The 60,663-nt window shown below is 47.7% G+C and overlaps 1 protein-coding gene across 2 annotated transcripts; it reads right to left on the bottom strand.

The window, feature by feature from the left end:
* Nucleotides 1–35,595: 35,595 nt before the first annotated feature.
* Nucleotides 35,596–49,675, bottom strand: LOC111148088 (threonine synthase like 2). 2 transcript variants are annotated; one of them, XM_022504486.1, is made up of 9 exons: nt 49,645–49,675; nt 47,494–47,728; nt 45,990–46,184; nt 45,413–45,565; nt 42,115–42,345; nt 39,113–39,261; nt 38,885–39,010; nt 36,350–36,501; nt 35,596–35,935 (listed from the first exon to the last, which is right to left on the bottom strand). In XM_022504486.1, the coding sequence occupies exons 2-9, from the start codon at nt 47,714–47,716 to the stop codon at nt 35,725–35,727; spliced, it is 1,440 nt and encodes a 479-aa protein (XP_022360194.1). In that variant the 5' UTR covers nt 47,717–47,728; nt 49,645–49,675; the 3' UTR covers nt 35,596–35,724. The 2 variants fall into 2 exon arrangements, with proteins under 2 accessions (XP_022360194.1, XP_022360195.1); XM_022504487.1 differs by lacking the exons at nt 42,115–42,345; nt 49,645–49,675 and having other exon boundaries at nt 47,494–48,191.
* Between the last annotated feature and the right edge of the window lie 10,988 nt (nt 49,676–60,663).

Below are 60,663 nucleotides of genomic sequence, written 5' to 3'. Positions count from 1 at the left end.
AAAAAAAAAAAAAAAAAAAAAAAAAAAAGAAAAACACTTCTTATACCAAAAATCAGGAATATCTCAACTTGAATGAAAAAATAAAAGGCAGTCAAAAAGCATCTACACAGGGGCACCTGGGTGACTCAGTGGGTTAAGCCTCTGCCTTCGGCTCGGGTCATGATCTCAGGGTTCTGGGATTGAGTCCAGAACTCAGCTCTCTGCTCAGCGGGGAGCCTGCTTCCTCCTCTCTCTCTGCCTGCCTCTCTGCCTACTTTGATCTTTGTCAAATAAATAAATAAATAAAATCTTAAAAAAAAAAGCATCTACACAGAAATGGCACAGAAGTTGGAATAATCTGAGAAGCATTTTAAAGCAACTATCATGAAAGCGCTCTAGTAAGCAATTATAAGCACATTTGAAGGAAATTAAAAAGTAGAAAGTTTCAGGAAAGAAATAGAAGATAGAAAGAAGAACCAAATGGAAATTTTAGAACTGAAATTATAATAACTGAAAGGAAAACTCACGAGATGGACTTGAGAGCATAATAGCAGTGACAGAAGAAAGAATCGGTAAACTTGAAAATAAATTAAAATAAATTATCCAGCCTAGGGGCACCTGGGTGGCTCAGTCAGCTATGCCCTTGCCTTTGGCTCTGGTCATGATTCCAGGGTCCTGGGATCCAGCCCTGCGTTGGGCTCTCTGTTGGATTGGGAGTCTGCTTTTCCCTCTGCCCTACCCCCACCTCCCTGCCCTGGCTTGTGCTCTCTCTCTCTCTCTCACTCTCTCTCTCAACTAAATAAAATCATTAAAAAATTATCTAAACAACACAAAGGAAGTAGACAACAAAAGAACAGAATCTCAGAGATCTGTGGAAAATAACAAAAGATCTAAAATTTATGTCATTGGAGTCCCACAAAGAGAAAGGAAAGAGTATGTGCCTGAAAAATATTCTATGAAATAATGGCTGAAATTGTCCCAAATTCGGCAGAAGACATAAACAGACTGAAGAAACTGCTTAAACCTCAAATAGAAAAAAAACAAACAAACAAGGAAACCCATGCCAACCAATATCATAATCAAACTTCTTAAAACTAAACAAAGAAAAAAATCTTAAAAGTAACAAGAGAGAAATGATATCTTACCTATAAGGGGAGAAAACTGAATAACAGCAGATTTCTCATCCTGAAGTCCAGAAGGAAGGAACACATCTTTCTCCCCCCTCTTTTAAAAAATAATCTCTATACCCAACATGGGGCTTGAACTCATGATCCCACACATTTTTCAACTGCTGAAAAAACTGTCAACCCAGAATTCCATGTCCACAAAAATATTCTTCAGGAGTAAAAGGGAGACCAAGACATTCTCAGATAAAGGAAAATTTGTTACTAGCAGACCTGCCCTATGAGAACAGCTAAAGAAAATTCCCTAAACAGAAAGGAAATAATAGAAGGACTTGTAGAAGATCAAGAGAGAAGGAAGAAAATGGGAAAAGTAAAATGTGAGTAAACACAATACAATAGACTTTCCTTCTCCTCTTGAATTTTCTAAATTATATTTGGTGGTGGAAGCAAAATTAAAATATTATATGATGTGTTTTTCAAAGTTTGTACGGTAAATATTTAAGATAACGAGGGAAAGTAAAGGGACTTAAATGGAGGTAATATTTCTACACTAGTAGACTGCTATGTTACATATATGTAATACCTAGAGCAACTATAAAAAACTATACATAAATGTACCTCCCAAAACACTATTCGTGTATCAAAATGAAATTATTAAAAATATTCAGTAATCCATAAAAAGAAAGGAAAAGGGATACAGAAGAATGGGAAAGAGAGGGCATAAACAAAGAACAAATTAAAGATGACATACTTAAGCCCTAATATACCAACAATTACATTTGATGTAAATGGTCTAAATACACCAGTTAAAAGACCAATTGGGGGACACCTGGATGGCTCAGTCGGTTAAGCCTCTGCCTTCGGCTCAGGTCATGATCTCAGCGTCCTGGGATGGAGTCCCACATCGGGTTCCTTACTCAGCAGGGAGCCTGCTTCTCTCTCTGCCTCTGCCTGCCTGTGCATACTCTCTCTCTCTTCCTCCCTCTCTGACAAATAAATAAACAAAATCTTGAAAAGAAAAAAAAAAAAAGACCAATTGGGCCAATGGCTACAATAATATGCTTCAACTATATGCTAACTACAAGAACCTCACTTCAAATATAACAATATAAGTAGGTTAAATGTAAAAAGATAGCAAAAATACAATGCAAACATTAATCACAAGAAAGTAGGAATGTCTATGTTAATATCAGATAAAGTGGACTTTGGAGCAAATAAAATTACCACTGGCAGAGAAAAACAAAACATAATGATTAAAGGATCAATCCACCAAAAAGACATAGCAATCCTAAATATGTAGGCACAAAATAGCGCTTCAAAAGATACAAAGCAAAAACTAAGAGAACTGAAAGGAGAAATAGACAACCGGTAAGTTGAGACTTCAGCACTCCTTTCTCAACAATTGATAGACCTGGTAGACACTATAGTGTCAGCGGAGATCAACAAGCAACCAGTAAGATCTAGCTAGCATTTACAGAACACTCTACCAAGATGAAATCTATGGTCCTAGATTTCAGTGAATACTATTCTTTCTAAGCTTGGCACCCTTGGCATAACAGAAGACTCTAAATGAAGAGTTACAAAAAGACAAACATTTTTGTAACTGCCGATTTTTTAGTGATTATTTTACTCTTAATGATTATTTATATGGTTATAAGAAAACTGGAGAAGGCTCTGCCCCAACCAAAAACTTAAGAACACTGGCACTGAAGCATGGGATCTCTGGGTGGGATGGAGTTATTTTCGAAAAGAGTAGAGCTCGGGAGTCACTCTGGCTGTCCATGACTTGTGCCAAGTGTTTTAAAGCAGACCTGAAACCGAGCTCTTTGTAGAGCCACCTGTCAAATTCACAAGATCACACCAGCAACACAGAGGACCAGAAAGAGAATCTGAGGGGCACCTGGGTGGCTCAGTCAGTTAAGCACCTGCCTTCGGCTCAGGTCATGATCCCAGGGTCCTGGGATCGAGCCCCACATCAGGCTTCCTGCCCAGTGAGGAGCCTGCTTCTCCCTCTCCCTCTGCTGATACCCCTGCTTCTACTGTCTCTCTTTTTCTCTGTCAAATAAATAAATAAAATCTTTTTAAAAAGAGAGAGAGAGAGAGAGAATCAGAACATCAATTCTAGCACCAAATGCAGCTTTAGCACACAGCAGGTGCTTAATAAAAATTTGTAGGACAAATGCATGAATGGTTCATTCATGCCACCATTCCATGGTTCCTGCTCTGCTGCTCTAGCCATCTAGCATGCCTTGTCACCTTTCTGAGTCTTCTCTCACGTAGATGGAGTGAGAACTTGGGTACAATCACCTCCTCAGTCCCTTCTAGCTCTCACAGTCTGTAACACTGCCTCATCTTGCCACTTTCACACACATGAGATCACTCATAACGTGATCTGAATCTTCACAACAGCTCCAAGAGGAAGTCATACCCATTTGAAAGATAAGCACACTTAGTGGCCTGACACATACATAGTAACTGTCGGTTTTGATTTGTCCTTCTCAAAAATCCTATTAATGTAGCAGAAAAAAGATATTATTGTTACTATTTTTACTACTTTCCAGATGTGGGGAATGAGAGGGGTGTGCAATTTTCATCATTTATCTTCACATCTATCATTTTGCAAATTAACATGTTTTCACAGACCCCTGCTTGTCAGTTTTGGAGAGACCAATGAAATGGCCAAGATGCCAAGAATGACTTATGTCATCTCATAAAGGCATAAAGTTCTAGCTTGACCGTCTCTTTTTTATCCAAAATAGTTGCCAACTCAGTAAGCCGCAGTTGAAGAATCAGAAACTCAAAAGCAGGTCAATATAAATGACCCAAACTGAAACACAAAGGAAGAAATGATGCATGGGAAAGAAAAAAAAAAAAAAAAAACACAAAATTTGCCCCAAGTCATGTACTCAATTGGATGGTCTTGTGATCCCCACTTTACAGAGGGAGAAGCCGAGGCACGGAAAGTCTATGGAACTCGCCTAGTCACACAGCTCATGAGCAGAGGAATCAGGATCTGAATCCAGGCCCCTCCAGCTCTAGACTTTTCATTTCTAGCCACCTTTCTACAGTTGCTTCCTATAAAAGGAACCTGAGGCTCTGGTCATTTCCCACAGTCACACACCCCTTAACTGCACTCAGAGCTCAGATTAAAACCCAGGTCTGACACTGGAACACAGGCTTGAGGGATTCAAAGGGGTAAAGAGAGGGACTTGGCATGTATTGAGGAAGTTTCTCCTAGCTCAGGCTCTGAATCTTGCACTATTGCAAAATTACTCAATGTAATCTCCCACCATGGGAATTAAGTAATAGGACCCACCTTTTCAGATAAAGATACCGAGGTTCTGGGGCACCTGGGTGGCTCAGTGGGTTAAGCCTCTGCCTTCGACTCGGGTCATGATCTCAGGGTTCTGTGATCTAGTCCCGCATCGGGCTCTCTGCTCAGTGGGGAGTCTGCTCCCCCCGCCCCCCCCACCTGCTGCCTGTCTCTCTGCCTACTTGTGATCCCTCTATGTCAAATTAAAAAAAAAAAAAAAAGATACTGAGGTTCTGAAAGGCCCTGAAAAGTTTGGTGCAAAGAGGCTGAATCTTCTCTCTTCCAAGCTGTAGCTGGTGTCACCGCTTTTCAGTTGCCTTCTCAGGCTTAGGGGAGCCAGGCAACAGCCTGCTACTGTCTGTGGTATGGCTGCTGTGGTCATGCTCTGGCAAGAATGAACCCCCTTCTTCCCAGGCAGTCGGCATTCAGAAGGTTTCTCACATCAGGTTCCCATCTGTGGTCCCAGTTCCCAGAAGCGCCATGTGCTGGCTGTGATAGGGAAGACTAGGGCAGGCCATGAAGAGAGGCATATGGGACAGCGAGGTCTTGACACCTCTCAACTGGCCTCTTGACCAACAGAGTCTAAGGACATAGGGCTGGCACAGGTAAGGGCTAAACCAGGCCTGGAGAAGAGCCTGCATTACAATAGTAGCATTCGATGGTAGGAAAGGAAAGAGCTCCTAATCCCCCCTTGGGACAGAAGAGAGACCTCCCAGGATTACATGGTCCAGGACCTGAGGGCAGGAGAATGGGACTTGCAGCTGTGCTTCCATCTCTTTTCAAGTGGGAAGACCTCAGTCAAGGGGTCATTCACCATCTGCAAGGTCAGGGGCCCTTGGCCCAGCTTTGGAGATACGAACATGGAATATGAGTGAGCAGAGAATCACAGATCCAGGCTCTTATCGGTGCACAGCGAGACCTCAGGAAAGGTAATACTGGGGCACTGTGACTCATTTTCCTCACCTGTAAAGCAAGAGAATCACACCCACTTCACCTGCCTCCCACTCCCTGTCCTCGGGGCTTTATTTAAGTATCTGCTTCTTTATTTATTTGAGAGAGAGAGTAGAGCAGGAGGCGAGGCAGAGGGAAAGGATCTCCAGCAGACTCCTCGCTGAGTGCGGAACCAGACACGGGGCTCGATCTTATCACCCTGAGCCGAAATCAAGTCAGACATTCAACCAACTGAGCTACCCAGACACCCCTTAAGTATCTGCTTCTTACCCAGTTTTCTGCAATGGCTTCCTATCAGGTCTCCCCACCTCTTGGCGGGCCTGCACTGCTCTTCTGCAACCTCTCTTAGCTAAACTTACCCCCTGTCATGGGCTGAACGGTGCCCCCCAAAAGATAGGTTGAATTCCTAACCACGAGTATCTGTGAACGTCACCTTATTTAGAATAGAGTCTTTGTAGACCATGGCTCGATCACCCCATTCAGGTTAAAGCCCTAGCTTCCAATGTGACCGTGTTTGGAGACAGGGCCTTGAAAGAGATAATTAGGTTAAATCAGGTCGTGCGGTGGGGCCCTAATCCAATATTGTTAGGTCCGTTATTAAACAAAACGAGACTGAGACAAAGTGAAAGTTATTTAAAGCTTTGTTTTATGCCAAGAATTAGAAATCAGACTGATTGGCCAGGGGAATGAGACTGAAACAAAGTTAAAGTTATGCAAAGCTCAATTCTATGCTAAAGGCCATCTCGGAAGAGAGCGACCACCCCCAGTTTACAGGCTCAAGAATTGACTGACTGACCAGTCAGGGCTGCCTCCAAAGACAGCGACCCCTCCCCATCTTACAGACTACCTTTTATAGAGCAAAAGTCTGGCCACACATAGGTGGCTAATGAGATTGTAGTCATGTTAGGTCACACGCAGGTGGCCAACTGAATTACAATTTACCCTATCGTAGCTGTTTGACCTAACCTATTACTCTGGTCAGAATTGGTGTTCAAGGTTGGTGCACAAACGGCGGGGTTTACATTCTTTGGTGGTTAGGGAAAAAGTATGTGTGTTTCTTACTGATTGGATGTCTCCACCTGGCCCAACTCGTCTTTGTATTTTGGGCTCTGTTATCAAGAACTGGCCGACCTGGCCTTGTGTTCTGGGCTCTAGCTGACCACATTTTACTGGTTTCCCAGACTTGCTTCTAAGTAAGTTTCTCTGGGGGGAGGGGGGCAGGGTCAGTTTAAGTTTTACTGCACAAACAACAAAATGGCTTTTAACCAAGATGGAGTCACTCTGGCTAAACAGGTCCTTACAATATGACTGGTGTCCTTGTAAGAAGAGGAGGAGACACCAAGGATGCATGGACACAGAAGAAAGGCCACGGAAGGACTTGGCCAGAAGGCAGCCATCTTCAGACCAAGGAGACGTCTCAGGAGAACCCAAACCTGACCTTGGACTTCCAGCCTCCAGAGCTGGGAGGAAATAAATGTCTGTTGCTTAAGTCACCTCTGTCAGTGGTATTTTGATATGGCAGCCCTAGCAAACTATACAGGGCCCGATATGGGTTCGAGCTCATGCATGTGGCTTACTGCCTGCCCTTGATGGTCCTCACTTTGCATCCATCCTCCTGTCCTGTCTGTCTGTCCTATGGCTTCAAGCTCCAGCACCAGAGAATGCTAACCCACCTCCCATAACTGCATACATTCAAATCCTATAACAAATCCCAGGGTTCTGCTTCTCTGACTGAATTATCTGGAGGGGAGGTTCTTGCACAGGCCAGAAGGGTGGCCCCAGCAAGACCGAAACTCTGAGCTAAATTCAAGGATCTGAACTGGCCAAGGAGGTGGGCACATTGACAACACACCCATGCATCTGTCTCAGAGCTGGGGTGGGAGGGAGCTGGATTGCCCCTGGGAACCTTCCAGCAGCCCCCAGGAGGGAGGGAACACAGGTAGAGGCGAGGTGAATAGATGGGGTCAGGCACACACCTGACCGCAGACCAGATGCTTGTTGCACACTTGCAAGCTGCCAGGCTCTGTGCAAGATCAAAACTGAGCAGCCCCAGCACCTGTGCACCAGGAGGCTCATCCCTGCTGCGGCAGGTAAGGACCCAAGGGCCAGCTGCTTCCTCCCACAGGATGAAGCCCAGAGCCTACAGCTGTCAGGGACTAGAGCGCACTTGTCCTGGGCCCCTAAGGGGTTAATCTATAGGCAGTTTCCATCTCCTGGGCTTTTCTCTGGTGCCTCCCTGCGCTCCCTGGCTGTCTCTTCTACTGGGGGCTCTGAGATTGGGGCAATCCAGGCTGATGCTGCCTGTAGGAATAATTTTTAAAGAACACAGAACACAGTCAGCCCCGTGCACCGCCCCCCCACCCCGGGAGTTTCGAACATCCTGACCCAGCCACAGTCCAGACTCCTGGTGGAGAAGCAGAAATCAAAGGGAAACCACGTGTGCTAGACACAGGGTAACTTACTGAGCTCCTGTGACAACCCTGGGTGGGCTTATAGTTATCATCTCAGCAATCTAGGAAGTAGGTCTTAGCATCTGCATTTTCTAGAGAATTTTCCGAGGCTCCAAGAAATCAGGTGACTTAATGAAGGTCACACAGAGATTAAAGCAGACAGGAAAATCAAACCCCAGTTTTTCAAACCACAGAGACCGTCATCATCTTGCTCTCTGAGGCCACGGCTGGTTGAAATCCCCTTGTCTTAGCCCAGATGGGGTGGGAGGGGGAGTTAGGGGGTGCTGCAGGAGAATCAAAACCAAGAGGTAGCCCTGGACATGTGGTCCAACAGGGGCACCCTCAGCCTCAGCTGCAACCTTGTTAGACATGCAGATTCTCAGGCCCACCCCAGATAGGGTCAGAAACTCTGGGACTGAGACCCAGGCACTCCTGCGTCACCTTGGCTGTTTTACGCTCAGGTTCCCCCACCCCCCAAGGGTGATGCACAGCCTTGTTCTCTTTTGTCTGATGACATTTTCTGACAAGCACTGGATTCAAATCCTGCCTGCACCACTTCCTTTTGTGTGACCTTGGCCAAGCGACAGCCCTGGTCTGAGTCTTACCCTCCTTCTCTGTGCCTCCCTCTCCACAGGTGCAGCGACACGAGCTCAGGGCCCTGCGTGGTGGGCGGTGAGGGCGAGCCAGCTGACAGATGGTACTGCTGTGGTTGGTCAGGACTCTGGGTGGAGCATGAAGAGCCTCCAAAGGTAATTAATGTAAGCCACCTCTCTGGGGCCTGACCCCTGGGGACCCCTCCCACACTTCCCAAAAGGGCAGTGTCCCACAGTCCTTCCTCCACTCCGGGCCCCTCAGCCTTGGGGATCTGGAATTTTAGAAAGCACACAGGGGCTTCAAGGCCCTGCTCATGCCTACTCTAGCTCCCTGACTCTGTTCTTGTCATTCACCCTCTCTGGGCCTCAATTTCCTGTAAAGAGAAGAAGCAAGATGTGCCCAGAATTTACTCGATTGGAGGACTCCCTTGGCCCTTTGTGGGGCAGGACTTTGAGGACTTATCCAGGCACTGATAGAAACAGATCCTTGGGGTACCTGGGTGGCTCAGTGTGTTAAAGCCTCTGCCTTCAGCTCAGGTCATGATCTCAGGGTCCTGGGATCAAGCCCCTCGTCGGGCTCTCTACTTAGCGGGGAGCCTGCCTCCCCCTCTCTCTCTGCCTGCCTCTCTGCCTACTTGTGATCTCTCTTTGTCAAATACATAAATAAAATATTTTTAAAAAGAAAAAGAAAAAGAAAATAAAAGAAACAGATCCTTCCAGGGCACCTGGGTGGCTCAGTGGGTTAAGCGTCTGCCTTCAGCTCAAGTCATGATCCCAGAGTCCTGGGATCAAGCCCTGTGTGGGGCTCCCCGCTCAGCGGGGAACCTGCTTCTCCCTACTGCCTCTGCCCATCCCCTCCCCACTTGTGCTCTCTGTCTGAAATAAATAAATAAAATAGTTTTAAAATTATAATAAAAGAATTTTAAAAATAAAATAAAATCTTTAAAAAGAGAAAGAAAGAAAGATCATTCCAGGGACTGCCACCATAAAAGAAAAACTTACACCAAACGCTCTCATCTATCATAACAGTTCAGAGATATTAAAATATGAATTTCCAGAGGTGCCTGGGTGGCTCAGTGGGTTAAGCCTTTGCCTTCGGCTCATGTCATGATCCCAGAGTCGTGGAATCAAGCGCCATATCGGGCTTCCTGCTCAGCGGGGAGCCTGCTTCTCCCTCTCCTTGTGTTCCCTCTCTGTCAAATAAATAAAAATCTCTAAAAAAATAAATAAAATATGAATAACCAAATGAAGGAAGCACGGTGCCCTTGGCCTTAGATCCCTTGGCTCTCCCCCTGTTGCTAGCTTTGCCCCTGAGGCTCCTCAAAGAGGCAGCAGGGAGTCTTAAGCCCTTCCTCACTTCCTCCAGGACAGACCCGACTCCATGGTGGGGAAACTGGTCTCCCCCCTGCAGAGGCCGACCCCCTACTTAGCAGCTTAGCAGTCGTGCTAATGCTGAATGTATGTGCAGGTTTCTACCCCCTCACATCCTACCCCTTTCCTTTCATATCCCATCACGGAATAAAAACGGAATAAAAGCCTCCCTTTATGTAATGATAGAGCACTGTGGTCACATCTGCTCCTCAGAGCCACTCTAAGAGCACAGCGCCATTGCTCCCATTTTCCAGAAGCCTGCGCAGCTGGAAAACAGCATGGTTGGGATTTGAACCCTGCCTTCTAATTACAAGTGTAGTGCCCATCAGAATTAGAGTTCCCGAAATGGGGTCTGCTGAGCACACCCCGCCTCAAGAGGCGTCCAGCTCTCTGTTTCAGGAGGGAGGATCCGGGATCAGATGGCCCAGCTTCCAGTCCCGGCCAGGCAACTTTCGAGCTGTGTGTCCTTTGACAAGTCAATCAACCTCTCTGAATTAAGTGTCATTGTTTGGGGCTGTAACCATATATCTTGAGAGTGGCAACCCTGGTTATTTTATAGGAAGACAACACTATGATTGCTTTGATTGATAAATAATGAGTGGTGCTTCATTGTTTCGAAGGTTCAACCAAGTCGTCCCGGAGACAGTCTTCCTGCAGGAAACCTCTCTGTGTGATCCCTACAGGGGTCCATCTGCTCTCTTTCAATGCTTCCAGGGATGGGAGTTTCTCTCTTAGGGTAAGCTCTCGCGGGTTGGATGGCTCCAGTTGTTGTCAGACTTCCTCAGAGCATGTCGGGACCAGCCTCCCTCGACCTCGAACCTTCAGTCTCCCTCTGGCCTCTGAAACCCCAGGGTACCTGCAGACAGGCTCTAGAGTTTCTGCTAGCAAAGTCTCATGTTTGTTTTGAGTCCACGGCCCTGGCACTTGTAACTACCCCCCACTGCACTCTCAGAATATTCTGGCAGAGTTTAAAAATTAAAGTTAATTAAATTCACGTAGGGAATTTCATTACCCCTCCCATGCTTACACACCTAAGGGATCATAGTAATCACACTACCGCCCGTTCCCCCATCTGTTGAGCCCTCATTTCCTTCAAAGTGCCCCTGCATTTTTTATTTCAAATTAATTCAGCACCCCCCATGTAATGGGCCAATGGGGGATTAGTACCTTCATTTCGTGGATGGGGAACCTGAGTTTCACAGGTCCAGTGAGTCATCCGGGACTGAGAGCAGGAACTTGTTGGGGCTCCTGAATTCGTGGCTAGTGCTTTTTCTACTACGGCTCATTATCAAAACTAATGCCAGGTTGCAAAAATAATCCACTTCTAGAAATTTACCCTATGGGAATATTTATCTAAAAATGCACACATAAAAATGCACACACAAGAATGATTACCACGGCACTGTTGGCAAATGACCATTTGCCATCCAAATGTCCATCAGTAGAGAACTGGTTAAAAATTGTGGAACAACCTTTAATAGAATCCTACATCACTTTCAAAATAGTGTGGGGGGTGACCTCCTGCAGCCATGGGAGCAATGGGCCTGCTCTTTGGCTGAGGCACGTAGTGTTGAGTGGGGGAGAAACGCATATTTAAAAAGCAGGTGTAATGCCCCATTTTTATTCCAGGAATCTGGATGTTTGCATGCACAGAAAAGCTTGAAGGACCCACAGCAGCTGTCAAGAGTGGTGATCTTTTATTGTATATGGGCAGGCCGGGAGGGGCAAGGGGGTCACTGAGTAAAGGCAAGGTTGACTCGACATTTCTCTAAGTTTTCATTTTTTAAGTAATAAATGCAGAAAGTTTAAAAAGACTCATGGGGTCTTTCATTCTTTACATAACAAAGTTTTGTTTTATAATACAGATTCATTTTTATTTGAAAAATACATACCTATCCCCCAAAGCACTGCCACAAAACAGTTTTATTTGATTTCAGAGTGAGCAAATTGCAGACCAGCCATCAAGTGCATGTTAAGTTGGTCTTCACTGAAAGATCCATCTCAGCCCCAGTGACAACACTTTACAGAGAAGATTCTCTTATATCCGTGAATAATCTTGGGACATGTGGGTCGCAACTTGTGCAGTTCAACGGTTAATGGGCTCGTGGTGTTTGAAAATTTTAACAGCAAGGATGTCACGGAGGACCTATGTTATAAATTATAGTAACAGTAATAGTCATAATAACAAAAGCTATTATTATGGCCACGGTGTCATCTGAAACTCCCTGAGGCTGCCCTGTGCTAGAAGCAAGCCCATCCTGTCTACTTTCGTGTCTCTGGCATTTTTTTTTTTTAATGTTTTTATGATTTTTTAAATTTTATTTTTTATAAACATATATTTTTATCCCCAGGGGTACAGGTCTGTGAATCGCCAGGTCTACACACTTCACAGCACTCATCATAGCACATACCCTCCCCATGTGTCTCCGGCATTTAAGACAGTGCCTGGAGTACAGGAGACACTCAACGGACATTGCTTAACCGATTGAGCCACCTAGGGGCCCCGCCTCAGGAGTTTTAAAACAAAAGGGCACTTAGTTGTCTGAAAATTAATATTCATGATTTCTTCTAGTTGTTAGAGACCCTGGCAGATCAGTCCTGATTCTGCCTCAGGCTGGCAAGAGGATGGCAGGGTCTTAAGGCTGATCTGAAAGGGGGAGCCCGCTGACAGCTGCAGCTGAGTGGAGAGCCTCGCCTTCCACCAACCATCCTGCACACACTGGCCCATGACAACTCTCTCCTGAACCCCCATGGCTATGTTTCTTAACTTGGGGATTGACAAGGGTTTCGAACTTTCTCTTTAAAAATAGCTAACCGCTTCTTTAGTTTATTGTCCAAATTTCACAATCAGATCCTTCTTTGTATCCACATGTATCCACATTTTTTAACTTCCAGGTAGAGCCTGGAGCTCCCCCCTTCTTGCTCTCTTCCCAGTTTATCTGAGCTCTACTTTCTCACCATGGATGGTTCTAAGGTGGTAGGACTGTCTGGTCGAGGGGGCACTGGAGAGGGGATCTTTATGATTAAGGGATGGCCACAGGGAAAAAGCTGAGAGCAGCCACAGTGTAGATGGCACGATCCTGACTCCGGGCTAAGACTTAAAGTCATGGGCTGCAGAAGGTCCTCAGATTTCAGTGGTCTGCCCTGCTCTCCAGGGCCATGACCTTGCAGCAATTCAGAACTAAGCAACTAGTGTGCCTCAGGGCCACAGGACCCCAGGACCCTAAGCTCATCTAGGGAATTCACCATGTTCCAGTCCTGCCCACTTAGTAACCCCCCTAATGACAGGCTTTTCGGTGATTGGATTGTCCTCAGGAATCTCTTCTAACTCACCCAGGTTCTGATGAATGTGGTCTTCCTGCCATACCCTGGGCGGCCACAGCCTCGCTTCACTTCTCTGCTTTGCTCCAGAGGAGGTGTGTAGAAACCTCGTCTGTGTGGAGGGAATCCCACGGAATGTTCCATATTTGAGAGAATCTGAACTCTGATGCCCTAGTTACCTGTTGCTGTGAAACAATATTACCACAAACTTAACAACCTAACACACATTTAAGGTGAAGAGGATTAAGACCTCCAAGCCTCCAGTTACAAAATAAATAAGTCACAGAGATGAAAAGTACAACACAGGGAATATAGTCAATAATAACGTAGTAACGTTGTATGGAGACAGATGGCGACTGCGTTTAGTGGGGAGCACTGCGAAATGTCCAGAATTATCGAATCACATTGTTGTACAGCTGAAACTAACATAACATTCTATGTCAGCTCTACTTCAATAACAAAAAAATTTAAAAACCCACATATTTATTATCTCACGGTTTCTATTGGTCAAGAGTTTGGGCTCCGTTAAGATTTACTTTGAGGTCCCTTACAAGGCGTAAGCCAAGTGTCACCCAGGGCTAGGGTCTCTGAAGCTCGAATGGGGAAAGATCTACTTCCAAGCTCCTGTGGCATTTGGCCAGATTTCATTCCTGCAGGTTGTTGGACTTCAGTCTCTTGCCCACTGTGGTCGGGTGCCAACCCCCAGTTTCTTGTCATAGGAGTCTCTCCATAAGGCAGCTCATAACACAGCAGGTGCCTTTGCCACAGCTGCAAAGAGAGCGAGCCCGAGCCATTGGCTAGGAAGGCGGAAGTTTCAGCCCTGTGTGATGTAATCAGGGGCGTGGCAGCCTTTGCTGCCTTCTATTGGTTAGAAGAAAGTCACAGTTTCTGCCCACACTCAAGGGGAGGGATTCCGCAGAGGTGTGACTCTCTGGGAGCAAGACTCATGGGGCCATTTAGAGTCTGTCCACCACAGGGATCAGCAAACTTCTGTCAAAGCCTGGAGAGGACACATTTTAGACTAGCAAGTGAGATCGTTTCTGTTAGCACTATTTACCTCTGCCCTTGTAGCACAAAGTCAACCATAGGCAGGACTTAAACAAATGAATGCGTTCTAATGGAACTTTATGGACACAGAAATTTGAGTTTCATTTAATTTTTGCAGTCACAAAATGTCATTCGTCTTTTGATCCCCCCCCAACTATTTAAAAATATAAAACCATTTTTAGATTAAGGGCCATGCAAAAAATAGGCAGTGGGCCAGACTTGGCATATACGTCATGATCTGCCCACCCTGCCCTAGTCTATCAGTTAGGAAAATTAAATTTTTCCATATCAGATATTCTTAAGGCAAGTTACTTCAGAATTGGAGGCTTTAGGGCAACCTCCCTGCAGGTGGTCAACTTCCGCTGTTGGGTTTTAAAGTTGGTTCTGTTTCTAGACTCTACCCCATTAAGTTGAAGAAGGGAGATAGTTCCACATTTACTTAACCTCAGTACCCCCTTACTTTCACTCGGGCAGATCATCCACGGAGAAATGCCCATTTGTCCTGAACTGACTTGTCCTGCAGATAGAAAGCATTCTCTGACCAGAACATACAGGCCATTGATGAGGACACACAAGTCCAGAGGGGCAAAGTGACTGCTCCCCACTACCAGGGCTGGGATTGGACTGTCAATGCCCCTTCCTGTCTCCATGTCAGCCCCCATTGCTCTTTTCTTGTTCTACTCTCTCATTCTCTATCTCTCTCTCTCCCCTAACCTAGCCACCAATCTCTCAAGAAGACCGAGAGCTCTCTGAGGCCCCTGATGAGTATCTCCCCTTCTTCTCCTGACCATCCCCTTCTCCTCTCACCTCTGCCACTGACTGGGGAACTCAAGGATGGGGGTCAGGTGCACAGTGGGACGGATAGGGGGAGTGCAGCAAGTTCTCATGGAGTCCAAGTGAAATCCAATGGGTGTCTATTAAAAAAATTTGCAGATTCTTCTGGATGAATCTATGCTTGTTGAGCCTCTGGCTTTGGAGCTGCAGAAAATTTTGGACCCTGCCTATCCTCCAAGGACTCACCTTCGATTGGGAGGGGGTAGTCCCACATGACTAGCGGCTACGAAGGTTGTTAGCACTCAATTCTTGTTCAACGGTTTGTGAATAATAAATGAGCAGTAACTCAGTGAAATTATACCCTGGAGCTTAAAATAGAGTTTGTCTCTAGACTCTAGAATGATCTTTTCAAAACATTAAAGGCATCATACCTCCCCCTGTGTGATACCCTTAGAATAGGATCCAAACTCCTCTCTGCAGTTTACAGACCCTGCCTGACCCAGCCCTGCCTGCTTCTTGGACCATTCCTAACCCTGTCTTCACATTTCCTGCAGCCTCCCTTCCTTTTCCAGTCAGGCACAGCCCCCCCACCCCCCCAGGGTATTTGCATTTGCTCTTCCCTCTGCCTAGAATGCTCTTACCAAGGGCTTACTGAAGGGTTAATTCCTCCTCACTCAGGTCTTGATTTAAGTGAAGCCCCCTTCTCCGGGCCCCGCTCCCCCACAACATCCCTTCTGAAGGAGTCCTGCACACTGGGCTCTGCTGGTCTCTTAGCTCCTTCGTATCCCTTCTTACCCCCGCAGTCATTGTCTCCGAGGGTTTGTCATCTTTCTCTCATTTATGCATCTCCAGTATTTGTGGTCGAACCTGACACATGGGGCAACTCCATAAATATCTCTTGCAAGAACCAAAACACACTTCCCTTCTTTTATAAGGAATAATTACAACCCAAATGTCTTTCAGGGGTTAAACAAACCATAGTTCCTCCATGTCATCATTCCTACTCCACAAAGAAAAGGTACAAATTATTGACGCAACAAGTTGCACAGGATCTCAAGGGGATTATGTTGAGTGAAAAAAAAAAAAAAACAATTTCAAAGGGTCACATACTGTATGATTCCACTTAGATAACATTCTTGAAATATCAAAACAATGGTGATAGAGAAGAGATCAGTGGTTGCCAGGGGTGGGGGCGCCAGGAGTCTGGGGAGAGAATAAGAATCCGTGAAGGGCTGGCATGAGGGGGAGCCGGTGGTGATGGAACAAATCTGAGTCTTGATGGAGGAGGTAGCCACGTGTGTGATCATCACACCGAGCTATATGCACGCAGACACAAATGCATGCTTGTCACACCAGTGAGATCCGAGCAAACTCTGTGGATTAGGCCAACATCGGCTGCCAGGTTTGAGATTGTACGGTTACAGAAGACGTCCCCCCTCAACCCACCGCGGGGTGGGGGCTGAGCGAAGGGCACATAGGCCTCCCTACCCCTTGTTTTTGCAACCTCCCGTGAATCTATAATTGTTTCAAAATAAAAAGTTAAGAAAATGTTCTGCATGAACCACAACAAAAAAGAGACAAGTTTCAATGTCTTTAAGAATAAATCTGTACAGGCTCTATTGCTGTTGCCATGGTGATACTAATATCACAATGAAAAGCCTTTTTTCAAAAAGAGTTGATCAACGTGTTTTGCCTCTGATAGTCATACACAATACTTTTGTCTTATTTGGGGGTTGCTATTTGCCCCTGGCACCTAGCATGGATAGAGCCATACAGATCACACGGGGCTTTGACAGGCTCCATTTCATTGGAGAGGTGGTACTTTAATGGGCCTTTCCATTTTATGGATGAGAAAACCGAGGCTCAGATATGAAATGGTATACCTTAACAAAGGGGTAGAGCCTGAGTGACTCAGGACCCTGGTGTCCTAATTCCAAAATACCTTGCCACCAATGACAGACGTTTGAGTAACTGTTTGGAGATCGCAGCTTCATCTAAATTGACACCTATGTTCAGACTCTGAAGCCTATATCCGTCTCTCTAGAGGGCCGGTGGTCTCCAGCCCCAACCAACTCCAAGAAGCTAATTAGCACTTCTTTTTTTAAAAAACCCGAGGTGGACTAAGACAGAAAGAGAGTCTGTTAGTTGTTGCTCATTTGCGGATGTTTTCCTTGCAAAACCACATCAAAGCAGGGAAGCCCACCGTGGACTTGGCCGGAAACCAAAGCTCCGCTGGCCAATCTGGGAAGTGGCAAGTTCCATCAGGCAGAAAACCATTTTATCTTCTGGGCCCAGATTCCTCACTTAGAGCTGATGGGGGCGGAGCATCCCCCAAGCAGCAAAGCTCTCCCTAAGCCCCCAGCTGTCTCAGCGAACACCCCCCTGACTTGGGGGGCCCTGCTTGCAGTCCCAGTTGGGGCAGGAGATGAGCCTCCTAGCAAACCCCACTGAGTGCCTAGCAGGTACAGAGCACAGGGCGGATGTGACTTGGGGGAGCAACCCCATCCCTTTCAGGTGCTGCAAAATGAAAGTGTGTATCGTCTTCCAGAGAGGCATCACCAAACCTGTGTTGATTTTGAGGGAAGAGAACCCAGAGGAGTCCTTCTGTTAGCTGCTAAGAGTGTGTTCTGCAGGGCGTTGCAGGAAACACACTGTAAAAATGCCACGGGCCCTCCTACCCCACCCCACACTGCTTTCCAGGAGATTCCAGTATTCGGAACACACAGAGAAACATCGAAGATCTCCCAGGGAGATGTCTAGATTAGATTCAAAGGAAGCACGGGATTTACAGGATACAGGTATGGGCGTGGCGGGAGGTTGGGGTTGCCTGCTGGGGAGGGCGTTTCAGCAAGAAGGACTAAGGGCACACTGCTACATGGGCTCCCGTCTGCCCGGATGTAATCGTGTACATATCCATCTCCTCGGCTACACTCTGGGCTCCCTGTGGGCTGGGCCCATGGCTTTCATCTTCCCATCTCCAGAGTCTAGCACTATACCTGGTGTATCATAGGCACAGGTATGCTTTGAGTGGGTGGGTGGATTCATTTATAAATGAATGGATTAGCTTCTGAGTAAAGGAGATTAATCAATGATTTCTGACCGTGGAAGTGACATGATTTTATCTATTTATTTTATAGATTTTATTTATTTGTCAGAGAGAGAGCACAAGCAGGGGGAATCGAGGGGGAGAAGCAGGCTCCCCACTAAGCCAGGAGTCTGATGCGATCCCAGGACCTTGGGATCATGGCCTGAGCCGAAGGCAGACTCTTAACTGACTGAGCCACCCAGGTGCCCCCGTGGCACAATTGTATATACCTTTTAGGAATATCACAGTGACAACCACGTGTAAGCCCTGGCAGTAGGATGAAAGTTTGTGGATTTTAGTTGGGGGTCTTATATCTGAGAGGATAAGGCCAGTCACTTGAATCCAATCTGACCTCTGGTCTTGTCAATAAAGAGCGCAGGGTAGGCTTGGTGCATACATGCACGGAAAGACCTGGAGCCCAATGGCTGTCTGAGGTTTCAACTAAATGAGACAGTCACCTTCCCATTCACTATGCCTTACACGGACCTTGGACTTAATAAATAAGAGTTAAATGGGAGTTGATTCATTGAAGGAAAAGACTTGGGGAATTCCATAACTACAGAGGTGTGGACACGTTTTGGTTCATCACATATGATCTCTCTTCGTATGTTGGAAGATTCCCTACTTATTAATCTTGGTGAGAAGAGCCCACCTTGCACTAGGGAAGCAGAAACCCATGAAATTCTTTCCCCAGCTGTCTCAGAGCCAGAGCACTGTCATGAGGTCAAAGCTAGACGACCAGAAGCCCCCACCTGCCTTGGCTTTCGTGAAGTGCCAATACCACCATGGCCATGTACTTCCTATGGGGGATGTATTGCCCAGGTGGACAGGAGATCACTGCAGATATCAGGAATAATCCAGAGAACATTCAGCAGATTCCGTGACTCTTCCAGCTGCCAAGGGCCATAGTTAGCTAGAGCCCTGCCCCCTCACCAAAGAGATGCCTCCTTAAAGGAAAAGCCAGAGCAGATCCAACTCAGGGGCAGGGCCCTTGACTGACAAGTGAAGTCTCCTTGATTTAGTATTTCAGGCTCTAGACAATGCTCCATGTCAAAGGCTGGAGGGTACTTGAAATTTTTTTCCTATACCAATTGCTCTGAACATTCTGAGGAGACAACTCTTTGAAGTTGTTTCAGACTAGGTGGGAAGTTCCAATCATAATGCAGAGGCTAAAAATAGAGACCCTGGATCAGACAAACTAACATTTGGCTCTAAAACCCTCTGGGTGTGTGACTTTGGCACCTGGCATAGTGAGTCCAGTTAATGGAGGCTATTATAATTATTATCACTACCTGGGGAGACTATTTGAGGACCCAGGGCTGGAGAAAAGAGAGAAGACAGGCTGATTCTAAGAACCGCACCCAAGCACCTGGCTAAGCAGAGGCGAGGGGGGCGGGGATTAAACTTGCTCAGCAGAGCCCTGAGGGCAGAGGGAGACCCAGTGGTAGAAGCTGGAAGGTGAGGTGTTTGGCCTCGCTACCAGACTTTCTAATAATAATCTCAAGATGTGCTGGGGTCACTCGGTGGATAGAAAATAGTATGAGAAGTATTGAAGCCAGCGTGGAGAAAATATTTGGTGAGAGATGGTGAGGGGATTTAAATAAACATTAGATTTGATGAAAAGTTTAAACAATGAAACTTCCATTTTCTTTCTTTTTTAAGAGTTTATTTTATTTATTTATTTATTTATTATCTATTTATTTATTGAGAGAGCACGAGCCAGGGGAGAACCCAAGGGAGAGGGAGAGAACCATCCCAAGCTAAGCACACGGGACCCTATCTCACAACCCGAGATCACAATCTGAGCTGAAATCAAGAGTGAGACGCTCAACAGACCGAGGCTTCTAGGCGCTCCCGAAACTTCTTTTTAAAATGAATCTTTTTGTGAAAGCCCAGTCAGTGTTGAGATTATCCCAAAAAGCATACTAAACAAGTGCTCAGAACACCAGACAAACAAGATGAGGGACAAAGAAATGTTCCATTTGAATAAACGCAGCTAGAATTTTCCATCAGCAGAACTAGAGAGGAGACATTATGTCAGTAAGTAGGGATGGGGGTTTCTGGGTCTTCTCGGTATTCAGGGCATTTAAGTCTTTTTTTTTTTTTTTTAAGATTTTATTTATTTACTTGAGAGAGAGAGAGTGTGTGAGTGTGAGAGAGAGAGCATGAGAGGGGAGAGGGTCAGAGGAAGAAGCAGACCAGGGAGCCTGATGCGGGACTTGATCCCAGGACTCCAGGATCATGACCTGAGCAGAAGGCAGTCGCTTAAACAACTGAGCCACCCAGGTGCCCAGGGCCTTTAAGTCTTAATCTGGTCCTATGCCCATCGTAACAAAGAGATCAAAACAGAGGTGCTTTAGAGACAGCCAGAGCAAGAGCCAGGAGCCCTCTCCCCACCCAGGCCGCTGCAGGGATGCTGAGGACTCCTCCAGAGTATTGGACTCCAGTCTGAAAAGTCTCAGAGAGCCTTCAAGTCCTGGGATTAGCGCAAGCTCTTCCTGCCTTTACACCCTGGCTCAAGTCAAGCCTTACTCGAGCTTCATCTATGATAGTATTTGATTGTAATTTGCATAGTAATTTTAACATTTCCATTCTTCCTTGTCTATTATCTTATTTTACTCTCACAACATTCTGCGAGGGGGCTAGAAGGATATCTCTAGATCTAGAGATCTAGGTCTAGGTCTAGGTCACACAAAGACCAGAGGTCTCAGCTGAAGAAGACATGTTGGTACCATGATGTGGTACCTGGGTCACTCATTGGCGCAGCTCCCTTGTGCCCCCTGAACCCACTTCAGCCCAATCCCCAATGTATTACTTTTATTTTATCAGCGATTTCTGCTATTTCCCTCCCCAGTCTCGTGACCTGGGGATCTAACATGGCCTCATGGTCCCTTGACTCCCCAGGGTCAGAAGCTAAATTTCTACAAGAACCCATTAACACATCAGGAGCTGTTTTTGTGATAAGGGTATGTAGGTCTCTATCCAAAGGCCTTGACCTTGTTGCAGAACCCTAAGTGTCTTGCTGTTGCTCTTATTGGAGTGTGCAGAAGCTCCACCTGGCATCGTTCTTGGCCACAGACATGTCTGACACCATGCGATCTCCCAGGCTGTCCTCACTAGCAGCAGGAATGCCTGTCCAATAGTCTAGACGTGCTATAGAGCCTGCTTTGGGTCTGGCCCCACTCAGAGCTGGCAGCCTTCTCTCACACCTAATAAATGGATCATAATGGGATTCCTCAGTATGGAATACGTAGCTTCCAAAACCCAAAGAAGTCTACCAAGTGTTGTGCTTCTTTCTCAGTAGTAGGAGTTTTAAAGGTGTAATACGTTGTCCTTACTTTGGACAGTTAATCTGGTCATGGCTCAAACCAGTGGACCTTAAAAACTTTATCAACATAGGCTGTGACTGAATCTGTTATGGTCTTTCTCTAGAATGCATGTCTAAAGCACAAGTCTTTAATCCTGGCATCCAGGGCATTTGCTCCTTTTTTACACACTGGATCAAATTAGCATGATTTTACCAATTTATCATGGAGGCCAAGGAGCAGCCTTGTGCTATGGGATGTTAATAGGTGTTGCACCAGAAAAGCTCAAAGCTCTATTAGCCATATTTTTGCTCTGAAAATATTTAAATTATCTACTTAAGAAAAACCCTGGATAGATTCGTATAGGTGCCATTGATATTATTAGTGAGAGTCTCCTTTTAAAAAATGATGTTCCCGGGGTGCCTGGGTGGCTCAATGGGTTAAACCTCTGCCTTCAGCTTGGGTCATGATCCCAGGTTCCTGGGATCGAGCCCCTCATCGGGCTCTCTGCTCTGCAGGGAGGCTGCTTCCTCCACCCCCCTCTCTGCCTGCCTCTCTGCCTACTTGTGATCTCTGTCTGTCAAATAAATAAATAACATCTTTAAAAAAATAAAAAAAATGAATAAAAAATGATGTTCCCTATTGAAAAAAGGCAGGAAGCATTACCTAATTACACACAATGTGACATCTGATATAGCCTCTGTCGATGTGTGGTATTTGACAATGGACTCCTGTGCTGTGTGATTCTTCAACGATCATGATCAGCCTCATTACGTGTTCACACATTGAAGACCGAATATATTCGTGATGTGATTCAATATTTATTGTGCCCTAAGTGTAGCCTCTACACCATATCATTTTCATGGATCCAGAAGAAGGAGCTTTCAAAGAAAACGCAGAATCATGTGTTCCCAAGCTGGGTTTGAATCATAGAAACACACAATTAAGCAGCCTCCAGACGAAGAGAGCATCTAAAATGTTGGGAGAAGAGCTGTTCAAAATGAATAAATTAATTGCCAACAATAAGAACAACCACGGTAAAACACAACACAAACAATGCAAAATAGGAAGTTGATCTTTTCTCCTTTGATACATTGTACTGGAGACAGAAACAGAATATGGAAATAGACCTGATGTTGAATCCGATAAGGAAGATCCTAACCAGCCCCCTTGTTCCTGATATTAAGTGAAAAGATGGTTCTTAAATGATTCAAAAAGAATTCTTTCAGTTGAAATAATTTTGAGGGGGGCATACTTTATAATAAAAAATATTAAATATATATTTAAAATTGATCTATTTAATTATTAATGAGATTAAGTTGGGTTAATGTATAGAACATGGCAATTCTGTTCTAAATTAAAAATATAATTTCCTGCTATAATTTCTTGCTACAGTCAATCTGGAAGACCGTGTTCTTCCGTCTGGTGTGATCCACATGCCTTCAAACCCACTAGACTTTTAAAAAGTATCTCATGATGGCAGAAGTTGGAGAAACATGGTCACAAGAACCAGTAGAAATGCAGAGTACCTTGGAGTCAGAGCACCTGGTTTTGAACCTCCTTTCTGCCATTTCCTACCTGTGAGTCTGGGCAAGTTTCTCAACCTCTCTTAGTCTCATTTTCTGGGTTGGTACAAGAGCAGAACCCCAGTTTCTTAGGGGACACGACAGTCATGCTAGGTTAATGGTAGCCATTCACTTTTGCCAGATACACGCAGAGTCTGTGGTAAGAAAGGTGCTGACAGAAGGGCTGTGGGCGAGCCGCCTCGGCCTCTTCAGGAAAGTCTTGCACTTTGTTCCCACTCTTGCCTTCAGTCTTCTGAAAGTGCCTGTCCTGTTCCCCCCAGCTGCCAGACGGTCCCATGACTTTGGTGCTCTCTCAGTGAGCTGCTGGACGACCCAGCGGCTGTCTCCTTCCTACATTTGTCTTCATCGACGCGTCTTGAAACTGCCTGGCAGCTGGCAAAGTTTCTCCAGGAGCATCCACCTTGTGCTAGTTTTAAATTTTTGCCTTGGCGAGTTCCAGAAGCCCTTTCTGTCTCTCTGTGTCTGTGTCTCTTGTCTCTCTCACACACCCCACCCCCCTTCAGGACTAAAGGGTATACAACCACCCCCCAACTGTTGGGAGCTCTGCTAAAGGCAGCCCTGAGCCCTACTTAGGTAGAAATTCTCTCAGCTGACCATTCACGTCACCCAATGTCCCCGCTTCTGGAGGAAGCCCACATCCAATGAGTGGTTGACATGAGAAACAAACACTGCCCACTCCTGCTTCTTTTCCTTCCCTTCCACAGGAAGGCTGCCCCAGAATTACACTCCACTCGGCCAGGCCACCCCCTCCCCCAGCCAGGCTGGCTCTGCCGTGAGCCCCTGCAGGGAGGCTGGTCTGCCAGCATCAGCTTTGGAAAGGTTCTTGGGGCCCAAATCTCCCTTCCTGAACTTTGTATGTCAAAGCTCCTGCTTTGTTTTGTTTCTCATGAGGAAGGAAAGAGAGGGAGACTCCCAGAGGAGAAGAGGGAAAAGTAGAGAAGGACGAGAATAATAAGCCTGTACAGCAGTAAAGCCCAAGCCAGTTGGCAAAGGGATTTTTATCCACATTATTTTAGAAAGGAGGAAAAGGCGCTCCTACCTTCGGGCGGTAAAACCACAGGTGATCTTTGTTTTCTTTCTTTCTTTCTTTCTTTTTTTTTTTTTTTGCTTTTCTATATTTTTAGGACTTGGGGGGTGGATTTGCAATGAGCAAATAATCAGGAAAAGAAAAAAAACAATAAAGCTATTTTGAAGGAGGAGGAAGAAGTGAGGACGCAAGGCTGGAGGGCTAGCTTCTTCTCCCTCTCCGTGCCCACATGCCACCCGCCCGGACAGCAGAAAGTAGCACAGTCCCAGGGCAGCTGTGGGCAGAGGAAGTGAGGCCGAGAAGCTGAGAGGCAGCTCTAAGCAGGGATTTTTGGTTGAGCAGATTCCCCCATTCTTTGCTTCCAGCCCCAAATCCCACGCTTACTCACTTCACAGCACCTACTTTTAACCTGCCAAATGCCACTAAATCTGCAAATTAAACCTCTGATTACAGAATTCCTTTTGATGTAAAAAAATGTGGGGATTTTTAAAATGTAATTATTCATACGCTAAGATTTTAATGGTGCTGCTTTCTCCCTCTCTCGCCTTTTTTTTTTTTTTTTTTTTTCTAGGCCAGGGTGATTCCCCTGTGCGGGCCTGCCCAGGCAGCACGGCGGGCCACGCAAGGGAAAGAGCCTGCTGGAGTTGTCTGCTGCCCATCAGGGTGCTCTGCTGTGGGGAGGCTGCAAGGGGTCTGGGCGGCAGCAGGCGGCCCTGGCCTCCACCACTCCCCTGACCCCTGCCGCCTCCTGGACCCCAGCAAGGAGATGACAACCAGATGCAAGACTGCCCTGTGATTCTGGAACGGGGAGCCCTGAGACCCAGGGTCTGAAGTCCAGGCTTCTGCTGCAGGCCCACCGTCCCCCAAGGCTGGAGCTTGGGAAAGCATTAGAATATACATCCTGTTTGGGGGCGGGGCTCACGGGTTGGTGGTGGGGTGGGGCACGCGGTAGGGGGAAGCCGTGTGGCCTGCCCACATTTCCAGGCTGTGCCTCACTCCCCACCCCAGCTGCAATCAGACTGCTCTTTCTTTTCTTTTTAAATTGTGGTAAAATACACATAAAATTGAATATTTTAACTATTTTTAAGTATTTTTAACTATTTTTAAGTTCAGTGGCATTAAGAATATTCCTAAAACTGAATGACCACCTCCAGAAGATTTTCACCCTCCCAAAGGGAATCGCAGCACCCCTGCAACACTACCCCCATTCTCCTCTCCCCTCATCCATCCTCCCCGCTCCACCAACCACCACTCTTCTTCCTGTCTGTGACTTTGCCCAGTCTAGGTATTCACGAAAGTGGAATCACATGACGGTTGTCCTTTGGGGTCTGGCTCTTTCACTTGGGGGACAATAAAATGTCACCTGGGGACAGTAAAATGTCCCCAGGGTTCATCCGTGTTGTAGCATGGGTCAGAATTTTCTTCCTTTTTAAGGCTGGATGACATTTCAATGTATGGATATATCATATTTTATTTATCCATCCTGTTGGTGGACACTTGGGTTGCTAACACCTTTGGCTCTTGTGAATAGTGCTCCTTGAATGTGGTGTACAAGTATCTGCTCAAGTCTCTGCTTTCAATTCTTTCTTTTTTTTAAGACTTTATTCATTTATTTGAGAGAGAGAGAGAGATAGCAAGACAGAGCACAAGCAAGGGTGGGGAGAGGGAGAAGCAGGCTCCCTGCTGAGCAAGAAGCCCAACACGGGGCTCGATCCCAGGACTCTGAGATCATGACCTGACCCAAAGGGAGACACTTAACCGACAGAGCCACCCAGGCATCCCCAGACTGATCTTTTAAATGTGAAAGTTAAACCATTTTGTCCCAAGACTCTCTTGGAGCCCACAAGGGTCTGCGTGATGGGGTCCCTGCCAGGGCTCAAGGAGCTCATCTCATCCCCCTGTATCCTTGCACACCCAACACAGCCAGGGGGGGTTCCCAATCACCACAGCACACCTTACCTCCATGTCCCTGCTCCGGATTGTGATCTCTCTCTAGAATGTTCTTTTTTTTTTTTTTTTAAAGATTTTATTTATTTATTTGTCAGAGAGAGAGAGAGAGAGCGAGCACAGGCAGACAGAGTGGCAGGCAGAATCAGAGGGAGAAGCAGGCTCCCCGCGGAGCAAGGAGCCCGACGTGGGACTCGATCCGAGGACACTGGGATCATGACCTGAGCCGAAGGCAGCTACCCAACCAACTGAGCCACCCAGGCGTCCCTCTCTAGAATGTTCTTGAGCTTGGCTATTTAGTCCTCGTCCCTGGGGTGGCAGCCCCTTGACCACCCCGCCGACAGCTGTCCCATCATCACCCTCCCCCATCTCCCTCATCCGCACCCTCTGCTGGCTTCGCTCAGAGGCCACATCTTGGTCTGGACTTACCTGGCTGCTTTATTTATTTCTCCGTAGCCTGCTCCCCTCCTGCCCCTGCAGGAAAGCTCTAGAAGAGTACGTACTCCATCTGTCAAGTCTCTGCCCCTAACGTGCCAGACTTGGCTCACAGGGTCTGTCTCCTTGGCCTGACGATGGCTTTTTACTCCCTGTGTCTTCACACCATCTTCTGTCCATATGTGTTGGTGTCCAATTCTCTCTTTTTAGACAGCGGTCATATTGGATTAAGGCCCACCCTAATGACCCCATTTTAATTTAATTTCCTCTTTAAAGATCCTATTTCCAAATGCAGTTCCATTCTCTGGTACTGGGGCTTAGGACTTGCCCATGTGAGTATTTGGAGGACTACAATCCAGTCCATAGTGGCTAACAGACCAGCAGCTAAAAGCTACCACCCTTGGGCAAAAAACTTGACTCCCTCCCTCTAGGAATCTTTCATGAACTGTCCAGCATTGAACCAGTGACGTCCCCCCTTCTCAGAATGACCATGGGACATGACTTATTGCTCCCACCCCTTCGTGTCTGTATGTGTGCGTGTGTGGTCCCATGTAGCTCTGTGCAGATGTGCATGTGTGTGTGCGTGCACATAGGTCTCTGGCAACCACTGGAGAGTGGAGCCTACCTTTTTCTTGAGGCAGCTTCCTTGCACAGGGTACCAAGCACATAGTAGGGGCTTTATCAACACTGAATGTTTGGTTGGCTGCTGGCCTCAACCCCAAGACTGAGAACAATATATTTCATTCTAAGGAATCCCAAACCCTCCTTCTGAAGGACCAGTGCAAGTAAAAGATGCAGCCCAGGGAGGGGTTGTCAGAGTCTAGGGGTGTGGGGATCAGGAAGGAACACAGAACGGGGAGCTAACACCACTGTTCACAGGCAAGGACACAGCAGCGCTGAGAGGGGACGAGGTATGTCTGAGGGCGCCCGGCCAGATAGGGACAGAAGCAGGAGCCAGAATGGGGCCTTCTGATTCCCAGGCTACTCCTCTGTCCACCACAAGCACCACCTCTGTCCCCAGGACAGGCCTCAAACCAGACCCAAACATAGCCAGCTTTTTTTTTAACTTAGAAAAAAAAGGGGGATATTCTAGTTCATTGAGAGTAACCACTTAAGTCAGAAAGCCGATCAATTTTCAAACAATAGTGTGTACCAGAAGAGAAAATTCCAGAAACTATAACGGCCCCACGCAGATAAGTCCCTTTGTTCGATGATGCTGGTGGCCTCACTGGTCCTGGCAGGGTCTCAGTGTCACCATTCTAAGCACCAGCCCCAACAGCCTGTCTTCTGTGAGGTGTGTGAGATTGGGGTCCCCTGCACGTTGAGCTCTACAACAAATTTCTAATTTTAACATGCTTACTTGCTCTATTTCTCTTTTTCCTCAAACTGAGAGTAGAATAAGGCCCCACCCCAGTTTCCTTACTTAACCATATTTGCACTATTTTATCATTTTATTTATTAACCAATTTTTCACTACTCTGTCCTCTACATTGCCTCCAAAGAATTCTTTCTAGAGTATAAGTCATACCATCTCAGTCCCTTCTTCCAATCATTTAATTCCCTACCCTGCCCACCCACATATCACCTCTAGGGATAAGCCATAAGCTTCTTAGAATGGCATGGAAGTTGTTCCTGATACGGCCCCTGCCTTCCTGTGCAGACACACTCATCGCTAGGATGCCTTTAACTACAAGGGACAGAGAACTCAGCTCAAACATTTAAATATAACCACGCTTGTGATCTCCCCTCACTGGAAGTCCAGAGGCAGGAAGCTTTGGGCCATTCAGTTCAGGGTTTATAGCATCACTGTGAGCCGAGGGCCCTGACCATTGCTGCCATCCTCATGAGGGCAAGGTGGCTGCAGCGGCTCCAAGTGTCCTTGCCTCCCATTCCAATATCAAGAGGCAGAACCAATCCTGGATGGGCTTTCCCTTGCATCTCATGGGCCAAAACTACGTGACAGACCCTTTCTGAAACTGACCTGGGCAACGGAGTACCGTGATTGGTTTACACGAGTCAGCATTTCCCCAAGACCCAGGGCTCATCCCAACCTTCACTTTCCCTTTGAAGCCTTTCCTACCCAATGCGTGGCAGAGCTACTGGATGTCTCCTCATCCAGTAATTCAACAAACATCACCTGAGCATCCAAGAGGTGTCAGACATGGGAGCACAGTCGTCGTGAGCAGACCCAGACACGGGGCTGCCCTCATTTTCTCCCTGTGTCTATTATCTATTATAGGACTCGACATATTTATTGTTTTGTGGAGGGTGTGATATTAGGCACCTCCCGGTTTCCTCATGTGTGAAAGGGGGGATAATACTGTCCACTTCGATGCTGCCAGAGAAAACACACATACCAAACACCAGGACGTGCCCAGTTTGTAGTCGATGTAACTCTCCACAGATTTGCTTCCCACAGATGAGGAGTACTTCTCTGGTGTGTGAACTCCTTTGACAGGCCAGAATAATATTTCCAAATGCATCAAATAGAGTGCATGAGATAAGAAAAGAAACTGATTATATTGAGAGACCATTATTAAAATATTTTAAAATACTTCTAATATAGAAACCCTGTGTATGTTCCTTATTGATAATCAAATAACATAATATAGTGTCAGATCTAATATTATTTCAAAGTGGGGATAAGTGTTAATAATATGTCATGCTACCTCCTGTTGTTGTATGGTCCTGTGAGAATGTCTGACTGCGGGTTCTGGCAGAATCCCAGCTGTTGTTCCTGTTAATCCGTTGGTTGCCAGTATTTACATTTTAATTAAGTACTAACTTTTCAGTCACAGGCTAGGGAAAATAAAGCTGTAGTTTTCTCCCATTCAGGTTCTCAAACCCCTCGAATTCTATCCATGGACCCTTTGGGAGTTATTAGACCTCGACTTCAAAACCTGCCCCTGGAGCTGGGACAGAGATGGCCTATTTTCCCCAGGCCCTGAAAAGAGCATCCAATAAGGCCTCAAATAACCAAAAGACTTGGGAAGCTTATATATACACAGACAGAAAATGAGAACATTCAGAAAGGTGCAGGCCGGGCCTTCTTTTTAGACCCCAGAGCCTGGAAGGGCTTTAAACAAATTCTTTTCATTTACAGCAAGACTGTATTTATCCGATTTCTTTCATATTCCAGATTTCGCAAGATGGCGGCTTGCAACCTGCAAGGAACCACCCAAACAGCAATGATGAATCCCTAAGAGAACCCCCAGGGCTCCTCTCCCTGAGCCAAGCCCGAAAGGGGCTGCTGGTGTGTGTTCGCAGGAGGTGGTACTGTGGGAAGTCAGAGAGTCCCAGAGCTCTCAGCCTTCCCAGCCTGACTGGCTCTGCGACCCTGGCTAAGCCAGCTCTCCTCACTCAGTTTTCGTGCTCATCCGTAAAAATCAAAGTTTGGGGGAGATGACGTTCATCACATGGGGCTCTGAATACCCATCTTTTTTTTTTTTAAAGATTTTATTTATTTATTTGAGAGAGAGAAAGCACAAGCAGGGGGAGCAACAGAGGGAGAGGGAGAAGCAGGTTTCCTGGGGGGGGGGGAGGTAGCCCAAGGCTGGAGTCGGTCCCAGGACCCTGGGATCATGACCTGAGCCAAAGGCAGACATTTAACCAATTGAGTCACCCAGGCGTCCCCTGTTCTTGCTGTTTGAGAATTCTCAGCCAGTGGTGTGGTTTGTTGGTAGGTGCTCTTGTGTGTCCAGCCACCTTAAAATTAAGTCTTACGCAGAATTCCAGTGTCTGCATTTGCCTATGTGTATTTACAATCACAGGTGTCAATACTGTCTTGACAGTCACATGCCAGTGAGGCAGCACTGACCACGTGATAAAGACACACAGAGTTGGTGCCAAGCAAAGGCTGTATGACATCACAGCGTGCTGTGCTTGGGATGTTTCCAGCTGGTTGGAAACGAGGAAGGGCGGAAGAAGGAAGTTATTCCATCACAAACAGAGGATAAATCCTACTCGAGGACTTCAGGGCCCCAGTCCCGTGGCTCGGGAGGCTTGAGCAGGACATGCGATGCCTCACATACATTCCGCAGATTACTTTGAACCTGGATTTCGTTTGTAGATTTGTTCTCCTTTAATTTGAATTTTTATTTCTGTTTATCTTTGTATGGGAGTTATCAGTATAAGGAGTTCACAGGTAGTTTTATGTTTGTACATGTTTGAGTAGCATTATTACAAAACAAAAACTACTTAAAACATTGGAAGCATCTGCAATCTTTTTTTTTTTTTTTTTTTTTTTTACAGGAGAGAGGTCCCAATATTAAATCTGAGAATGAACTAAAACAAAAAACACCTCTGCCCCCACCCCCACCTGACCTTCAGGGTTTCTGATTCCTAGAGAACAAAGTCAGACCTGCATGCCCCTAGGGGTGGGGCTGGGGCTGGGGCTGGGGTCATCACCTTTGGAGGGAGAGGGCCTGGGTGGGGGGGTGTTCTGCCGCCCTCTGCTGGCCATGTGAATCCCTGGCTGGGGGATCACCCTGGGCTTGGAGAATTGGGAGGGATATTTTTGGTCCGAGATTGGGGTGAAAGGGGGCAAAAATGAGCTTTATTTGCAGGAACATGGCACAGAGCTGAGCCCCAACCCTTGCGATCCCTCAAGACCTAAACTGAACCCATTCCACAAGCAAACACTGTCTCTGCTTGGGGACCAGGCTTGGGTAAGGGATGGTGGATGGAAGACAGTGATTCAAGTGACCCCAGGAGTTGAAGGGGAAGCGGGAGAGGTGCCACTCCATGGGTCTCCCTGGTGGCCACACCAGGAGAAGGCTCTATTTGTTTCACCCTGGCCTGAAGGACCCAGAGCTTTGTCTGGGTTCTTAGTTTTGTACCTGTTATGGGAACTTTGCCTTGGTTACTTAGATCCTAAGCATTCATTCAGAGGCAAGGAGGTCCCTCCACCTTCTTATAAAAGGTCTTGTGATGACCAAACTATTGAGGAGGAGAAGGAAACAGTCTGAATCAAGGAGGACCGCCTTGGCACCTAGAAGACCTCTTCTCCCCCAGCCCTCCGTCTCCTCCTGTCGTCTTTCCTCTTCTGGGTCCTGCAGCCCTCCAGCCAGTTCTGTTCCCTTCAGCCTTTCACTGAGGAAGTGAAGGGTCAGGAAGGCTAGGTTTGGGGGCTAGGTCTGTTTGATGGAGTACTGGACAGCAGTCTTCCAGAAATGTTTATGTCTCTAGCGAGCAGGTCCCTAAACCCGTCGTTGCAACACTGTGGCTCACCGCTGGAGTAAGACCTGGTAGAGGGGGCCCAGGAGGGCTGCCCGGCTCCTGCATTCAAGAACCGGTCACTCACAGCTCTGGGGTGTGGGAGTGGTCACAAATCTTTATCCTACGTGGGTCAACCCCAGCCCCATCTTTTCCTACTCCTTCTCTCTCCCTTGGAACCCAACATAGGGCCTAACTCCTGGTAGGTGGAAGGGTGGTTCTGGGCAGAAGCTTTCTTGAGCAGGACAGAGAGACGTCATCCTTCTCCTCTTTCAGGAGGCTAATGGCCCAGCCCTCCTTGTGTCGCTCACCGTTTGTTCATTTGGGGACCCAGAAAACTCAACATAATCTTCCCAACTCCGTCCCTCTGGGTCTTCCCAGTGGGGCCTGCCAGGCGGAGGGCCTCCCTAACGACAGCTGAAAAACCCCTCAGAACCTCTGTCACCCACTTTCCTCCTGGGACAACACCCACCCCACTCAGCAGACCACTTGCTCCCAGCCTTCCCCCAGTGAGGAACCCACTCCACCAGTGGGAACCGGAGCCAGGGGCAAGCCTCCAGCGAAGGTTCTGTCTCCCTGCTTCCTCCCCAGAGCACTGGCCATCTTCAGAGTCACCCATCTCCCCATCTAACCTTCAGATGACTGCAGACTCTGATTTCAAAAGAACACAGAGGGCTTTCAGCCCAAAATGCCTCTACCTGGCTCACACGATGTTTGAGCTGACAGACCCTACACCCAGCCTCACATCTCTCCTCCACCACTCACTAGCTGGGGTGACCTTCTGCAAGTGACTTAACCTCTCTGAGTTTCATTTCCTCATCTCTACAACAGAGATCCTAATAGTACTTTCTCATACAGTCCTCGTGAGCATCAAAAGAGTCAATGTCTGGGAAATGCTCGAAAAGGGCTCCACCGGTCATTGGTGCTCAAGAGAGGGCATCCTTCCATCACCATCATCTTTGCAAATTAGCAAGCCTTGTCAAGGAGCGAGCAGAGCTATGACTGACCAATCCATGCCCTTGAGCTGCAGAATGAGGCTCGCAGAGCCTGCTGCCACGCACATAGGCTGGCGAGGGCATCTCCAACCCAGCGCCCAGAGCTATGCCAGTCTCACGGGGCCGCAGACGAACACGGTATTCCAGGAAGAGGCAGTCTTGCGGCAAGATAAGACTAATTCACAAAGCAATTAGTAAAAAATACAAGATAGCTTAAAAGTACTAAATTGTTCGGTGCAGACTATAATTGTCTTAATAAGAAGAACCATTTGTGTAGCATTTTAGCATTTACCTAGCACTTGGAAATACATTATCTCATGTAATCCTCAAAACAAACCAGCCGGGTAAGGACTGGAATTAGCCCACAAGGAACCAGAGGCTCACAAAGGTGAAAAGGCTTGTAATCGTGCGGCCAGTAAGTGGTGGACTTGGGAAGGACCACTTTGGCTTGTTCTAACTTCACTGGTTCCCGTGGGATGCGTGTGTGTGTGTGTATGGGTGTGTGTGCATGTGTGTGTAATTGTGTGTTGGGATAGCCAGGCTGAATGTTTATGGAGTGGGTGCTTCTTTGGATTTTCCGTTCAGAGTTGCCCTGCTCCTCCATTGGCCCCCAAGATCTCCGGTGGCCAGGATATCCTGCGGTTCATGTTTTGCCTCTGTTAGCACTGTGTTCAGTGGCATTATTCTGGGTCCCTTCTTCCAAGTGTGGTGACCTCTCAGAGTTGGAGGTCTCTGAGCCATCCAGAGGGCAGGGATTTTGGGGGCCCTATGACCCCAGCACGGCCCCAAGGCCCTCAAAAATACAGGAGCCAAAGGTATGGAGCTAGTAGCTCAGGCCAGCCCACACTGCGCCTGGGAGCCGGAGCCAGTACCCATTAGACAGACCCACCAAGCAGGGCTGCAGCAGGCCCCCAGGGCCTCTCAGAGATGCAAAGCCATGCTCCCAAATCCATGTGAAAGGGAGAGTGGAGGAGGACCCAGAAGCAGGACCACAGCCTGGGGAAGGATGGGAAGCGGCGGACCCCAGACCAGCTGCAGATGACACAGTCATGGAAACTATCCATTGAAACACAGTACCTGGGTTCAAGTCCCAGTCTTTCTGCCCCCTAGCGGTGCCACCTCAGCCAAGTACTCACCTTGGAGTGCCTCGGTTTCTTCATCGGCAAAATGCGGATAATAACCATACCTCTGTCACCGGGGACGAGTTTCAATCAGCCACTTTGTAAAACATTGCCTGGCACAGAGTAGGTTTGATCAGGCCCATGTGATGACTTCCCGGAACTTTTGCTTCCTTGGCCTTCTTCCTCCATCACAAATGTTAAAAATTCTCCTGTACAAGTATGCTGGTATAAAGCTGGATTGTAGTCATTGTTTTTTATTTTAAAAGAAGCGGAAACATTTTTATAGGCCTCTAAATGTATTGTGACTCCTGAGCATCAGACTTATCGTGCCTAGTGGATAAAAGGGGCCCTAGGGCTCCATCCTGTTTGCTAATGTAGATATTACAGTGTCTCTGAAACTGCCTGGTGCTTTGGCCTGTAAGGGCCATTGTCATTCCTTTAGGAATGCTCTGTCCATCCTCCTGCTTTTTTACAGGAGGATGGCCCTTCACTCTTTTTACTGAATGCCATGCTTCAATGACAAATTTCCCAGTAGGAGGGTGTCTTCCGGCCTCTGCCTTCTCTCTCTCCCCGGGCATCACAGAGCTGTGGGGAGGCATGTTCTGCTGTGGGAATGACAGGCAGGATCAACGTGGGTGACAGGCTCCTTTAGACCTCAGGGTTCAGGAAGAGGCCTCTGGAGGCAGGATGCCTTCTCCAGGCAGCCCTCAGAGTGGTAGCAACAGCGTCCTCTAGTGGCCCCCAAACTCCCTCCATGCTGTGCCTGTCTCACCTCTCACCGGTGTTCCAAAGGTGTCCCTTGCGTCCCCCATTGAGAGCATAAGGATTTTTTAAAAAGATTTTATTTATTTATTTGACACACAGAGAGAGATCACAAGTAGGCAGAGAGGCAGGCAGAGAGAGGGGGAAGCAGGCTCCCCGCCGAGCAGAGAGCCCAACGTGGGACTCGATCCCGGGACTCCAGGATCATGACCCAAGCCTAACCAACTGAGCCACCCAGGCACCCATTATTCAGGGAATTTGTAAGAACATTATTCAGGGTGGCTCGGTGGGTTAAGCCTCTGCCTTCTGCTCAGGTCATGATCTCAGGGTCCTGGGATGGAGTCTGGCGTCGGGCTCTCTGCTCAGCAGGGAGCCTGCTCCCACCCTCCTTCTGCCTGCTTCTCTGACTACTTGTGATCTCTGTCAAATAAATAAAATCTTAAAAAATAAAAAAAAGAACTGCAGGTGTCCACCCCATTCCCAGAGATTTGCATGTGAAGGTGGCCTAAAGTGTGCATTTTTGAGACCCAAGGACCATACTTTGAGAACCATCACACAGTTTTTGGGCAGATGGACAATCACAGGGATGCCGCACCCCCAGTTCCTGCTGGTTACAGAATGTGCCTGGCACCAAGCTCAGTTAGGACTATTACAGATGGTCCACAAGACAAGCCACTAGAGTATGCGGAGGTTCTTAAAAACCTATCAATGTAGGTTTTTATCATTAATTAGTCCTTTATTCCTATTCTTATTTTAGCGTATGGTTTGTGTGGCTTATATATACTTTAGTATACATATGTTGGGAGAACAAATTTTTAAAATGTTTTGATCAATAGGGGCCAACCCAAAATGTTTCAGCCCATTGTGTTAAACAGGGGTTCTTGTCTTCAAGAAGCTTCAAGGTGAGGAGGTAATGTCTAATGTGGAAAACCATAAAACAGGGTAGAAGGGAATAAACGCCTTAGATAAGCTACTGTTGATGATTTTGCCAGAATCAGGAGCCCTTATGTCCATCCAGGCTGATGAGGGACAACTCCACAGTCGGTCAACAATTTGCAGGAACCACAACTCATCAAAGGACTGTCCCAGAGGCAGGATGGAAGGCACGGAGAGGGGAGAGGGGGAGTCATAGTCTCAGAGGAATGGACAGTATGACTTCTCTGGGGCAGCGTAGTTATGGAGGTACCCACGGAAATGGAGGCACTTCGACTTTATTTAGTGGTGCCATGACATCCACCCTGGGTTCACAGAACAGGGGACCCTGATACAAGAGCAACAGAGCAACTTGACTCAAATCAAATCCAGCCCGGCTATTCCGGAGCACTCAGGAATGAGCCCTTTGCTGCCAGCTCAGGCCCTCAATGGTGTTCCGAAGCATTAGCGTCCAGTCGTCACCCTTCCGCATCGGGGTGCAGCGCGTCTCCTTGAACTCCAGGGCCAGGATCTCCGCGGGGGTCTCTGGGGTCAGCCCGGCAGCCAGGACAGCTTCTGGGAACTTGGCTGCAGAGGCGGGGGCCAGACAGCACCGGGGAAGGCTGTGCGGTGGGGCAGGTGGGAACAGGAGGGCAGGCCAGAGACCAGACAGAGAGATGTGGAAAGGAGGAGGCGAGGAGGGGAGAGGAGAAGGAACAGGGGACGTAGGGATAGGGTGGTGCACAGAGAAGAAAGGAAGAGAGAGAAAGAGGCAGATGTTGGGTACTTTGAACTCATCTCTGCAAACAATGCCAGGGAAACTGCTCCTTTTTGTGGGAGACCCAGCTCAACCACCACCTCTCCGTGGCTGCCCCCCAGAGGGCTGTCACACACCCTCCTCTGGGACCACAGTTCTCAGGGAATAGCTCCTGCTCGTGAAAGCCATTTGTGCAGATTCCTGCCTCCCCTGCTTGGGGAAGAGGAGGGCCCCCCGAAAGCCAGAGTATCTCGGTGACCCAGGCACCCACGGCCCGTACCTGGGCTGCTGCCGGTCGGTCTGCTGGTAATGGTAACTCACGGCCACAGCCGAGTGAGGGCACAGCAGGTACTGGTTCTCTTCCCAACATCGACTCATGGTCCGGGTGATGGCCTCATCCGACACTGACTCAGACGTCATGGCCTCTGAAAGCTGACAGGTCCCAGGGTCAGAGGGGTGGGAATCAGGGTCCAGGAGGTACCCAGGAAAGCGAGCCGAAACGCAATACATAACATAGGCAGCCAACACCAGACACTCAGAAAGAATCTCCAGACTAAGTTGCTCAACTTCAGCTCAGAGAAAAATCTGGTTCCCGTGTTTCCCAGTTTTAAGTTGCTTCCCTCAGCTTGGGGGAAGAATCCTTTGAGTTTCAGGTCCATAAATTTAGTTCAGATTAGCTCATGAATTAGCAAGTTTGTATATAGTCTTGTTCAACAAACGGACAAAACACAGAAGGTTAAGGGCATTCAAACATTCCTGGTGCCCTGTCGTTGGTACAAACCCTTCCAGTGGGTGCAATGAGCGCCCACCCAGTGGAGCTCACCCAGTGAGCTCCCACCCAGCCCAGGTCACACCTCCTCCAGGAAGCCTCCCTGTAACCAGCAGATAAAGGAAGACTCCCTTCCCACTGCCCCTTCAGTGGGGAGGGCTGATCGGATCGTTCTCTGAAAATTTATTGTGTGCTATCAGTGTGCCCATCACCCCGCCTATATATGCGTACAGCAGAGACCACAAGTGCCATAAATCCTTTGTACAGCTACCTGTCCCATTAGGGTTTACGGTGGAGAGAGAATGTGTTTTCTTTATCTTTGTTTATCTCTAGCACGTAGCACGGTTCCTGGTTACAGGAGACATGTTGAATGAAGGAAGGAAGGAAGGAAGGAACGAGTGAGTGACAGCTGTTCTAGCAGATGGACAGTCTTGTAAAGCCAGGGAGAGAACGAAGCAGGGTGGGATCTGGTGACTATGCTCCTGGAGCACCTCATTTACATGAGGAGAAAGAACCATTAACCGAGTAAGCTGATCTTTGTGTTATGGTCTGAATCTTTGTGTCCCCCCATCCCGCCCAAATTCATATGTGAAAAACTGAATCCCAGTGTGATGGTATCAGAAGGTGGGACTTTGGGGAGGTCATTGGTGGGGGGGGTGCCCTCGTGAATGGACTTAGTGTCTTTATAAGAAGAGGCTGGAGAGCTAGCTGCATGCCTTTCCACCATGTGAGGCTAGGACAACACACTGACTGTCCACCGTTTCCATGGTAATTGCTCCTACCAGAACCCAACCATGCTGGCACCCTGATCTCAGACTTCTGGCATCCGGAACTGTGAGCGATAGATGTCTATTGGTTATAGCCAACTCAGTCTCTCCTTTGTTAAAGCAGCACCAATGAAGACAGGGTGTGTGTCACAGGAAACATCCAAATTCCACTCCGGTGTGCATGGCTGGCTAAACCCAGAGAACTATATCCAGTTCTAGAAACAACCTTTAAGACAGTCATTGGCTAGGTGAAATTAGGTCACATAAGGGACAGCTAAAGGAACAGGGAAGACTCAGCGGAGAAATGGAAATTCTCTTCAAATATGGGAATCACACGGCTTCCCCCGTGCAGAGTTCAGTTGAAAGGAGGAGATCCCAGCTCAACATACAGAACTTCGTAACGATGAGAGCTGGTGTGAGGTGTGAGGTCCTGGTCCCTGGACATAGAGTCTGGAAGACTTGGTGGGACGTGGTAGAGAAAATTAAAGGCAATGTCAACGTACAAAATCCTTTTTCTTAAGGCAAAATAAGTGGATCATCACCAGGTTGTATTAAAATAAAAGCAAGGAGGGCACCTGGGTGGCTCAGTCAGTTAAGGGTCCAACTCTTGAGTTCGGCTCATGTCATGATCTCAGGGTCGTGAGATCAAGCCCTGCTTCAGGCTTCGTACTGAGTATGGAGCCTGCTTAAGATTCTTTCTCTCCTTCTGCCTCTGTTTTCCCCCAACCCCCGTCCACTCACACACACGCTCTATCTCTCAAAAATAAATTAAATAAAATAAGATAAAAGCAACCCTTCCCAACTAGATTCCTATCACTCTGAAGAAATAACATTTCTCCTTTTCCTTTTAAAAAGATAGCTCAAGAGAATAATGTTGCCAGTTGTTGCTACTGCTGAAAATCAACAATAAATAGAAATAATAATAGCTAATGTACCAAGCATGTACCAAGCCCTGTATTTCCAGGCAGTATACAAAGTGCTTCATGGGCATTATTTGACTTCAATCTTCAACGGTGGTAGGCATTCTCGTAAGCCCCACTTTACGTATGAGGAAACTGAGGCACAGAGTTTAAGAAACAGGCCCTGTCTCTAAACCAATGCTCTCTACTGCGTCTCCTCATTAATAAATTAATCCATAGAAAGTGACTGCAGAGGTGCCTGCCTCATCGCAGGTGCTCAAGAAACAGGTGCCCTCTTCCCTTAACCAGATCTCCAAACCCAAGTTGGGTTACATGGCTGCACCCTTTGCTTTCTCTGTGGTGTGTGGGTGGTGACTGACCTTGTCATGCAGTTCCTTGGGTAAACTCGTGCTTTGGGTCCTTTCAAACTGCTCCATGAGGGCTCTCGTCCCCTGGTTGTCAGAGCCCGACAGCAGCCAGAAGATCCTCTCCATGTTGTAGGGCACCTAGGCAGGAAGGCAAGGTGCCAGGACCCCACGGACCTTAGCCCTTGTCCATCCCACCCAGTCAACACCTGGGCCAAGCACACACTTTCCCACAGGTCCTACCTGAATGTCCATAGCTGAAGCCAAGGTCAGTTCGACAGCCTTGGACAGAGAGAAGTCTCCCCGCTGCACGGTCCTGTGGATGATGTCATTGCGGTTCACAGCCACGACCAGGCGGATGGGCAGGCCCATCTTCTGAGCAAGGCACCCGGCTTAATACAGGAGAGGAGAGGACAAAAGCTTTCTCAGACATGATGCCCAAAGTACAAGAAATAAAAGGAAATTTAGATAAATTGGGTTTCATCAAAATTAAGAAACTTTGGTGCTCCTTGAAAATTTTGGTTTGTGCTTCAAAGGATACTATCAAGAAAATGAAAAGACAGCTCATGGAATGGGAAAGAATATTTTGCAGATCTTATATCTGATAAAGGACTGGCATACAGAATATGTAAATAACTCTTACAGCTCAACAATAAAAATGCGAATATGCTAATTTTAAAATGGGCAAAAGACCGAAACAAACATTTCTCCAGAAGATATACACATGGCCAATGAGAACATAAAAGATACTCAACATCAGGGAACTAGAAACCGAAGTCACAGGGACATACCATTGCATGTCCATTTGGATGGCTAGAATCAAAGTGCTGGAGGGGCTATGGAGAAATTAAAACCCACACGTTGCGTTGGGATGGGAATATCAAATGATGGGAATACAAAATGGTGCAGCTTCTTTGGAAATGTCTGACCATTCCTCAAAAAGTTATGACTTTTTTTTTTCTGTGACCCAGAAATTCTACTCCTAGGCATACATACTCTAGAGAAATGAAAATACAGGTCCACATGAAAACTTAGGCACCAACGTTTACAGCAGCATTGTTTATAATAGTTATGATACTGAAGCAATCCTAATGTCCAATAATGATAAATGGATAAACAGAGGTGGTGTTTGCGTACAATGGAGTATTATTCAGCCACAGAAAGGAACCAAGTACTGATTACAATGTTGATGAAACTTGAAAACGGTAAGTGAAAGAACCTAAAAAAGGTCACTTATTGTATGATTAAATTACTATAAAATGTCCGGAATAGCCAAATTGATAGAGACAAAATAGATCAGTGGTTGCCTAGAGCTGGGGAGATGTGGGGAAATGGGGAGTCACTGCTAGAGGGAACACGGTTTCTTTCCAACGTGACGGAAATGTTCTGAAACTGACTGTGGGGACGGTTGCACAAATCTGACATATACTAAAAACTATTCAGTTGTACACTTTAAACAGGTGAATTGTATAGTATGTGTGTGTATATATATGTATATATAAAATTATGAGTTATACTATATAACAATAAAGCTCACACACACACAGAAACAGAAAAGAAGAGGAGATGCCACTGTCCCGATACTCTTCTCCACCTCCATATGTCTCCCTGCCTCCCTTCCTCTCCGCCTCTCTCTCTCACATACATACACACCAGGCACACCTGCTCGCTCTCACTTGAGAAAATGAAGTTTCTGGGAAGTTGAAATGACCCACCCCAAGCCTGCTGGGTGGCACACGCGCTAGCTCCCGACTCAGCCTCCTAGCAGCGGCCCCTTTGGACACCCTGTTCCTCCAGCAGCCTCGGCCCACCCAGCCAGCAGCTCCTGTTTGCATGGAACAAACAAAGAATTCCTCACCCTGGGAGAGGGAAAGGTAGTCATTTAGGAAGGTTTTACCTACTTCCATGAATGGTTCCTCTCTGGTGGGTCGTTAAGAGGAGTTGGGGATCACCACCCCACCCCAACGTCACTCTGCCTTTTGCAAAAAGCACTTTCACGTTCTTATTTTCCACTTGATCTGCCTGTAAACATCACGCTCTCTGTGTATGGCGGAGGAGAAAGGGACGCTCACCAGGGCCCAGGGGTTTAAATTTCCACAGCCAGTTCCTGATGGAGCAGAGAGGGATGGGAGCACTCTCTGCAAACATCAGTTTCGTGCCAGCCACTGTGGTGGGCCCTGGGATGCATGCAGGTGGCACCATCCACGGGAGGCTGATGCAAATGGGGAGCTCAGTGGGCTTCCCCACCGTGGGTGGTGAAGACGGTCCCAACCCCGTGGGAGTACAAGAAGTCAGGAAGCCCCCGGACCACTGAGCTGCTTCTGCGGTCTCACAGAAGCCCTCCTTGGCGCCCATCAGAAGCAATGCCGCCTACAGAACCATCCGAAACGGTCATGCTGGCGAGGAGGCAGCCTCGGAAGTTCACAAGGGGACGTAGACTCTGGAGGAGTGGTCATCCTGGCTGTGTCCCCAACCGGAGTGTAAGCAGGGGTCAGCTGGCTAACTTCCCTGTGCCTCCACTTCCTCTTCATTAAGTGGAGACAGCAGTACCGTCCTCACAGATGCGTGTGAGCATTAAGTAAGTTGACCCGTGAAAAGCACGTGGAGGGGCACCTGATGCATAGGAAGTGCTGGAGACATGCTTATTCTTATTCTAGAAGGTGGTTTCATGGCCACGCAGAGGCACAGCGCAGCACCCTTGCAAAGCTCATGCCCACACGTGAAGGATCTTACTTGCACTTCAAGGGAGCCCTGAGAGATACGATAAGCTATCCAGTATTGCTTTTACAGCTGAGCGGCTGGGTCTAAGGGACTGCCCCCAGGGCCATTCTGCTGGGGTCAGACCTCCTTCCACCTCACGCGGTCTCTGGGTAGGGACTCTGGGGTGGGAACATGTTGTGCTGGCTGCCCTCACAGCAGGCCGCTGGCTGAGGCCAGGAACAAAGTCCGCCTCTCTGGAAGCAGGCCCTGGCAGGCCAGCAGAGCAGCTAAACCTTGACCGCATCTCTCCACACTCTCCTTAAGGGGGGTTATAGCCCGTCCTTCCCTCCTGCAGCGAGCAGCCGAGCTGTCCTCCCACGGAGTGATGGGGAGGTTTGCTGGGGGTTTCTCCTGTGTGGTTGCCTGTCACCTTCAGAGCGAGGACTTGAACTGTCTCCTCACAGTTGCAGCCGAAGGGCAGCTGGGAGGACGAGGGCTATGGGCATTTTTCTGGAAAGCCCATCTCTGCCCAGGGGCCTCCTTACCTGCAAGGTTACCGGCAGCCCCTGTTGGCACAACCACCTCCACGGGGGGCAGGGGGTGGGTGTCCAAGGATGGCGCGCACTGGAAATAAGCGAAGAAGTGGTGGGCCATTTGCACGAGGACCCGGGACCAGTTGATGGAATTCAGACTCATCAGATTGTGCTTCTTGACAAAAGCCACGTCAGCAAACACAGCCTTGATTGGCTCATCCAGCTCATCGCTGTTGCCCTCCACTGTCAGGAGAGAGAGGGGAGGGGAGCTATCAGGAGCACGGAGCACCCCCAGTCAGCACTTGTTTGCAAGCAGGCCCTCCCGCCCTGGGCACACCCAGCCGGGACCTTCACTCAGCTTTGGTTTCTGCTCTCCCATGTCGTGGCCTGGCTTTCTAGACTTGAAATTAAGCAACTCAAGGAAAGAAACCATGTCTTATATTCTTGAGGTCATACTTCCAACATTTCTACCATTACATAAAATTAGACATAAACCGTCAACCTTCTGGGATGTTGGGAAAAGGCCTCCTCCTTGGAGTCCGTGCCCGCTAGCCCCACTCTGTAGGAACAAGAAGAGATGGTTTCTGAGGCTATGGTGTGGCAAGAGGCCGATCTTTTCTTTACTCCTCGGTCCTTTACCAGGACTTGGGGGTACAGACTATCTGTTCTCATATGCTCTGCCCTTCTCTCAGTTAGATCAAAGAGAGGCATTCTGCTCTCTGCTCCCACGTGGTAGGTAAGCTGGCATGGACCTTTCCTCCCTGAGCTGGGTGTGGGCACAGTTTAATTTATGGATGAATTACTGGGTCAACTTACAGGTGAGCTGGCTACTAGTCCAACTTGCCCTCCTCAGTCCAGCCCAACTAGCCACCAAGCCAATATTGATCTCTTATCCGACATCTCCGTCTATTTCTCCACCAAACTTGATCCCAACTTGAAAGACAGAGGTAAGATTTATTGCAGGAAGTGCCAGAGTAAGTCCCAAGGTTGTTACTCATTCCACTTAGCACTGTTTATTGGCAATGAGGCTATGGGGCTGACCCCAGATCCAACACCAGCGGGATGTTTGCTGGGGTTCTAGGAAAAGATTCACTGTGCTTAAGATGGAGCCCCAGGAAGAGAGACTTAGTTACCTGAAGTAAGCATCATAAGCCATGAGGGAGATGAGCCTTAGGATTGGGAAGGCAGAGCAGAGAATGCAAATAACCTGGGTCTCTGCTGAGGGACGGCTAAGTCGCTGAACCGACTCTTCAGGAACCCATTCAGGGACTTACACAGCTATTCCAGTTATATAAGCTGGAAAATACTCTGTTCGAGTTGGTCAGAGTTAGATTTTCTGTCACCACCAGCCAAAAATATCCTAAATAATGTATAACTAGCACTTGCTCATTATTCTGTGCTTAAGAAGAACCAAATACAAAATATATATGGAAATTAATGTCTTTAAAAAACCTCAGTGTCCAACGCACAACAATTCAGGTGGCCCATCCCTACTCCCTGAGCTCCCTGGTCTAAGGGAAAAGACATATCCACTCTTAGCTCCGGAAAAAACACCCATCCTCCTAGAAACCAGGTCAGAAGATTCCAGAAAGGAAAGGAAGGACCTGAACAGGTCTATTTAGGAACAAAACTTAATATATGTAAAGTCCGCTGTCTTATTTTCTTGAAGCTCAGAACACGGATAAAACAGAAATGTCCCTTGGGCTCCAGCAAGAAAACATTTATGACATAGGGCACTCATGACCATCCACATTTCTCCTACTGTTTTGCAAATGGGCACTGTTCTCTGCTCCATGGTCAGTAACGGAGCTTACACACAAGTCCTCGTGTAAAAGCCTTCCAATACCTGGTATAAGGCAAGAAGGGAGTAGGTGGCAGGACTGATGTACAAAATGTTGTTCTCTGCTTCGATTCTAGGCAAAAATAGTCCTAGATCTATAACTAGCAATCGTAGTGCTTAGGGCGTAACAGGGACCCTCGGGAGCCCAGATATCACACATCCAAATTTTGTAATGAGTGCGGGAAAACACAGCCGAATATGGGGAACGACCAATGCTAAGGGACATGTAAGATTTTCCAACACCTGCATTAGCTAAACCCAGAACTTTTCACTGGAACGTGTAGGTGCTTATTAAAGAAAAGAGTAGAAGGGGCTTTGGGCTTACTTTTGAACTCATGGACAAAGGATCTTCATGCTACCCCCATGAGTAAGGTCTGTCTGCCCTATGCTTTTGCTCCTTGATGAAATCCGTGTTCTATGAAAAGCACCCTCTGAGGGGTCATACCAGGAGCCTGGGTGAGTTGTAGGAGGAATGCCTCCAGCCACCAACTGCTCTCCTGCTAAGTGAGTGACCAAGCCAGGCCAGGCCTCCCGGACAGCTTTCCCAGGGCCACAGTGTACAAAACCTCACCAAGACCCCCTACTCCTCATACCCCCATCCCTGCTTTGGGATTACCTAGGTTCTAGCTAGGTGTGAAAAGTGGAAATAAGCACGTATGGCTCCCCTCAAGCTCCCTCTGTCCTTCTAGAGTCTCGATTTCTACAGAACAGATGCCCAGTGGGTACTACTGAGTAGTTTCCCATACCTGCTAACCAAATGCCTGACTGAGTAGTTTCTAGACCATAACGGAGGGCATGAGCTGTTACCATGTAAGGGCACATTCTTTTAAAATTATTATTGGATGTTGGGGCGCCTGGGTGGCTCAGTGGATTAAAGCCTCTGCCTTCGGCTCAGGTCATGATCCCAGGTTCCTGGGATCGAGCCCCGCATCGGGCTCTCTGCTCGGCAGGGAGCCTGCTTCCTCCTCTCTCTCTCTCTGCCTGCCTCTCTGCCTACTTGTGATCTCTATCTGTCAAATAAAATAAAATAAAATCTTAAAAAAAAAATTATTATTGGATGTCTTTGTGTCCGCTGAAGTTCAGGGCCCTGGAACAAAACCCAAGTCACTTGGCTTGGGCTGTGGGTCTGGCGGCGGCCTGAATATATGGCACCAGTAGGGTGAACCCACACAGAAGTGGCGTTCTTTGGGGTTTGGTGTTCAACCGCCACTTCTTGGGTTATACCATCAGTAACGGTTTGTGCATTTGTCACCTCCAATAGCTTCTGAAACTGTGTTGCCAAGAGCTTGCCCAGAGCTAAGCCAAGGCATATACCAACATCATGACCGATGAAGGAAGCGAGGGGCAGAGAAAAGGCAGGAGGAAGGATGGTCAACTCATCAACTGGCCAGTTGTACTCCAGCCCATCTCCCAAAACAGACGCCCTTGAGGCGGCCACGCTTTCCCTGGAGCCTCCATCCCAGCTCTCACCTCCGAACACATGGACGTTCTCCCTCAGCACCGTGGTCATCTGGAGCTCTTGGATCTTCGTGCAGTGACCCTGGGGAAGCAGAACGATGATGTCCACGTTCTTTGCTCCTTGAACACTCTCAATGGCAGCACTGCCTGTGTCCCCAGATGTTCCTGGATAGGAAGAAAAAATAACCCTCCCCTGTACAACAAGGGCAATGGAAAAGGAAAGAAGGGTCGCTAAAGCAACCCCGCCACAGGAGGCAATGTTTACTTCAGATACCTGGAGAGCTGGAACCTCGTACTTAATCTGGGGTCCACTCACCTCCTAGAGACCAGGGGACAGAAACCAAGGCATCTGTGAACTGGGTACCATATAATCTTACATATTTGGGGTACTTAAAATATTATTCTGAGAAGGTTCCATAGCCTCCACCAGACTGACAAAGGGGTCCACGGCACAGGAGAGGGTGACAAACCCTGCTCTAGAAGAACCAGTCACACATGCTCCTCGAGCCATCCATGCGGAGCAAGCTATGGTAGACACTGGCACGTCAGGGTGCCTACGGGGCTCGGCCCTCGTGCCCACGATGCACACCTACAACCACGGTGACGTGCTTCTCCTTCTTCTCCAGAAAGTACTGCAGGAACTGTGCTGTGCAGCCCAGGGCCAAGTCCTTAAATGCGTATGTGACCCCATGCCACAACTCCAACACGTTCAGCCCGTTCCTCAGTCTGGACAGATGGACCACCTCTCTGTGACGGAATCTGTGGAAGGCTCGGTCGATCAGATCTGTGCGGGGAGAGAGGTGGAACAGCGGGAGAAGGCCTGAGCTCGGCCTCAGGTTCTCTGATTCTCCCCCGAACCCCACCCCGTCTCTCTATGCTTTGAAGGTCAAGTTTCTCTCTCCTGCTACCCAATACAAGACCGGAAACTTTTACCCCAAAGGAGACTATAGATGAATAGAATTACTGAATCCTAGGCAAAAGTCTGAAAAGACATGAACCACACTGTTTGCAGATTCCTGAGTGATGCCCCCCAGAGAAGAGAAATAGTCTAAGACTTCAATCTTTCACTTTATAAACATCATCATTTGGATGTCTTGTGGGCATGCACGCCAGCTAAGGTTCAATTCAACAACTGTGCAACAAACGGATCCATGTCTCATCTCTCCTAATGTTCCTTCCTAAAGACTAGACGTTGTTTGTTTGTGCTGCACTAAATTTCACACCTGTGATACCAGAGACTGGGGTTGGTTTACCTATAATCCTGCCTAAGGCAGGTCTATCTTGGGTAGTGCTTCTCAAACTTTAACTGACAAACCAATCACCTGGGACCTTAAAATGCAGATCCTGGTTCAGAAGGTCTAAGGAAGGCAGAGAATTCTAATAAGAGCTTGGGCAATGCCAACAGTGCCATCAGACCACATTCCTGAGTGGTCCTCTTCTTCCAGCCCTGAACACTCACCACCACATTGTGGATTCGTTCCCACGTCTGGTCCATGGACCAGCAGCACTAGTATTATCACTAGCAGCGATATCACTAGCAGCATTACCACCAGCAGCACTAGTATTATAGTATTATTGGTCGGAATGCAGAGTCTCAGGCCCACCCCAGACCTACTGAATCAGAATCTTCATTTTAACAGGATCCCCAGGGAAATCGATGGGCACATTCCAGCTTGAGAGGAGTTGGTCCAGGACACTCTCCAAGTCCCTTCTGGAATTACCATTCAAGGAAACAGAACAGTCATCTGGGTCCACGTGCTTTATATACAAGTAGGAAACAGCCCAACATTCAAGCATCTCAGGATGTTGGTGAAGTCTCTAAGCCTTAAAGAGGTTTTTGAAAAATAAACTAAAGGAAAACATTCTCTGCAGATCACCATGGCATTCATCTCATTGGAGAGGGACGGTGGAATGGATAAATTCTCTGAGAATATTGCCATTTCTGGGATCCTAGAATCTGGGAAAAAAAACTCCAACGTTTGGGAAATAGGACTAGAAACTTCCTAGGGGTTAAGGGATGGATTCGCAGCTCTGGTGGGGGCAGGACTGGCAGGGGAATGAGGTGGGAGAGTAGGGAGGCTGGGGATGCTCACCGTTTAAGACATCTCGTGGAATGAGCTCAGGACCAATGAAGAGGGTGCACAGCTCCTTTACCAGACTGGGGTAGGAGAGCGAACTCCACTGACGCAGGGTCTCTATGCCCAACTGTGGGAGCTCCTTGGGCATGAAGAGACCGCCATCGGGAGCATAGCCAGAGAAGAGGGCCCCCTCAAAGTCGACCCGTGGGGCCATTCCCCTAGTGCTGACGTACCACATGATCCTGTTGGCCTGCAGAGGGAACAGTCCCAGAGGCACCTGATCTCCAAGCTCAGTACCCCACAGGAAAAAAGCTGAAGTGTACACACACCCTCAGCTACCCCTTGGACCACCACTCATGGGGGTAAGCATCCCAGCCTGAGAGACTGGAACCCTGTCTAGTCTCAAGCCAACTTCCTCTGGGACAGTCCAAATCGTGACCTCTCCAGTCAAAATGAGGCCAATTCACTGACCTTGGGAGAGGGGTTGCCAAGTCATGTCAGGAAAGGGGAAAGTTTGGTCCTCACTGTGGAGGAATAAGGGAACTGGGAAAAGATCATAGCAATAAAGCAAGTGCCATTTCGATAGCCCTCTTGTTAGAGGACCACCACAGTTGGTCAGGCACCCTTTTGAGAGATAACTGGGTCCACGTCTGTTCAAAAAGTAACCACTTTTGATGGTTATACAGCAATGTTGCCTATCACCTAGTGGTTCCTCACTCTGGTTGTTTGTTAGAATTAACTTGGGAGCTTTTTTTTTTTTTTTTTAAGATTTTATTTATTTGACAGAGATCACAAGTAGGCAGAGGCAGGCAGAGAGAGAGGGAAGCAGGCTCCCTGCTGAGTAGAGAGCCCGATGCGGGACTTGATCCCAGGACCCGGGACCATGACCTGAGCCGAAGGCAGGTACTTTAACCCACTGAGCCACCCAGGCGCCCCAGCTTGGGAGCTTTAAAGAAAGTGTTCCTATCTGGGACCCTCCCTGGATCAATGAGATTAGAACCTCTATGTGAGAGGCTCCATTGGTGATGTTACTGTGCAGTGAGGGTTAAGAAGACAGTAACCAACTTGTCCCACTCTTCTCAGGACCTTCCCAGTTTTAGAACTGAAAGTAGCATGTCCCAAGAAAACCCATCAATGCCAAACAAACTAGAATGGTTTGGTCATATTAGTTGAGAACCAGTGCCCTACCTCTCCGCCTAATCCTAGAATCATTAGAAGCGCAGGCAAGCTACCCTTAAGACAGTCTAGCCAAGGCTAACTGGTCCTGTGTGGGCTCAGGACTCTGACTGGGGTTGTGGGAAGGGGAACGTCCAAGGGCGCCCAAGGCCTAACTCTGGTCCCAGTGCCCCCTCAGTTAGGGTCCGAGGAGCCAGGTGCCAGGTCCAGGAGCTGAGCTTAAGCTCTGAATACCTTTCTCTGGCCCCTGGAGGTGATTCCAGGAGCTCTGGTTTTAAAGCCCCAAGGCCAGGAAACATTTCAGGAAGGGCTAGCAGGTAAAGAAATTTTCTGACAAAAAGTGGGGCAGGGCAGGAGGGCCTGAGCAACTGGCCACTGATCGCACACAGATCCCGTCGGGGCGGAGGCCCCCCAGCGGTCTCAAGTAGGCCCCGGCTTAAGGTCCCTGGGCACCAGTCCTCCCGCTAACCAGGCCCTGGGTCAGGGAAGGAAGTTTTGATAAGGCCCGCAGGATAAGGCACGCTCCCGGCCTCTGAAAACACGTTGGACTTCTCAGTTTCGGCTTCCGGGTACTGCAGAAATCCTACAGACCGCGCAAAGCCTCGGAAACCCTGGACCCGCCCTGGTTCCTCCGAGCGTGGGCAGAGCGCGGCCGCTAAGAGGTTAGAAGGGGCGGCGAGGCGGACAAGCCGCGCGGTAAAGTCAACCGCGAGTTCAAGAGCGCAGATAAGCCGCCACCGAGGACCACCCCCCCCCCCGCCTCCGCCCCCGCCCCCGCCCCCGCCCGGCCACCGCGATCGCCGGAAGCCGACGGGGGCAGTGGCCCCGCCGCCGGCCTGTGTGAGGGGAGCTTGGCCGCCGAGACGCAGGCTCCGTGGGGCTCCTCCCCTCCCCTCCCCTGCCTTCCCCTCCTCCAAGCCCGGGGATCGGGCGGCCGGGGCGCGAGGAGCCGGAGGGGCTGCCGGGACCGGGGTTTGGGGGGACGATTACCTGGTCCGCCGCGCAGGCGGCTGCGGGGGGCGGCCCCGGAAGCGGCTGGCGGGGCCCAGGCGGGGCCCAGGCGGGGCGGAGCGCGCTGGCCTCCGCGGCTGGGTCGGGCTTCCGCCGGGAGAGGGACAGGGACCGCGGGGCGGTGAGGCTGAGTGCGCGGGGGCGGCGGCGCGGGAAGAGGTGCCAGCGGGAGCGCAGCCCTTCACCCCTCACTCGGCACGGGTGTGTGTGTTTTAAGTTGGCACGGTTTAAGGCACCTCGCTAATCACTGACGTTCGGTCTCTTCACCTTCACTGCAGTCCTGGAACCTTATTTTTCCGATTAGAAAACAGGACAAGATGGAGGGAAGAACCCCTTCTTTGGGCTTCATGCTTCTCACCTGTAAAATCAGACTTCTGGACGAACTCCTTGTTCCTCAGACCCTAGGGCTAGTACATCCTGAATTCGGAATCCACGAGGATACCGGGCATTGTTTAAGCCCTGACAGTTCTTCGTAGGAAAACACTTCTTAATGAAGTACAGATCTATTCTAGAGTAAAAATCCTCCCTTCTTTCTTTCTTTCTTTCTTTCTTTCTTTCTTTCTTTCTCTTTCTTTCTTTCTTTTTATTTATTTATTTATTTATTTTTAAAGAAGCAAGACACTTGGGAAAAATGTCCTCTGGACACGGCAAATGCCTCTGGATTCACATTCATCCTCCTGGGTCCCAACTCCCTTAGGAGGCAAAATTTGAAGAGCTAAACTGGTGTCAGCTAAGGTTTGGTTCGTGCCTCTCTACTGGACCCGGTCCCTGTAGTGGACCCAACTGGGACTCACCGGGGCAGAGGACGCAGATGACTGCCCTCTCTTCCTCCCATTTATGACATTCTCCTAAACCTGTGGTCTCTGCTTATTGAAGTCACCTCTTTCCAGACCTCAGCCTGCATGTGCTCATTGGACATAGGCACCCAAGCCCACATACCTGCTACTGACTGACTCCAGTCTGGATGGCCCTCAGATTCCAGAAAGAGAGTCTGACTGTTCAGCTGATGTACTTTTGTCGTGGAGTTCAGCCAGAAGCCAGGGAGCCATTCTTAGCGGTCCAGGCCAGGCAGGACCTCCCAAAGGGTATCTGTTCCTTGTATCAGGTAAACTTTATCACTCAAAGGCCAGGGAGCCTAAGGCACCTGGAAAAAATGCCCTAAGATGCAGCCATATATGTTCCAATGCTCATCACCAACCAGGATGGAGTCTCAAAAACCCCAGAAGAAGGCTGCCTGGGTGGCTCAGTGGGTTAAGCCTCTGCCTTCAGCTCAGGTCATGATCTCCCTCCTCCCTCTCTCTCTCTCTTTCTGCTTGCCTCTCTACCTACTTGTGATCTCTCTCTGTCAAATAAATAAAATCTTAAAAAAAAAAAAAACCAGAAGGACAAAAGTACCTTCCACAGAGTTCTTCCCTCAGGCCCCTCGCCAGACTTACAGAGGTCTCAGGAGTTCATTATTCTGTAAGCAGAAGGGAAGGCCAGAAGTTTTTGTACACCGTCTGACTCCCTCAGAAAGGGGAGGAGCAAAAGGCTTGGGGAAGAAGAGGTTTAATTTACTAGGAATCCCTGCCCAGGACATTCAGAACAATGCAGCTCTGGAAAAGAAAAACTTCTGCATGGCCTACGAGAAGGAGGACAGAATTCGAAGTGCTGAACAGGATAGTAGCAATGTGGAATTCCCTGAGACTTTTACACAGGACCGACGTTGAGTTTTTATAAGATTAAAAATTGATTTTATGTACTTATTTTGCTTTTTGACCTTACGGATTAGAGTGCTTAGCTGTCTGCGGCTTTGAAGCCAACACAGACGGTTGACTACGGTCTCCCTGAGGTGGGATGTAGGAGCTAGGGGCCAGAGCCCTCTTTAAAGGTTAGAGAGCACACAGGAGCCAGGCTACCAGAGGGGCACGTGACCTGCCGGAAGCCCGCCCGCCATTTGTGCAGGCCATAGGCCAGCACTCAGTCTTTTTCTGGAGTTCTGGTGGGGCAAGGGCAGCAAGGCAAAGGGGAGAAAAGAGGGCATTCAGAAACAGGACACGCCTGGTCTCTCAGAGCATTTTGACTTCCTAAACTGATAATCCATTGTTTTACTTAATGTGTCTGGTGGTTGAGGAGATGGGGTGGTTAGTATTTATGCTCACATACTCTCAGTTACCTTCATTACTCCGAGTTCCTGACTCTGGAACAAGGGGTTCAAATAAATAGTCTCAAATTATCAAGAAAAAACTTGACTAGCATCATCCCAACTTTTTTTTTTTTTTTTTCCAGAAACAGACAAGTGGATCCTAAAACTTACATGGAAATGCAAGGGACTCAGAATAACTAAAACAATCTTGACAGGAAATTACAAAGTAGAAGACTTACACTTCCTGAGTTTAAAACCTAGCTCAAGGCTGTAATAGTCACGACAGTGTAGAACTGACATCCGAATAGACATACAGATCCATGGAAGAGAACTGATAGTCTAGAAATAAACCCATGCACGTACTGTCAACTGATTTTTACAAAGGTACCAAGACTCTTCCATGGAGAAAGAAGAGACCCTAAGCAAATGATGATGGGATAATTAGGCATCTACATGCAAATGAGTGACTTTGGACCCCTACCTCATACCATATGCAAAATTTATCAAAATGGACAAAGATGTAAGTGTAAGAACTAAAAAAATAAAACTCTTAGAAGAAAACAATGGAAATCTTCATGACCTTGGATTAGGAAATGGTTTCTTAGACATGGCCCCCAAATCAAATGCAACAAAAGAAAAAAAGAGAGAAATTGGGCTTCATAAAAAATTAAAGCTTTGGGGCACCTGGGTGACTCAGTCGGTTAAGTGTCTGCCCTCGGCTCAGGTCATGACCCCAGGGTCCTGGGATCGAGCTATGCATCGGGCTCCCTGCTCAGCAGGAAGCCTGTGTCTCCCTCTCCCACCCTCCCCCTGCTTGTGTTCCCTCTCTCACTGTGTGTCTCTCTCTGTCAAATAAATAAATAAAAATCTTAAAAAAAAAAATTAAAGCTTTTGTGCATCAGGGGAAACTATTAAACAAGTGAAAAGACAATCTATAGAATAAGAGAACATTGGGGCACCTGGGTGGCTAAGCATCTAACTCTTGGTTTTGGCTCAGGTCTTGAGCTCAGGGTTGTGGGATCGAGGCCCATATGGGCTTGGCGTGGAGTTTGCTTGAGATTCCTTCCCTCCTCCTCTCCCTCCCCCTCTGGGTCTCCCCCTGCTCATGCTGCATGCATATTCTCTCTCTCTCTCTAACATAAATAAATAAATAAATAAATAAATAAATAAATAAATAAATAAAACCTTCTAAAAAAAAGAATAGAACAGATTTGTAAATCATAAATCTGATCAGAGTCAAGTATCCAGAACATGTAAGAACCTCCTACCACTCAATAATAAAAAGATAACGTAATTTTAAAATGGGCGAAGGACTTAAAGAGACATCTCTCCACAGAAGAGCTATGAATGGCCAGCAAGCCCATAAAAAGATGCTCAACATCATCAGTCATTAGGGAAAGGCACATCAAAACCTGTATGAGATACCATGTCATGGCTACGAGAATGGCTTGTATCAGAAAGATTGTGCTGGTGGAGGTGTGGAATAATTGGAACCTTCATATACGTACCGAGACCTGTGGCTGGGGGGACAGTAAACTGGAGCAGCCGCTTTGGAAAACAATTTGGCCCTTCCTAGGGATGTTAAAGAGTTTCCAGATGACCCAGGATGTGCACTCGTCAGGGCATGCCCAAGAGGATCAAAAACATCTTCCTACAAAATCTTGAACACGGATGTACATAGCAGCCTTATTCATAACAGCCCCAAAACAGGAACAACCCAGAAGTTCACTAATAAATGAATGGATAAACAAAATGTGGTATATCCATGTGGTGGGATGTTACTTGGCCATAAAAGAAATACTATAGTGTGGATGAACATACTATGGCATGGATGAAACTTGGAAACATTCTGCTAAGTGAAAGAAGCCAGACACAAAACTCCACATCTTGTATGGTTCTCTTTATATGAAATGTCCAGAACAGGCAAATCCTCAGAGACAGAAAGGAGATGAGTGGCTGTAAGGAGCTGTGTGAGAGGGAAATAAGGAATGACTGCAGATGAGCACAGGGTTTCTTTGGGGGATGATTTACTTGTTCTGGAATTAGTGGTGATGGTTGCACGAATTTGTAATATACTAAAAATACTGAATTCTACACTTGAGAGGGTGAAATTAATACTCTGTGAATTACATTAAAAAGTTGCAAAAAAAACACCACACATAAAAACTGATTGGCTAGGAATCAAGGCGCATTAATCAAAACAGCTACCCAGAGAGAGAAACTCCGACGGCCGGAAGGGACAGACTGACTCCTGAGAAGCAGCTCGTTGCTCCCCATGAGAGTACAAAACAAGAGGAGAGTGGTGCTGATTCAGACGTGATCTAATTCATCAGTAAACAGCTGTAGAAATCATTTCAGGAAAGGACAACCAAGCCTTTTTCAATGCTAGAAGTTCCTTCTGTGTATTCATTATGTATTCTTTGCTACTTTTCTAAATAAATTTCTTCCATTGCTGAATTTGTCTGGAAGAGCAGTCAATGGTGCATAACTGAGGCAGGTCAGAGATGCCTTTTAACAGCCCGATATCTGGTTTTACTCCCCAGGTTTTGAGAAACCTGCAGAATCCACTGGGAAAGAGTACACACAGTTCCCTAGCTGCTATGCCTTCAGGTGCTGCTCTCCGGCCATCGGAGCTGAGTGCGTATTCACAACAGATATCTGTCCTAAGGGCTGGATGCTGGTTTCTCATGGATGCGTGTCTTCTTCCTTCTCCTGGCCTGTGCTAAGCATTTCACGCTCTGCTGGCATGAAAGCATCTATGCCAAGTTCAAAGGTACTTTTGCTCAGGCAGATAGGAAATCCTGCCTACCCAATTATCTCCACTGAAGCAGAATTAAGTAAAAGCCTAGACTCATGTTCCCTTATCTCAAGACCATTGTCCAGACTGACCCTGTGAGCTCTGCCTATTTCCACAGAATGGTAATAATTGTAAACGGCCTGTACAGTTCAGCGGTCATGGGTATTGTTGGCTGTGAGGTCCTGTGCCAGTTTTCTGTGGACTTGGATACATCACGTCACTGCAGCAGGCCCCTGGTTTGTTCTGGGAGGGGACTGGGCTCCACGCTGCCCGGCGCGTGCAGGACCTGCCCTTTGCTCTTCCACTCTCTTAGCCAGGACTCACGTGCCCTAAGAATCTTCACATACATCAGCCCATAGATTCTCCCAGTCCCCACCACTTATTTCCAATTTTCAGGGGCTGAGACTCAGCAAGACCGTAGCCTACCGAAGGGCATACCATTAGAAAGCAGTGCAGCTGGGACTCCCCCTAGGTCTCCCCATTCCACCTCCCATTTCCTTCTCAACCTGGCACAATTATAAGTTGCTTGGAACTTGGAAACGAGTTTTTCCATTAATGAGAAATGATGAAAACCTGGGAAAGATGGCAGTGTAAGAGCAGGCTTACAAACATCCCAGGATAGACGGCTGTGAGAGGCTTGACCAACATCCACGCTCATCTTCTCCTCTGATGTGGCATGATGGGCAGCTAGGAAACTCACATGTGTCCTCAAACTTCTCTGCCTTGAGAAGTGGCCAAGTGACCAAGTTCCGGCCAATGCGATAAAAGATGGAAATCCTGGGAAGGGTTCCAAGACAGCTTTTGTAAGGAATAGACCCAACTAGCAAGGGCACCTGGAACTTAGATGGGTTGCCTGATGTGAAGTCGGAAACCATGAAGGGTCTGAGATGTTACCCTGCTTGGAAGCTAATGTTAGCCTGCCACCCTTGACGTATATCTACTGATAGGAGATGAGGTTTTCTGGATCAAACAGCTGATCATTCCTGGCAAAAACAGCTGGAGCAGCATCTTAGACCAGTTCCCCAACCCCCAACCTCCAGGGGAGGACATGGTGAGAACTGGGTTAAACCTGTACATACAGTGGGGTTGGCATCACAGTAGAGGAACCCTGAAATTTGGAGTTTCTTAGGCCATTGGCACATCTGCCCCCTGAGATGACTCATTAATCAAGCCTCTGGGCAAGAGGGAAGATATATGGCTAGGTTTATGACCTTGGAATGTAAGAAATGTCTCCAAGATGTAGAAGGAGAGGGCTTTAACTTTCTAAATCTCTCTGGAGGTCCCTATATTTAGGGAGACACTATCTCCAGGTTCCCAGTCCTCTGATAGTCAAACATACCCTTGGTACAGAAAGCCTGGACCAGGCAAAACAAAAAAATATCCAAAACTGGACATTTCTCGATGAAATGTCCATCGAGAATTTGTTCCCAACACCTCGAGGTTCAGCAGCCACTTTGCACCACAGAGGACGACCCTGGTGGCATCCTTGAGCAGCTGACCCAGACCTGGACTCAACTTGTTTAAACCTTGGTTTCTCAGGGTTTCTAGAAGCTAGAAGCCAAACAACACCCTAACTGCTAGTATCTTCTATCACAAACTGATAGGATGAAAGAGAAGCCCAAAAAGAGGGGAGTGGGTGGGCAAGTGAGACAAAGAATCATTACAAAACTAGAGTATGGAAAGATGGCTGTTTCATCTTCAATACAACATGCTGTATACAGACCCTTCATCCACCACCCACCCTTCCCTCTCTCCATGGATGGCCCCTTATGGGCTCAGTTGCCAAAAACTCTCAAGTAGGAATACTTCATTTTTCCTTTTCCCTTATCCCCCAGATCCAATCGATCAGCAGACTCTAGGCTGTGCCCACTGAATTGACCTCCTTGGTCCACGTGCCACTGCCTCCACCTTCTCTCCACCAGCCCACTGGTACCTCTACCCTCCCAACCCACCATCCCCTCTCTTGGCAGTAGGACCACTCCCAGTACACTAGTCATTAAATCCTCAGTAATTCTTGTCACTATTAGAATTTAGTTCTGAGCCCACGTGGCCTGAGAGAATTCTCCAACCTCACCTTGAAATATTCCAACCCTCACCTACTGTGATGACGGGGCAGCACTAAGCTTTCTCCCCTTTAAGAACAAGCCAAGCATTTTCATATCTCTAGGCATTGCCATTCCCTCTGACAAAATGCTGTTCCCAGTCTCTTCCAGGACTGGCTTTTTCTCACACCTGAGGTATTTGCACTCAAGTCCTCTTCTCCCAGAACCCTCCCTGACCACCCTCCCTTTCCCACTATCCTTACTTTCTTTATAGCACTGACCAGATTCTGAAGTTCTCTTGCTTGTTGCTGTTCAATTTCCTGTCCATCTACCCTTGTCTCACTCACCATTGCATCTACAGATCCTGGGCCCAGCACCACCCACTGAAGCTTTTAATCAATGTGGGCTGGGGTACATGTGACAGCCACATCTATTTTCTAGGCGTGAGAGAGTAGATGGCCTTGGAGCAACCCTCTCAGAGCTCACCCTTCCCCAGCCACCACCATAAGGCCCCATTCCACTGTCTTTTCTTTTTTTACGTTCAGTTAGACAACCTCTGAACCATCATTAGTTTTTGATGTAGCGTTCAACCATTCATCAGTTGCGTTGTAACACCCAATGCTCATCACCACACGTGCCCTCCTTAATGCCCAGCACTACTGCATTGTCTTCACGGCACTTCCTGCGTCACATTCTTGAGCTCATTGGCTGTTTTCTCCCCTCTCTATTCTAATGGAAGCCCTCTGAGGACACAGACCTTATGGGTTGGCTCCACCCCTCTATCCGTGGCACCGAGACAATTCCTAGCCTCCCTCCATGTGTGCCTACTGAACGAATGAGTACGATGCATAGAAAGCAAAATTGACTTGCTTCAGTTGTCAGCCACCTAAATGTCACGGGTTACTCACTTAGCAAAGGCCAGCCTGCCAAAGTTGGCTGGAGCCCGATAAGAAATTCCATAGCTGGTGGCCAAGCTAACCATCCCTGGGACACCATGGTCAGCAAGGACAGGGTGAGAACATGCGTTTGGCAGATGAATACATTGAGAACGAGAGAATCTGCATGGACTGAAGTGGTCTCGAATGTAGAAAAGGAACCGGCAGCTAGCTGTGTAACATTCTTCCTCTGGGGGAGCCAACCAACCCTTTCCTGGGGCTTCAATCTGAGCGTAGACCCTATTCTGAGAATACTTACTCTCACCTGTTGAGAGCGTTAGATCCATAGTTCTTACCCTCCAGGACATATAAATATCATCTAGCCCTATGCTTCTCAAGCTTTAACACCCAAAAGCTTCCCCTGAGGACATTTCTTAAATGTAGATTTTAATTCAGTAGATCTGGGATATGGTGGAGAGTCTGCATTTTAACAATTTCCCAGTGAGACCAATGTTGCTGGTCTGAGGACCACACTTTGAGGAGCAAGTACCCAGAAAGTTTGTTTAAAATGCAGATTCCTGGGCCCAATCTCCAAACTCCTGTTCCAGAAGGTCAGTAGGAGGGGCTCAGGGATCTCTGTTTTTAACCAGTGGCCCAGGTGATTCTGATTCAACTGGTCTGCTGACACATGTAGAGACGTTTTGTCTTTGACCATGGTCGTAAAAGAAAAACTCAAGGAGAGTGAGGCACTAACAAGCTGCCTTGAAGAAAGGTGGCAAATGGCAGCTGGGGAGATAGCAGAAGGGTTTGGGCCGTGGTAGAGAGGGAGCTCTTTGCGGATACCTTCTCATGGGTGGTGAGGAAGAGCGACACAATCTAAAGCTTGCCATGCAATGTTGCAAATCGCCCTTGTTCAGACACCTGAAAATGTCTAGCCCAGAAGCTCAGGCACGGGCCACTGAAACCTTAATACAGAGCATGGCATCATTCATGACAATGGGCTTGGGTTCATATTTAGGGGAAAACTGAGCACCTGTTCCTTTTCACGGGCAGCGAGAAATAGGGGAGTAACTAGTCTAACTCCATCCACTACATGCTCCTTTTTGCTCTCTCTGCTCTAACCACAATGGCAGTTCCTCCAAGTAACACATAACACCATCTTGCGTCTTTACACTGGCTTTTCCCTCTGCCCAGAATGCTCTTTCCAGAGAGGCAGGCAGGTTTCTGCTCCATGGTCTCCTAATTAGAAAGGGCTTCCATAATCCCTCAGTCTAAAGCAATGCTTGTTATCCCCCTACCTTGCGTTATTCTTCTGCATAAACTTATCGCCCCCAGACACTGTGGAGGGCCATTGGTTTCTCTTCGCCATAATGGAAGCTCCCAGAAGAGCAGGGACTAACTCTGTTCCATTCTCCCGATTTATCCCCAGGGCTTAGAATAGTGCCTGTCATGTGATACGTGTGTTCAGTAAAATATTCGCTTAAGGAGGAAGGAAGCCATGACCCTGGTGACAGAGATGCCCGGCCCTCTCTGCACACTGATACCTTTCCTTCCTCCCGATGCCTCCAGGCCCCAGAGTTCTTGCCACCACCCTGCCATGGATGAGGAAAAGCAGTCAACTCTCCTTAATGACTCATGCTACTTTGCGTGTGGTTACATGCGGTTTTCCACAAATTTGGGAGAGGCCCAATAGGTTAAGGTCAGCATGGAATTTATTACTTCAGGTGAAGAGAAAACTACAGGTGAGCTTCAAGCTGGCACAGGTATTGGGACAGGCCTGTGGACATTTGGACAGCACAGGTCTGGGTCACACAGAACAAGCCCGAGATAACATAGGACAGGGGTCATGGGAAGTTAAGAAAACACGAGTCAGGCAGGCTAGCTGTAGATTGAGCCCAGGTTGGGAGCAGATGTTGACTACTTAGGAGAGAAGTCAGCAAACTAGGGCCCCTGGGCCAAATCTGGTCCATGGTGTGTTTTTGAGATGACTTTTTCCTGGAAACCAGCTGTGCCCACCCACCTGAGTCCTGTAGGGACTGTCTTTGCACTGAAAACAGCAGAGTAGGGAGACCACGACAGGGACCACATGGCTGGCACAGCCTAAAAGCAGGCCCTTTACAGAACAAGTTTACCCACCTTGGGTTAGAAGATTTTTCCTAAGTAGAATTACAGTCAGGGAGGCAAAGGTGGGCAGTACTTATTTGAACACTTGGGAGGACTCTGTTTCTCGACAGGACTTCAAGAGAAGAGTCAGGAAAACATCTACTCAGGGGAAGGAAGGCAGGCAAGGGGACCAGGAGACAATGAGAGTCACACAGGGACTCAGAGGCAAGGGGAATGGTTTACCACACAGGCTCCATTTAAATATTTTATTTACTTATATAAATATTATATAATATTTACATATAAATATATATTTATATATAATATATGATTATATATATTATATAATTATATATTTTTTACATATAAATTTAATTTTATTAAATTTTATTAAATTATATTTAATTTACATATAATATATAATTATATATATTATATATATATATATTATATATATATATATATATATATCGGGGGGCAGACCTCAGAAGCACCCGGGCATCCTCAGGAATTGGATGTGATTCTGTAAATGCGGGCCTTTGCCCTCCCACATTGGTTAGTCATTGGATAGGGCTGCCCTGGAAGGAGGTGTGACCTTGGGCAAGGCTGGTACAATCAGTGTCTAGTGTTGTGTCTTCAGCTGATACAATCCCCGAAGAAGGCTGGGGGCAGAACGCCTTCTCCCTGTGGTTCCCAGCAGCTTTGGAAAAAGCTCTTTCTTCCTGACGAAGGATATGGTCAGAGTATTACAACAGCCATGGCATTTAGAAAATGATTTAAGAGGAGTGATGTCTCATTCTCTTGGAGCTGACATTAGGAAGGTGACAAACATTTACTCTGTCATTCATCCATTTTTATTTTGCTAGTTATATATAATTGTACATATGATGTCTGGTGTATAATTATGGTCCATATGTATTGTGCATCTACAGAGTAGGAGGCTCTGGGCCAGGCTATAGACATGAAACAAGACCTCTGCCCTTCAGGACCCCATACTCTGGGGAGCAGTGGGAGAGGGACACTCACAGCTCAACTGAGCAAGGCTCTAAGGAAAGA

Source organism: Enhydra lutris, unplaced genomic scaffold (genome assembly GCF_002288905.1).
Source record: "Enhydra lutris kenyoni isolate GAN:26980312 unplaced genomic scaffold, ASM228890v2 scaffoldscaffold18, whole genome shotgun sequence".
Lineage (NCBI taxonomy): Eukaryota > Metazoa > Chordata > Mammalia > Carnivora > Mustelidae > Enhydra > Enhydra lutris.
This window is presented reverse-complemented; position numbering and strand designations above follow the sequence as displayed.

Coding starts and splice junctions, on each gene's coding strand:
- LOC111148088 (XM_022504486.1), bottom strand. CDS start 47,716: ATGTGGTACGTCAGCACTAGGGGAATGGCCCCACGGGTCGACTTTGAG. Junction 46,185..47,493: donor TCCACGAGATGTCTTAAACG/GTGAGCATCCCC, acceptor CTCCCCGCACAG/ATCTGATCGACCGAGCCTTC. Junction 39,262..42,114: donor GGCTGCCGGTAACCTTGCAG/GTAAGGAGGCCC, acceptor TCCTGTATTAAG/CCGGGTGCCTTGCTCAGAAG.